We start from the raw sequence: 72,089 nt of genomic DNA, 5'->3' as shown, positions 1-72,089 counted from the left end.
AATATACAGCAAACCAACCACAAGAATGGAAATCCACTCTCACAGCAGGCAACCATAAAATGATAACCTTTTCACCATTCCTTTCAACGGTACTGTGAGAAAGTAGCCTCTTTCTAGCATGGTTACCCCCACTTTTGGCCTGTTTGTGAGTATGTGTCAGTGTGCTTTTACTGTGTCACTGGGATCCTGCTAGCCAGGACCCAGTGCTCATAGATAAAAACCAATATGTAAGTGTGCTTTGCTGTCCCACTGGGATCCTGCTAGCCAGGACCCCAGTGATCATATTTTGTGGCCTAATGTGTGTGTTGTCAGTAGTGCTTAACTGTGTCACTGAGGCTCTGCTAACCAGAACCTCAGTGCTTAGGCTCTCTCTGCTTTTAAATTTGTCACTATAGGCTAGTGACTTCATTTACCAATTTCAATTGGCACACTGAACCCTCCTTACAAGTCCCTAGTATAAGGTACCTAGGTACCCAAGACATTGGTTGTAGGAGGCTGGCCTGGCTTATAGTGGATACCTTGTGGTACTTACACCTTGTGCCAGGTCCAATTATCCCTTATTAGTAGATTAGAGGTGTTCTAGCAGCTTAGGCTGATAGAGGTAGCTATAGCAGAGCAGCTCAGGATGAACTAGGAGACATGCAAAGCTCCTACTATACCACTTATATCACTTAGCACTATATCACAAGAAAACACAATACTCAGAGTTACTACAAACAAAGGTACTTTATTTTAGTGACAATATGCCAAAAGTATTTCAGAGGATATACTCCCTTAGGAGGTAAGTAATATACACAACATATATACACACAAACCAAATCAGGTAAGTAAACAGTTATAAAAGTAGTGCAAACACTGTAGGACACAATAGAATGCAATAGGTGCAAGTTACTAAGTGTGAGGGCACCCTTGCACTAGCAGGGGTGCCCCCACATTGTTCAGGGACATTTCCCGAACTTTGTGAGTGCCGGGACACCATTTTACACGTGCATGACATATAGGTCATCACCTATATGTAGCTGCACAATGGTAACTCCGAAGATGGCCATGTGAGGTGTTTAAGATCATTGAATTGTCCCCCATTCCAGATCTGGTATGGGGGGGTAATCCCATGCACCCTGGGGGCTCCACTATGGAACCCCAGTACTGCCAAACCAGCTCTTTGGGGTTTTCTCTGCAGCTACAGTTGCTGCCATCCCACAGACAGGGTTCTGCTCTCCTGGCATCTGAGCAGCTCAGTCCCAGGAAGGAAGAACAATGTATTTCCTTTGGGAGGAGGGTGTTCCACCCTCTCCCTTTGAAAATAGGTGTTACACGCTTGGGAGGGGTAGCCTCCCAGAACCTCTGGAAATGCTTTGAAGGGCACAGATGGTGCCCTCCTTGCATAAGACAGCCTACACCAGTTTAGGAAAACCCAGTCCCTGCTCTGATGTCAAACTGGACAAAGGAAAGGGGAGTGACTACTCCCCTGTCCATCACCACCCAGGTGTGGTGCCCAGAGCTCCTCCAGTGTGTCTCAGACCTCTGCCATCTTGTTGACAGAGGTGTGGGGACACTCTGGAGGCCTCTGAATGGCCAGTGCCAGCAGGTGACGGCAGAGACCGCTCCTGATAGGTGCCAATCCTCCTCTCAGGGCTATTTAGGGTCTCTCTTGTGGGCTTCTCTTCAGATTTCAACTTGCAAGAATCCACCAGGGCTCCTCTGCACTTCTCTCTTCGACTTCTGCAAAGGATCGACTGCTGAATGTTCCACAACACCTGCAAAACTGCAACAAAGTAGCCAGAAGCCTTCCAGCGACATTTTAGCACCCAATCCTGTTGGCTTTCTCAACTGTTTCCTGGTGGTGTATGCTCTGAGGGCTGTCTGCCTTCACCTTCCACTGAAAGCCATGAAGAAATCTCCCGTGGGTTGACGAGTCTTCACCCTGCTCCAGAAGGCACCAAACTACAGCCTCACCGGTACTCTGGGTCCCCTCTCATCCTGACAAGCGTGGTCCCTGGAACACAGGTGGTGGACCCAAGTGCCCCTGATGGCCCAGACGTCCAACTGTCTGAATTTGGAGGAGGTAAGTCCTTGCCTCCCCTCCTCAGACAGTACCACTGTGCACGTGTGATCTGCAGCTACAAGGGCTCCTGTGCGCATTTCCAAGAAATCCTGCATGCACATCCTAGCCTAGGTCCCCAGCACTCCGTCCTGCAATGCTCAGCTCCCTGAGTTGACCTCCGGCGTCGTGGAACCTCTTTGTGCAGTGTTGAGATGACCACTGTGTTCAGTCTTCTTGAACCCATGTTCAAGGGCTCCTGCAGGTGCTCCTCTCTTTCCAGTGGGCTCTCTGCGTTGCTGAGGGCCCCTCTGTCTCCCCTCCTGAGAGCGACTTCCTGGGCCTGGGCAGAACCCTTTTTTTCAACTGCGACTCTTGCATGTAGCAAGGCTTGTTTGTGATACTTTGCCAAGGAAACCACCCTGCATCTGCCAGAACATCGTGGGACATCTTCTGCACAAAGCAGAACCTCCTAACTCACTCCGTTGGGGCAGAACCAGCATCTTCTTCCAACTGGAGGCAGCCACATTTGCACCTTCATTTGGGGTTTAGTGGGCTCCTGTCCCCCTGGACACTTTAGCGACTCTTGGACATGGTCCCCTTCCTTTAAAGGTCTTCAGGTCCAGGAATCCGTTTTCAGTGCTTTGCAGTCTGTTGCGGTCCTTGCAAAATCCTTTATCATGACTTTAGTGTGTTTTGGGGGGAATAGTAGTATTTTACTCCTGCTTCCCTGGGTCCTGGGTTGGGGGCTCCTCTATACCCTTGGTGTTTTCTGACACTCCCAGCGGCCCTCTACACACTTCACTTGCCTAGGGGTGCATTTGTGGTTCGCATTCCACTTACTTAGTATATGGTTTGTGTTGCCCCTAGCCCTATTGCATTCTATTGTGTTCTACAGTGTTTGCACTATTTTCTGACTGTTTTATTTACCTGATTTGGTTATTTGTGTATATTTTGTGTATGTTACTTACCTCCAAAGGGAGTATATCCACTGAGATATTTTTTGCACATTGTCACTAAAATAAAGCACCTTTATTTTTAGTAACTCTGACTAATGTCTTTCTTATGATATAGTACCCATATGATATAAGTGGTATAGTAGGAGCTTTGCATGTCTCCTAGTTCAGCCTAAGCTGCTCTGCTATAGCTACCTCTATCAGCCTAAGCTGATAGAACACTTCTACACTCTTCTAATAAGGGATAACTAGGCCTGATATAAACTGTAAGTACCATTGGTACCCGCTACAAACCAGGCCAGCCTCCTACAAGCCTACTTAATTTTAAACCATCTTTAGCAGGTGTGGTTGAAGATTTCACAACAAAACATATCACAAGTGGTAATACTGTTTTCCAAAATCTGTTCTTTCAGATTCTACCTTCTACCCTCTGTTAGAAATGGGGTCTTTGGTTGACAGTCAAGTTACCCCCTGTCCAAGCAAGGACCATCACTCAAGTCAGGGTAAAAGAGAATTACCTTCAGCTAACCCCTGCTTACCCCCTTTGTAGCTTGTCACAAGCAGTAGGCTTAACTTCAGAGTGCTAGGTGTAAAGTATTTGTACCAACACAAACTGTAACTTAATGAAAACACTACAAAATGACACAATGCAGGTTTAAATAAAAGAGAGTATTTATCTAAACAAAACAAGACCAAAACAACAAGAATCCACAATACACAAGTCAAGTTATCAATTAAAAGGCAAAAAGAGTCTTCATATAGTTTTAAACACACACTAAGGGCCTCCTTCCGACCCTGGCGGTCATGGACCGCCAGGGCCGGGGACGGAGGAAGCACCGCCAACAGGCTGGCGGTGCTTCATGGGCAATTCTGACCGCGGCGGTAACAGGGCCCCATAATGATTTTCAGTGTCTGCCTAGCAGACACTGAAAATCACGACGGGTGCCACTGCACCCGTCGCACCCCTTCAACTCCGCCGGCTCCATTCGGAGCCGGCTTCATTGTTGAAGGGGCTTTCCCGCTGGGCCGGCGGGCGGCCTTCTGGCGGTCGCCCGCTGGCCCAGCGGGAAAGTCAGAATGACTGCCGCGGTCATTTGACCGCGGTACGGTCTTCTGCCGGTTCCCGCCAGGCGGGCGGCTTCCGCCGCCGGCCGGGGTCGGAATGACCCCCTAAAACTGTTAGCATGAAAATGTACCTTGGATGCGTCCAAAATAACCCGCACGGGCGAGTGTGCACCAAAAAGGGCTTGTGATGCGTCGATTTCACTCACGAGCAAGACCTTGTGCCATTTCTCCTTTCGTCGGGTCAGGCATGTCGTTTCTTGCGTCGATCCAGTCAGCATTCTCGGGTCCAGTCAAGCCTTGCATCATTTTTACATGCCCAGCTGTGTTTGAGTCGGAAATCCAGCCGCACGATGATCCGAAAACCACGAAGCGCGGGTTGCGATCTCACCAGCCTCCATCAGCAATGCTGGGTGTTGTTTTCCCAGCTCCGTGCATCGATTTTCCGGTCGCGTTGCAGTCAAGTGTTGATTTTCAGCCACAAAGCTGGCAGGGCATACATTTTTCAGCCGCAGATCGGAGTCGAGTCGATCTTTTCCCCCAACGGCATTCTGTGCGTGGATTTCTTCCTCTTAGGCTGCCAGCTTCTCTTTTTAGGGCCCCAGGAACTGGATGGGCACCACTTGGAAGGGTAGGAGTCTCTCCAGAGACTCAGGGTGCTGGCAGAGAGAAATTTGTGCTGTCCCTGAGACTTCAAACAACAGGAGGCAAGCTCTTAATCAAGCCCTTTGAGATCTTCACAAGATGGAAGGCACACAAAGTCCAGTCTTTGCCATCTTACTCTGGCAGAAGGAGCAACTGCAGGATAGCTTCACAAAGCACTGTCACGGGCAGGGCAGCTCTTCTTCCTCAGCTCTTCAGCTCTTCTCCAGGCAGAGGTTCCTATTAGTTTCCAGGAGTGTTCTAAAGTCTGTGGTTTTGGGTGCCCTTCTTATACCCATTTTCTCCTTTGAATTAGGGTTACTTCAAAGCAAAGTCTCTCTTGAATGTGAAATCCTGCCTTGCCCCGGCCAGGCCACAGACATCCACCAGGGGGGTGGAGACTGTATTGTGTGAGGGCAGGCACAGCCCTTTCAGGTGTTAGGGACCACTCCCCTCCTCCCTCCTAGGACAGATGGCTCATCAAGATATGCAGGCTACACCCCAGCTCCGTTTGTGTCACTGTCTAGTGTGAGGTGCAACCAGCCCAACTGCCAAACTGACCCAGACAGGGAATCCACAAACAGGCAGAGTCACAGAAATGGTATAAGCAAGAAAACGCTCACTTTCTAAAAGTGGCATTTTCAAACACACAATCTTAAAATCAACTTTACTAAAAGATGAATTTTAAATTGTGAGATCAGAGACCCCAAACTCCACATGTCCATCCGCTCCCAAAGGGAATCTACACTTTAATCAGATTTAAAGGTAGTCCCCATGTTAACCTTTGAGACGGACGGGCCTTGCAACAGTGAAAAACTAATGTAGAAATATTTCACTGTTAGGACATATAAAACACCTTACTAAATGTCCTACCTTCACCATACACTGCACCCTGCCCTTGGGGCTACCTTAGGCATACCTTAGGGGTGCCTCACATGTAAGAAAAGGGAAAGTCAAGGCCTGGCAAGTGGATACACTTGCCAAGTCGAATTTACAGTTAAAAACTGCACACAGACACTGCAGTGGCAGGTCTGAGACATGATAACAGAGCTACTTATGTGGGTGGCACAACCAGTGCTGCAGGCCCACTAGTAGCATTTGAATTACAGGCTCCGGTCACCTCTAGAGCACTGTACTAGGGACTTACTAATAAATCAAATATGCCAATCATGGATAAGCCAATTACATTCACATTTTATAAAGGAGAACTTGCACTTTAGCACTAGTTAGCAGTGGTAAAGTGACCAGAGTAACAAAAAAAGCAAAATCAGAATCCAGCACACATCAACAACCTGGGAAACAGAGGCAAAATGTTAAGGGAGACCACGCCAAGGATGAAAAGTCTAACACCCTCAATTTCAACTGAATTTCATTTCTTAAAAGCCTCATTCAGATGCAGCCATCTCCTGTGTGCTTCTCCAGATTACCTCTTAAATTCTCAGGGTGTGGATTGTGGGACACAGCTTTGTGTTTTGGGCCTGGGAGAGTGCAATAATAAGTGGTATTGACAGGGACCTGGGTTTATTTAATGTCGATATTACTTGGCTTGGCCAAAGAGCGTTAAAGTGTCATCAATTACTCCCTTTGGCTGAAAGCATTAATGATTTCCAAAATCCAGACGTATGATTGGGCAATGTGGTGGCAATATCCTAGATACAGTTACAGCGTTTGGTTTGGAAATCTTAATGAAGGATATGTTTAGAAAATTAATTACATTTTTCCCACACACTATCTTTATTTTTTTTTAAACAATTCCCAAAGGCAGAAGAAGAACTGGTCACAAACAGACAAAATGAGAAACATGTTAATAAAACTGTTTCTGCATTCCTCAGGGACTGTAGGAAAGTACCATCTTTCTTGGCATGTTATCCCCAATATCTGCCTGCTTGTCAGTACGTTTTGACTGTGTCACTGGGATCCTGCTAGTCAGGACCCCAGTGCTTATGGTTTGTGGCCTACATCTCAGTATGTTTCACTGCTTTGTCAGTATGCTTGACTGTGTCACTGGAGTCCTGCTAATCAGAACTCCCGGGCTTATGCTCTCTCTGTTTACGACCTTTGGAGGTAGATCTTCAGATGCTGCACCAGCAGAACCACTACATCCCTGCCATTGCGTGGACAGAACCGGTGCTGTCCTGGTGCATGGCTTTGAGAACCAGCACTGCAGCAAGGCATCTGCTTTCCCGTTGATGACATCCTCGACAATGTTCGTATTGCCACCACTGCGCTCATCGGAATCAGCGCATCACCTCAACATCGATGCGGCTGGCTACTTCACCCGAACTTGATCGCATCTCGGCCCTGACGAATCACCACCGCTGCATGGGGAACATCAGTGCATCTCTTCCACTGCATGGAGAAAATTAATACATTTCCTCGATAGCGTGGTTCAGAATCACAATGCTCCCACACTAGGATTTTAAGGTACTTTGGTTCGGCGAGGCTAATTGGGTCCCCTTAGCGGGCTCGCATTTCATCACGGTTGACCTGAACATTTGACTTTGTTCCGGTCTGGTGCAACCAGATTCCCCTGATTGGTGCTTTTTGCTTCCAAGCACATTTCTACAGTTTATTCTTTAAAAATTAATAACTCAAGTTCTACTTATTAGATTTTTGTCATTTTTGGGTCTTGCTTTATTTATTACATTAAGTTGCATTTTTCTAGCCAAGTGCTGTATTTTTTGAGTGGTGTTTTCACTGTTTACTGTTTGAAGAGGTGCAGAAATTCTTTACACGTTGCCTCTTAAGTTAAGCCTGACTGCTCTGTTGTCACTATAGTCTAGTGACCACACATTTCACTCCAAATTGGCATACTGGACCACCCTTAAAAGTCCCTAGTATATGGTACCTAGGTACCCAGGGCATTGGGGTTCCATGAGATCTTTATGGGCTGCAGCATTCATTTTGCCACCCATAAGGAGCTCATACAAACACTTCTTCAGGACTGCTATTGCAGCCTGAGTGAATTAGTGTAAGCACTATTTTCTCAGCCATTTTCACTGTAGCCGGTCACTTATAAGTCACCTATGTATCTGACCTTCAGACCCTGAAGGTTAGGTGCATAGTACCTGTGTGTGAGAGCACCCCTGCACTGGCAGAGGTGCCCCCACATTGTCCAGGCCCATTTTCCCGGACTTCATGAGTGAGGGGACACCATGATAAGTGTGCACTACTGTAGTAAAGTACCATCTTCCTTGGCATGTTACCCCAATTTTTCACATGTATGTCAGTATGTTTTTGCCTGTCTCACTGGGATCCTGCTGGTCAGGACCCCAGGGCTCATAGTTTGTGGCCTAATGTGTATTCCTGTGTAGTGCCTAACTGTGTCACTGAGGCTCTGCTAACCAGAACCTCAGTGCTTATGGTCTCTCTGCTTTTAAATGTGTCACTGTAGGCCAGTGACTTCATTTACGAATTTCAATTGGCATACTGGACCCCCCTGATAAGTCCCTAGTATATGGTACCTAGGTACCCAGGGCATTGAGGTTCCAGGAGATCCATATAGGCTGCATAATTTATTTTGCCACCCATAGGGAGCTCAGACAAACCCTTACACAGGACTGCAACTGCAGCCTGCGTGAAATAGAGCACACACTATTTCACAGCCATTTTCACTGCACTTAAGTAACTTAAAAGTCACCTATATGTCTAACCTTCACTTGCTGAAGGTTAGGTGCAAAGTTACTAAGTGTGAGGGCACCATTGCACTAGCAAAGGTGTCCCCACATAGTTCAGGGCCATTTCCCCGGACTTTGTGAGTGTGATTACACGCGTGCACTACATATAGGTCAATACCTATATGTAGCTTCACAATGGTAACTCCAAATATGGCCATGTGACATGTCTGAGATCATGTAATTGTACCCCCATTCCAAATCTGGTATTGGGAAGCCAATTCCGTGCATCCTGAGGGCTCCACCATGGACCCCCAGTACTGCCAAACCAGCTCTCTGAGACTTCTACTGCTGCTACAGCTGTTGCCCCCTCACAGACAGGGTTCTGCCCTCCTGGGGTCTGGGCAGCCTAGTCCCAGGAAGGCAGAATGAAGCATTTCCTCTGAGATCAGGGTGTTGCACCCTCCGCCTTTGGAAATAGGTGTTACAGGCTAGGGAGGGGTAGCCTCCCCCAGCCTCTGGAAATGCTTTGAAGGGCACTGATGGTGCCCTTCTTGCATAAACCAGTCTACACCGGTTCAGGGACACTTTCTTCTCTGCTCTGGTTGGAAACTGGACAAAGGAAAGAGGAGTGACCACTCCCCTGTCCATCACCACCCCAGGGGTGGTGCCCAGAGCTCCTCCAGTGTATCACAGACTTCAGGCATCTTGCTTTGCAAGGTGTGGGGGCACTCTGGAGGGCTCTGAGTGGCCAGAGCCAGCAGGTGACATCAGAGACACCGCCTGATAGGTCCATACCTGATAAAGTAGCCAAACCCCTCTCAGGGCTATTTAGGGTCTCTCCTATGGGTTCTCTTCAGATTCTGCTTGCAAGCTTCCTTTAGGAATCCTCTGCAACAACTTCAGCATCCTCTGACCTCAAATCAACCTCAGCCTGCTCCAAGAAACGCTGTAACTGCAACAAAGTGTCTACAAGAGATACTTTTCTTCAGCAATCTCAGTTCCAAGTCAGCAACTGCAACAGTTTCCACAGTGTGCATGCTCTGGGGACTCCCTGGCTTCATCCTGCACCAGAAGAACCGAAGAAATCTCCTGTGGAGTGACGGAATAACTCCCCTGCTCCAAGCAGGCACCTTCCAAGGTGACAACCAGTACTCTGGGACTCTTCTCACGGCAACAAGCTTGCTCCTAAGGACACAGAGGGTAGACATCATCAACATAGACTGTCCTGAGGTCCTGCTGACACAATTTGGAGGAGGTAAGACCTTGCCTACCCTGAGAACGTTGGTACCCCTGTGTTTTGTGTCTTTTTGCACCTCCTGAGGCCTCTGTGCACTCTTTATAAAATTCCTTTGTGTACAGCCTGGCCCAGTTCCCCAGCACTTTATCCTGCAATGCTAAACTCACTGAGTTGTTCTCCGGCGGCGTGGGACCTTCTTTTGTTGTGCTGCATCAACTGCATTTTGCACCTCATTTGAACCCAAATCCTGCAGTTTCTGAGGGTGTTGATTGGCATCCTGAGGGCTCTCTAAAGTACTGAGAGTCCCCTCTTCCTCCTCACAAGGAGTTGAGGACCCCAGATCCCTGCTGGGTCCATCCAGTGCCATTTTGATGAAAAATGCACATTTGCCATTGCCAAGGCTTGTTGGCACCTGCCAACATGAAATCTCATCTGTAACAATCTTCACACCATGGGACATTTTTTTCATCATGCAGGAACCCACTGGCATCTTCCTAGGGTGCCTTTCTGCAGTCTTCTACTAACCAGGGGACTCTTCTTTTGCACCCTCTTCTAGATTGGCAGGAGCTCCTGTCCTTCCTGGAACTTCTTTCGACTTCTGGACTTGGTCCCCTTCCTTTGCAGGTCTTCAGGTCCAATAATCCCACAGTTGTTCTTTGCAGACCTGGTTGGCTGCTGCAAAATCCCAAAAACGAGGTGTAGTGTGTCCTAAGGAAACTTGCAGTACTTTACTCCTGCTTTTCTGGGCTCTGGGGTGGGGTAATTTACTTACCGTTACTGTATTCTTACTCTGCCAGTGATTCTGCACACACTACACTTGTCTAGGGGGGAATTCGTGATTCACATTCCACTTTTTTAGTATATGGTTTGTGTTGCCCATAAACCTATTTTCTCCCATTGCATTCCATAGGATTTCCTACTGTTTGCATTGTTCTATGACTATTTACTTGTCTAATTTTGGTGTCTAGTGTATATATTGTGTTTAATACTTACCTCCAGAAGGAGTATTGTCTCTAAGATATTTTTGGTACTGTGTCACCCAAATAAATATCTTTATTTTTGGTAACACTGAGTATTGTCTTTGCTTGTGTATAAGTAATGTGTAACTATAAGTGGTATTGCATGAGATTTGCATTGCTCCTATTTTAGTCTAAGCTGCTCTGCTATAGCTACCTCTATCAGCCTAAGCTGCTAGAACACTACTACATTCACTAACAGGGGATAACTGGACCTGGTGTAAGGTGTAAGAACCCAAGGTACCCACTACAAACTAGGCCAGCCTCCTACATTGGTGGTGCAGCGGTGGGATAAGCACGTTCAATTGCTTTACCACTTTGTTACCTGTGCTTTTCACAAAAAAAGCTTGCTCCAATACTTAGAGCATATATAATATATACCTAGAAATAATTTTCTAACTTTCTTAAAAGCTCTGTTTAACTTTGCAAACGTTTTTCAAAGTTCTGAAACGTTTTCTTTTCTCTAAAAAGTTAGCTCTGTTATTCGACTAACTTTTTACTCAGTTTCCCAAAACTTTTTTCTTTCAATATGTCTTCTGTAGATGCTACCCCTAGAGTTGTGAAAACAATATATGAGAATCTAAACTTTAAAAGTTTGAGGGGTCTCTGTATTGAAAGAAGTTTAGGGATTGGGAAGAAACCCAATAAGGAGTTCCTCTTAAATCTTCTCCTCCAAGATGACCAAAGACTCAGCACTGATTCAGATCAGACAGGGGAAGAGGTAGAGGATAACTCCAACCAGGAAGACTTAGAGGAGCATGATGACAATCCTGGGGAGGGTCCTCCCACAGACCTATCTGTCAACAAGCCCCCTAGTATAACTGGTAGTGGGAAGGGTTGACACACAAGTAAGGCTCTCTTCACGCCTAGAGGCCAGGTCACTAGAGTGGCCCCTGTTAGAGATAGCTCTGCCTCTGCACACTCTCATGTTACCTCTGTTTCAAAGGCTTCACATAATTCTAACCCTGAGGACCAGTCTCTAGATAGGGAACTCGGAAAGCTGAGGTTAGAGGAGGCCAGACTGTAGCTAATGCAGCAGCAGTTGGCCTTAGACAGGGAATCCCTGGCTGAGGAGAAATAGAGGCAGGGTTTGGGGTTAGTTCCCCATGGTGGCAGCAGCAGTTTTAGAAATGCAAATGTTAGGGAACCTTCATTTGATTCTAGAAACATGCACAAAGTTGTCCCTCCTTGCAAGGATGGTGATGACATCAACAAGTGGTTTGCTGTACTTGAGAGGGCCTGTAAAGTTCAGAGGATCCCTCATGTACAGTGGGCTGCTATCCTTTGCTTATCCTTCTCTGGCAAAGTTAAAGACAGACTTCTTATTGTCAGAGAGGATGATGCAGATAATTACCAGGTTCTTAAAAATGCACTCTTGGATGATTTATGGTGTTCAGGTTGAGGCCTACAGGGACACAGGTGCCAGTGTCACAATGGTGATGGACAAACTGGTGGCACCTGAGCAACACCTACTTAGTCACCAGTACCAAGTGACAGACGCCCATAGCAACACTGTAAGCCATCCCATGGCTGTTGTGAATCTCAACTGGGGGGTGGGGGTTACTGGTCCAAAGAAAGTTGTGATAGCCACTGATTTACCTGTAGAATGTCTACTAGGCAATGATGTGGAGACTTCAGCTTGGGCTGAAGTGGAGTTGGAGGCCCATGAAGCAATGCTGTGCATTCCAGCGCACATATTTGCTCTTACCAGGGCTCAGGCCAAGAAGCAAAGAGGACAGGGAAACTTGGATCCTGGAACAATGGACAAAGTGCTCCCAAAAACTAGGGGTAGGAAGGGCAAACCCTTGTCCACTATCCCTCCCTCCACAGATGATTCCCCTTTTCAGGAAGAAATATTCTCTCCCTGTGCAGAACCTACACCAGAGGAGCTTGAAGCTGATACAGCTGAGCTTTTGGGTGTAGGGGGCCTGTCAGGTAAGAACTGAGTGTGGCCCAGCCGACCTGTCCCACATTGAGGGCCTCAGACAGTAAGCTGTCAAGCAGCAAAATGGTGATGTCACTGACACACACAGAGTTTACTGGGAGAATAATCTCCTTTATATCGAAGCAAGGGACCCTAAACCTGCTGCCACCAGGAGAATGGTCATCCCCCTTCAGTACAGAGAATTCCTCCTAACTCTGGCTCATGACATCCCATTAGCTGGGCATTTAGGCCAGAGTAAAACATTGGACAGACTTGTTCCACATTTTCACTGGCCCATATGTCAGAAGACACAAAGAAGTTTTGTCGCTCCTGTGTCACCTGTCAAGCCAGTGGCAAGACTGGTGGCACCGCAAAGGCCCTCTTAATACCAAAACCAATGGTTGGGGTGCCCTTTGAAAGGGTAGGGGTTGATATTGTTGGCCCCCTTGACTCTTCAGCAGCTTCTGGCAATAGGTTTATGCTTGTGGTGGTGGACCATGCTACAAGTTACCCAGAAGCTATCCCCTTAAGGACCACTACAGCTCTTGCAGTGGCAAAGGCCCTACTGGGAATCTTTTCCAGAGTGGGCTTCCCTAAGGAAGTTGTGTCAGACAGAGGTAGTAACTTTATGTCTGCATACCTCACAGCAATGTGGAAGGAGTTTGGTGTAACATACAAGTTCACTACCCCTCATCATCCACAAACTAATGGACTGGTTGAGAGGTTTAATAAAACTTTCAAAGGTATAAGTATGGGACTCTCTGAAAAACTCAGGAGAAGATGTGATGTCCTTTTACCATGCTTCCTTTTCGCCTACAGGGAGGTACCCCAAAAAGGAGTGGGCTACAGCCCCTTTGAACTCCTCTTTGGTCACCCTGTGAGGGGTCCACTTGCTCTTGTTACGGAGGGTTGGGAATAACCTTTAAAAGCTCCAAAACAGGACATAGTGGACTATGTACTTTGCCTGAGAAGTAGGATGGCTGAGTACAGGAAAAAGGGCAGCAAAAACCATCAGGCCAGCCAAGAGCTCCAAAAGCAATAGTTTGACCAGAAGGCTGTCCTGACAGAGTACAACCCAGGACAGAAGGTGTGGGTATTGGAGCCTGTGGCCCCATGAGCACTCCAGGACAAATGGAGTGGACCCCATCTAATTGTAGAGAAAAAAAGTGAGGTCACCTACTTGGTGGACCGGGGCACTGCCAGAAGCCCCCTTAAGGTGCTTCATGTCAATCGCCTAAAGCCTTACTATAACAGGGCTGACTTAACCCTGCTCATGGCTACAGATGAGGGACAGGAAGAAGAGAGTGACCCTCTCCCTGATCTCTTCTCCACCACTGAAACTGATAGTTTGGTCGAGGTAGTGGTTCTGGCAGACTGCCTTACTGCTGAGCAGAAAGAAGACTGTAAACATCTCCTAGATCAGTTTTCTGAACTCTTCTCACTCACATCTGGTACAACTACTTGGTGTGAACATACAATTGACACTGGAGACAGTTTACCTGTCAAAAGTAAAATTTACAGGCAATCTGACCATGTCAGAGATTGCATAAAAGCTGAAGATCATAAAATGTTAGACCTTGGAGTTATTGAGCCTTCTGATAGCCCCTGGGCTAGCCCAGTGGTGCTTGTCCCCAAACCTCATAACAAAGAAGGAAAGAGAGAAATGCGATTTTGTGTGACTATAGGGGTCTCAATACAGAAACCAAAACCGATTCTCACCTTATACCCAGGGCAGATGAGCTTATAGATACACTGGCATCTGCCAAGTATCCAAGCACTTTTGGCTTGACTGCAGGGTATTGGTAGATCAAAATGTCAGAAGATGCTAAAGCAAAAACTGCATGTTGTACCATAGGAGGGCATTATCACTTCACAGTGAAGCCCTTTGGTTTGAAAAATGCACATGCCACTTTTCAGAGGCTGGTGAATATAGTCCTCCAAGGAGTGAAAGCTTTTAGTGCAGCCGATTTGGATGACCTGGGATGATCACCTGGTCCACCTCTGGAAAGTTGTGGAGGCCCTGCAAAAGGCAGGCCTAACTATTAAGGCTTCAAAGTGGCAGATAGGGCAGGGGAAAGTGGTTTATCTGGGCCACCTGGTAGGTGGGGAACCGACTGCACCACTTCAGGGGAAGATTCAAACCATTATGGAATGGGCTACCTCTACAACTCAAACCCAGGTGAGAGCCTTTTTAGGCCTCACAGGGTGCTATAGGAGGTTCATCAAGAATTAAGGCTCCATTGCAGCTCCTCTTAATGACCTCACTAGTAAGAAGATGTCTAAAAAGGTATTGTGGACAGCTAGCTGTCAACAATCTTTTGATGAGCTCAAACAGGCCATGTGCCCTGCACCTGTCTTGAAGAGCCCAAACTACTCCAAAAAATTAATTGTCCAAACAGATGCTTCTGAATTAGGGGTAGGGGTTGTACTATCACAACTTAACTCAGAGGGCCAGGATCAACCTATTGCTTTCATTAGCAGAAGGTTGACCCCTAGAGAAAAGTGTTGGTCTGCCATAGAGAGGGAGGCCTTTGCTGTGGTCTGGGTACTGAAAAATCTGAGACCCTACTTGTTTGGGACTCATTTTATTGTTCAGACAGACCACAAACCTCTATTATGGCTTAAACAAATGAAAGGTGATAAAACCCTAAATTGTTGAGGTGGTCCATCTCCATACAGGGAATGGACTATGCAGTGGAACATAGACCTGGGAGTACCAACTTCAATGCAGATGGACTCTCCAGATATTTCCACTTAGACAATGAAGACTCATTTGGGCAAGGTTAGCCTTATTGTCCCTCGTTTGGGGGGGGGTATGTAGGAAATTACCATTTTCATTGGCATGTTACCTCCAGTTCTCACATGTATGTCAGTATGTTTTTGCCTGTCTCACTGGGATCCTACTGGTCAGGACACCAGTGCTCATAGTTTGTGGCCTAATATGTATGCCTGTGTAGAGCCTAACTGTGTCACTGAGGCCTTGCTAACCAGAACCTCAGTGCTTATGTTCTCTCTGCTTTTCAATTTGTCACTGTAGGCCAGTGACTTCATTTACCAATTTCAATCAGCATACTGGACCCCCCTTATAAGTCCCTAGTATATGGTACCTAGGTACCCAGGGCATTGGGGTTCCAGGAGATCCATATGGGCTGCAGCATTTCTTTTGCCACCCATAGGGAGCTCAGACAAACCCTTGCACAGTCCTGCCATTGCAGCATGCGTGAAATAACATCCACATTATTTCACAGCCATTTTACACTGCACTTAAGTAACTTATAAGTCACCTATATGTCTAACCCTCACTTAGTGATGGTTAGGTGCAAAGTTAATTAGTGTGAGGGCACCCTGGCACTAGCCAAGGTGCCCTCACATTGTTTAGGGCAATTTCCCCTGACTTTGTTAGTGCGGGGAGACCATTACACGCGCGAACAACATATAGGTCAATACCTATGTGTAGCTCCACAATGGTAACTCAGAACGTGGCCATGTAACATGTCTAAGATCATGGAATTGTCCCCCCAAGTCACATCTGGTATTGGAGTGCCAATCACATGCATCCCCGGGGCTCCAGCATGGACCCTGGGTACTGCCAAATTAACTCTCTGGGGTTTTCTCTGCAGCTACCGCTGCTGCCAACCCTTAGACAGGTGTCTGCCCTCCTGGGGTCTGGGCAGCCCATTCCCAGGAAGGCATAACAAAGGATTTCCTCTGAGAGAGGGTGTTACACCCTCTTCCTTTGGAAATAGGTGTTAAGGGCCTGAGAGGAGTACCCTCTCATGGCCTCTGGCAATGCTTTGAAGGGCACAGATGGTGCCCTCCTTGCATAAACCAGTCTACACCGGTTCAGGGATCCCCCAGCCCCTGCTTTGGCATGAAACTGGGCAAAGGAAAGGGGAGTGACCACTCCCCTGTCCGTCACCACCCCAGGGGTGGTGCCCAGAGCTCCTCCAGTGTGTCCCAGACCTCTGCCATCTTGAATGCAGAGGTGTAAGGGCACAATGGAGGCCTCTGAGTGGCCAGTGCCAGCAGGTGACGTCAGAGCCCCCTCCTGATAGGCTATTACCTGGTTAGGTAGCCAATCCTCCTCTGAGGACTATTTAGGGTCTCTCCTGTGGGCTCCTCTTCAGATAACGAGTGCAAGAGCTCACCAGAGTTCCTCTGCACTTCTCTCTTCGACTTCTGCCAAGGATCAACCGCTGACTGCTCCAGGACGCCTGTAAAACCGCAACAGAGTAGCAAGCACACTACCAGCAACATTGTAGCACCTAATCTTGCCGGCTTTCTCGACTATTTCCTGATGGTGCATGCTCTGAGGGCTGTCTGCCTTCACCCTGCACTGGACGCCAAGAAGAAATCTCCCGTGGGTCGACAGAATCTTTCCCCTGCTAACGCAGGCAACAAACTTCTGCATCAAGGGTCCTCTGGGTGACCTCTCATCTCGACGAACGTGGTCCCTGAAACACAGGAGCTGGATCCAAGTGACCCCGACAGTCCAGTCGTCCTTCTGTCCAAATTTGGTGGAGGTAAATCCTTGCCTCCTCACGCCAGACAGTAATCCTGTGTACTGCGTGTATGTAGGAAAGTACCATCTTGCCTGGCATGTTACCCCTCTTTTTACTGTATGTATGTTTGTTTTTGCCTGTGTCACTGGGATCCTGCTAGCCAGGACCCCAGTGCTCATAAAGTGTTCCCTGTATGTGTTCCCGTGTGGTGCCTAACTGTATCACTGATGCTCTGCTAACCAGAACTTCAGTGTTTATGCTCTCTCTGCTTTTAAAATTGTCACTGCAGGCTAGTGACTAATTTTACCAATTCTCATTGGCACACTGGAACACCCTTATAATTCCCTAGTATATGGTCCTAGGTACCAAGGGTATTAGGGTTCCAGGAGATCCCTATGGGCTGCAGCATTTCTTGTGCCACCCATAGGGAGCTCAGGCAATTCTTACACAGGACTGCCACTGCAGCCTGAGTGAAATGAAGTCCACGTTATTTCACAGCCATTTTACACTGCACTTAAGTAACTTATAAGTCACCTATCTATCTAACCCTCACTTACTGAAGGTTAGGTGCAGAGTTACTTAGTGTGAGGGCACCCTGGCACAAGCCAAGGTGCTCCCACATTGTTCAGGGCAAATTCCCCGGACTTTGTGAGTGCGGGGACACCATTACACATGTGAACTATCTATAGGTCAATACCTATATGTACCTTCACCATGGTAACTCTGAACATGGCATTGTAACATGTCTAGGATCATGGAATTGTCACCCCAATACCATTCTGGTATTTGGAAGACAATTCCATGCATCCCCGGGTCTCCAGCATAGAGCCCGGGTACTGCCAAACTAGCACTCTGGGGTTTTCTCTGCAGCTACCGCTGCTGCCAACCCTCAGACAGGTTTCTGCCCCCCGGTACCTGGGCAGCCCAGTCCCAGGAAGCAGAACAAAGGATTTCCTCTGAGAGAGGGTGTCACACCCTCTCCCTTTGGAAATAGGTGTTAATGGCCTGAGAGGAGTAGCCTCTCCTGGCCCCTGGAAATGCTTGGAAGGGCACAGATGGTGCCCTCCTTTTATAAGCCAGTCTACACCAGTTCTGGGATCCCCCCAGCCCTGCTCTGGCGCGCAACTGAACAAAGGAAAGGGGAGTGACCACTCCCCTGACCAGCACCTCCCAAGGGGTGGTGCCCAGAGCTCCTCCAGTGTGTCCCAGACCTCTGCCATCTTGGATGCAGAGGTGTGAGGGCAAATGGAGACCTCTGAGTGGCCAGTGCCAGTAGGTGACGTGAGAGACCCATCCTGATAGGTGCTTACCTTTCTCTGTAGCCAATCCTCCTCTGAGGGCTATTTAGGGTCTCTCCTGTGGGTTTCTCACCAGATAACGAATGCAAGAGCTCACCAGAGTTCCTCTGCACTTCTCTCTTCGACTTCTGCCAAGGATTGACCGCTGACTGCTCCAGGACACCTGCAAAAATTTAACAAAGTAGCAGGAAGACTACCAGAAACATTGTAGCGCCTCATCCTGCCGGCTTTCTCGAATGTTTCCTGGTGGTGCATACTCTGAGGGCTGGCTGCCTTCACCCTCCACTGGAAGCCAAGAAGAAATCTCCCGTGGGTCGACAGAATCTTCCCCCTGCCAACGCAGGCACCAAACTTCTGCATCATTAGTCCACTGTGTCCCCTCTCATCTTGACAAGCTTGGTCCCTGGCACACAGGAGCTGGATCCAAGTGTCCCCGACAGTCCAGTGGCCCTTCTGTCCAGATTTCGTGGAGGTAAGTCCTTGCATCCCCACGCGAGACAGTAATCGTGTGTACTGCGTGAACTGCAGCTGCTAGGGCTTCTGTGCACTTTTGCAAGACTTCCTTCATGCACCGCACAGCCCAGGTCCTCAGTACTCTGTCCTGCATTGCCCAACTCGCTGAGTGGAACTCAGACTTCGTGGGGCTCGCTTTTGTTGTGCTGAGACGACTGCCATGCTCAGTTTTCGGAACGCCTGTTCAGGTGCTTCTGCGGGTGCTGCCTGCTTCTGCGTGGGCTCTCTGTGTTGTTGCATGCCCCCTCTGTCCCCTCCTCCAAGGGGCGACCTCCTGGTCCTTCCTGGGCCCTGGTAGCACCCAAAATCCTCAACCATGTCTCTTGCAGTTAGCAAGGCTTGTTTGCATTCTCTCTGCATGGAAACAACTCTGCATCCCCCAGCACGCAGTGGGACATCTTCTGACCAAAGTAGAAGTTCCTGGCACCTTCTGTTGTTGCAGAATCTTTGGCTTCTTCTTCCCAGAGGCAGCCCTTTTGCACCTTCATCCGGGGTTTAGTGGGCTCCTGCCCCCCGGACACTTGCGTGACTCTTGGACTTGGTCCCTTTCCTTTGCAGGTCCTCAGGTCCAGGAATCTGTCTTCAGTGCTTTGCAGTCAGTTGTTGTCTTTGCAGAATCCCCTATCTTGACTTTACTGTCTTTCTGGGGTAGTAGGGTAACTTTATTCCTACTTTTCAGGGTCTTGGGGTGGGTATCTTGGACACCCTTAGTGTTTTCTTACTCTCCCGGTGACCCTCTACACACTACACTAGGCCTGGGGTCCATTCGTGGTTCACATTCCACTTTTGGAGTATATGGTTTGTGTTGCCCCTAGGCCTATTTTTCCTTTTTGCATTCTATTGTGTTCTGCATTGTTTGCACTACTTTTCTAAGTGTTTTACTTACCTGTTTTTGGTTTGTGTGCATATTTTGTGTATTTTACTTACCTCCTAAGGGAGTATATCCTCTGAGATACTTTTGTCATATTGTCACTAAAATAAAGTACCTTTATTTTTAGTAACTCTGAGTATTGTGTTTCTTATGATATAGTGCTATATGATATAAGTGGTATAGTAGGAGCTTTGCACGTCTCCTAGTTCAGCCTAAGCTGCTCTGCTATAGCTACCTCTATCAGCCTAAGCTGCTAGAACACTTCTAATCTACTAATAAGGGATAACTGGACCAGGCACAAGGTGTAAGTACCACAAGGTACCCACTATAAGCCAGGCCAGCCTCCTACAGCGGGATGGAGTATGACAGTGCCTGCCTTGATGTGAGAGTAGCAATCAGAGTGTCTCTCTAAGTGTCTGTGTGGGTGTCAAATTGAGTGTCAGAGTGTGTTTCTGGGTGTGAGACTACATGTGACCATGTTTTACTGGGTGTTATTGTGAGTGTCAGAATCTCTGTCCGGGTGTGAGAGGGAGTGTGACAGTGTGCGCCTGGATGTGAAAGTAGGTGTAAGAGTGTTTCTCTGAGTGTGAGAGTGTCTGTGTGGGTGTGAGAGATAGTGTCAGAGTGTGTCTCTGGGTGTGAGGCTATGGCCCTCATTATGGCATTGGCGGTAAGTGATGCTTACTGCCATGCTGACTGCTGCCAACATACCGCGATCACGGCAGTATATCTCTATGTGTATTATGACCCACACATAGAAATCTGCCACTATACAGATGAACACACCACACCAAAGGCCAGTGATAAAATGGCAGTACCAAAACCCACACCGTTTATGCCAACAGAAATACGCCCACAGCATTATGACCCACGAATAACTGCGGCAGACATTCAACTGCGGTAAACCATTGGCGGTGCACACTGCGGCACTCAAAATACACACACACATACAAAACAACACCATATTGGTCAAAACAAACTACATACACCTGACACACATACACACACCACACCCATACCAATATAAAACACACACCCACATTACCCACAACCCTTTACCACTACAAACAATTTACAACAGAGAGAGAGACATGCCAGGGGCACCCACAGAACCAGAGCCCCAGAACACCATCAGGAAGATGGAACTATGGTGGAGAGTCGTGGATAGGGTCAACGCCGTGGGACAGCACCCAAGAACAAGGGATGACATCAGGAAGAGGTGGAACGACCTACGGGGGAAGGTGCATTCCGTGGTTGCAAGACACCAGATAGCAGTACAGAGGACTGGCGGGGGACCCCCTCCTCCTCCCCCACAACTAGCAACATGGGAGGAGCAAGTCTTGACAATAATGCATCCTGAGGGCCTGGCAGGAGTAGCATGAGTACTGGACTCTGGAAAGACAAATCTTAACTACTTTCACCCCCTACCTGCACGCCATCACATACCCCCACCCTCACCCCCATCAGCCCACCACCTCACATACACCCCACCATCACAACCCACCCCTCCCAGTACCCACCACTGCATGTAACAACAATGCATGGACACCACTCACAGCCCTGCAGGGACACCCATCACCACAGCATGCCCACTAATGATAATCACTTAGCTAACCAACTTACAACTCACATAAGCTAAAGCTGCCTTGGTAATAACAACCATAGAGGGAAACATACCAATGCACTAGATGTCACACGCAGTAACAATAACACTGCATTTACACACCCACATCCATTCTCCCCCCGGAGAGGCCCACAGTGATGACAGCAGCTCTGCACTCCTGGATATGGATGACCAACCTGGCCCATCAGGGACCTCTAGACAGTCGATTACCCAGGCAAGTCCCATCCCACCACAGAGCCTCCCCCCTCAGGAAACACCAGCACAGCACCCACCCAGTGGGCCCATACTACTGTCCCCAGGACACGTCAATCAGCAGTGTATCCACCTCTAAAGGGACCCCAGGCAACCCCAAAAAACACAGGACGATCAGGGACCTGGGGTCAGTGGCAGCGGGCACACGGTTCAGGGGACAGAGGCAGAGGACAACAGGGAAGCTGGGAGGACTGCTGTGCGACAAGGGGAGGACAGGCCCATGGAACCGACTCTCCACAAGGCACTCACCAACATCTGGGAGCATGCCACCACTCCCAGGAGACCATGGGCCAGATACTGGCCAAGTTGCATGAGACCCAGTGGCTGCAGGAGGGACAGTACCTGGGGATCAGGGAGGACCTGAAGGACATCCACACCACCCTGGTCACCATTGCAGGGGTGCTGGCAGACATGGCCAACACCATGAGGGAGGCAGTGGTACACCAACGGGCCCCTGACACTAGCCACACCAATGAACAGCCTTCCACCTCCGCTGCCGCTAGTGGACAGGAGGCCCCACCACAGGAACAACAGGCCACTAGCACCCCACCCTCTGCAGAAAGAGAACCAACCCGCAAACGGTCCTTGCGATCCAGGCAGAAGCCAGAGAACATTGCCAAGACCCATGCCAGGAAATAAGACTCTCCTGATTGTCACCCTTGTGTCCCACTGTGTCACCCTGTCCACCGTGAACTGCCATTGCTCCACTTCCTATGCCCCCTTAGTTAATGCACATGTGATACCAATAGAATTGACCCTATGCTGGACTTTCCTCCATCATCACCCAAGCACATTGCACATCCCCATTTACTTCTTAGCACTGAAATAAACACTTTTGGAAAAAACAAGTATGGAGTATGTCAAATGATTTAAGGATGTAGTTGTTAAACAATCTGTAGACATTGCAAATAGACTGTACAGTGATGTATACATGGTTATGACCAGTAATGTCCTGCAGTCAATACACCAGGAGCAACAGGAGGGCACAAATATCTGCAAACAGACATGTCAAAGGGTACAATAAGTGGCCTTTGTAGTGGGAACAGCAGCCAGCCAGAGTAAATTAACTTCACAAAACAGCAATGGAAGGTGAGGTTACAGTATCTTACCTGTGTGTCACTGGAAGTACTGTTGTGTTATAGTTGTTCTGTTGTCCACATCCTCTTCCTCTGCCTCCTCTTTGTCACTGTCCACAGGCTCCACCACTGCCACACGCCCATCTCCAGCCTCATCCTCCTGCAGAAAAGGCACCTGGCGTCCCAAAGCCAGGTTGTGCAACATGCAACACGCAACGATGATCTGGCAGACCTTCTTGGGTGAGTAGCACAGTGATTGACCTGTCAGATGGAGGCACCTGAAACTGGCCTTCAGGACGACAAAGGTGTGCTCAATGATCCTCCTTGTTCGCCCATGTGCCTCATTGTAATATTCCTCTGCCATTGTCCTGGCATTCCTCACTGGGTCAGTAGCCATGAGAGGTTGGGGTAGCCAGAGTCACCTGTAAATATTGAGGGATACCTGTTAGCCAGACACTCACCCTTAGGGCCAAACCCACACCCATATACCATCATACACTGGGTAGGGACCATGGGCTCACCGATTATCCACACCCTGTGCCTCTGGAGTTGAGCCATCACATATGGGATCTGCTATTCCTCAGGATAAAGGCATCATGCACAGACCCTTGATGCTTTGCATTCACATGGGAGATGTACTGGTCCGCCAGGCACACTGCACATTCGTAGAGTGAAAGCTCTTTTGATTTCTGAACACCTGTTCATTTCTCCGGGGGACACAAAGGCAATATGTGAAGCATCAATAGCACCAAGGACTACGAGGTGCCTCCACTGTCCCCGTCTCATGTCCCTTGGTTTTTACCACCCTAGTCCTACCTTTCTGAGGCGGAGATGTGCTGACAGTAGGAGTGGCAGCCATCACACTCTGGGGCCCCTTTTTGCCAGTAGCTGAAGATTTGATGGGAGCAGTGGAAGACTGTTTGGCTGAGGTGCTGTGCTGGGTTGTTGGGACCCTGCTCTTATGGGCAGGATGGGGTGGAGGGGGAGGGAAGAGGTCAAGCTGGACAAGGAAAAGCTTCTTAGGGACGTTGTGGCGGGATGTGGGAGGAGGTATGGGAGTGGAGGTTGAGGTAGTGGTTGTCAGAGGTGTAAGTCTGCTGGACTTGGGTGCAGTTGCATGGGCATTGTGCGTGTGTGACGGTGGATGGCTGTTATGAGTCTGAGTGCATGCGTTTGTGTCTCTTAGGAGGGGGGCAGACAGGGTGGGAGAGGACAACGGGGACGTGTGGATGGATGTTGTGGAGGTGTCTGCAAGTGAGGTGTGTCCTGCTTGGTGTGGTGATGGTGGCTTTTGATGCAGTGCATACAGGGGTGAGTGTGGATGTGACTGTGAGGGAGAAGGAAGAGGAGGAGGAGGGGTAGACAGTGGAGGCAGTGGATGTTTTTGTGTGTGCAACTGTCTGTTGTTTGTGTGAGTGCTTGTTGCCTGAAGTGTGCTGCCTGTGTTTGACTGTGCTACTCATGTCTGATGTTTTGTGTGCATGCTTGTCTGTATGTGGGCATGGGATGGGTTGGAGTTCAGGAGACTGGGACTGGGAAGTGGTGGTTGGAGGTGGGACGGTAGGAACAGGGACACTGGCTGCCAGCAGAGAGGAGGCCAGAGCCTGAAACAATCTCTGTAGGGCCACCAACCCACCGAGGATGCCCTCCAGGAATGCATTGCATTGCTGCATCTGGGATGCCAGTCCCTGGATGGCATTCACTAAGGTTGACTGCCCTTCAGAGATGGATCTCAGGAGATCAATAGCCTCCTCACTGATGGCAGCAGGGCTTACTGGGGCAGGGCCTGAGGTGCCTGGGGTGAAGGAGATGCCCACCCTCCTGTGTGAGCAGGCACAGCCAACTCATTGGGGGGCTACTGGGAGGGAGGTGCTGGTACGGGGGATGGCGGCTGTACCTGTAGCTGGGGTGGTCCCAGAGGTGCCTGCCACCACCAGGGATCTACCATTGGAGGAGGAATCAGAGTCAGTGTTGTCACCTCCTGTCTCCGCTGTGGTGCTCCCCTCGCCCTCCGTCCCACTGGTCCCCTCAGCGTTGGTGGACTCTGCCTCCTGGGTCCTGTGGGATGCAGCTCCCTCAGTCGCCAGTGCCGGTTATATGTCAGAACCACGGGTGCTTCAAGCACCCGTGGCTCAACAACAAGGTCCGAACAACGACCTTGTTCTAATCACTAATGCCTTTCCCACAAATGCGTTTACAGTGATTTTACCGTTGTAAGCGCACTCCTTGTAAAGGCATTAGCGATCAGCATGCACGGTTCCAGCATGCTTTATCCCCAGCCCCCACCCCCAAAAATTACTGCATCCCCCATCCCCACAACTACCCCAACCCCCATCCCCAAAATTACCAGAACCCCAACCCCCCCTAAAAACCTAAACCACCCCAATCCCCAACCCACCCCTTAAACCTAAACCCTGACCCCCCAAACCCTAATCACCCCAGCTCCCCCACCCCACTCCTAAAACCTAAACCCCCCAACCCCCAACCCACCCCTTAAACCTAAACCATGACCCTCCCTCCCCCTAAACCCTAATCACCCCAAGCCCCCCACCCCATCCCAAAAACTAAAAATTCCCTGAGTCCCCACCCCACCCCTAAAACCTAAACACCCCAACCCTCCCCTTAAACCTAAACCCTGTCCCCCCATTAACCCCTAATCACCCCGAGCCCCCACCCCCCCAAAAAAACAGCCCCAGTCCCAGCCCAACTTACCTTCTCCTTCACTGCGTTGACTCCGACTCCTTTCTTCTGTACCTTAACCACGCATGTACGTGGTTCAGACATGTGTGGTTAAGGTACCAAAACCAGGAAGTCGAGGACAACGAAAGCGTTGTTTCGCTTTTGTTTTTCACGACTTCGTGGTTTCGGAGCCGTTGTTCTGGGTGTTTCTCGCCGAGGCCCCTGCTCCTCCGCCAGATAATGCTAGTGCACACATGGGCAGGATGACAGAAGAAAATGGGGGGGGTGGGAGAAAGGGAGCACTGGATCAATTACAGCACCAAAACCACAGATGGCATACACGTTACAATCACACACAGGGATCAGGATGGAGCACTATGCTTCACGCTGGCATTCCATTGGCTAGGTACCACAGCAAGATGAGAGCCAACCACCGCCAACTGCACCCCTCCTGGGACCCACTAAGCCCTGTCTGACCTGGAATGCCACCTAGCTAGATTACAAGATTTTGCTGTACACCCATTTACCATGGGATGGACCATGCAGCAATGTCTGAGCTGACAGTAAGTGGTACCCACTAACTGAAACCCATCACCAGGATCCCATGCCAGACAACAAACATGGTTGTCACGCTCACTGTACTCAACCCCTTGTGGCTGCTGTGCTGTCCTCAAGCACCCATCCAGCTCTAGGTAGGCCACCGCCAGTATGCAGGCCATCAGGGGGGGGTCAGGTTCTGATGGGCACCTCGCACTCATTGGGAGGCCATCCCCAGCTGGGCCTCCGCGGTCTTCCGGCCCAGCGTCTCAGGTCCTCCCACCTTTTCCTACAGTGGGTGCTCCTCCTGCTGTAGACCCTCAGGGTCCGCACATCCTTGGCAATGGCACATTACAATTTGTTTGTCTGAGTGGCACCTCCTCACTGCTAGAATTGGCTGGGGCACCTGCAAGGATGTAAGTGTCGTATTATGCTTCATGTCTTTGACATATTGTACATCCCTAACTTCCCCATTATCGTTGCTGTTGCCCTGCCACCTTTGTTTGTGTAGGGTGATGTATTGTGTGATTGTTAGTTCTCTATGGTGTGCATGCTTTGGTTTTGGGTGTACATGAAGGGCTGGGAGTGCTGTACATGCATTGGTATGGCATGCAGGGCTTGGCATTGGGGTTAGTCACATGTGGAGGTGCACTGTGTGGGATGAGTGGAGTGATGGAAGTCAGGGTGAGGGGGTGAGATGGCATGCAGGCATGGGGATGATAAGTAGCAAATATTAACTCACCAGTGTTCAGTCCTCCGGGTACTCCAGTGAGTCCCTCAGGACGCAGTATTGCCACAACTTGCTCCTCCCATGCTGTCAGCTGTGTGGGAGGAGGTGGGGTTCAACTGCCAGTTCTCTGGATGGCGAGCTGGTGTCTTGCTGCTATGGAACGTACCTTCCCCCGTAGGTCATTCCAGCTCTTCCTGATGTTGCCCTTTGTTCTTGGTTGGTGTTCCACGGTGTTCACTCTGTCCACGATTCTCCACCATAGCTCCATCTTCCAAGCAATGGATATTTGCTCTACCTGTGTTCCAAACATCTGTGGCTCTACACTGACTATTTCCTCCACCATGACCCGCAACTCCTCATCTGTGAAACTGGGATGCCTTAGTGGGGACATCGGTATTGTGTGGTGTGTGTTGTGCAGAGGGTGTTGAGTAATGTGGTGGGGTGTGGGATGCGGGGTCCGTGATGGATGAATGGGTGTTTGTGGTGTATGTGTAGTTGTCTCTGTGATTTGCATGGCTAGCGATTGCAGCCTTTTCTTCTTCGTAAAGGGTTGTGTTTGACGTGGGTGTGTGTTTTATAGTGCTGTGGGTGGGTGGGTGTTTCGTGTGTATGAGCATCAGGTGTGTAATTTTGTCCAATGTTGTGTTGTGTTCTTCTGTATTTGGGTGGCCATTCTGACTGGGCCGGTGTGTACCACCAATAGGTTACTGCCGTTGAATGTCTGCCGTGGTGATTCGTGGTTCATAATGTGGTGGCCGTAGTTTTGTTGGTGTAAAGGCATAGGTGTTTGTACCAACACTTTACCACTTACCTTTGGTCTGGCAGATTTGTGTTTGTGGCAGTATTATGTCAGTTTAGTATGTGTGTGTCATAATATGGCGAATGGATGTTCGCCTCCGTGATGGTATCTTGGCGGTCGTCACCGCGGTGTTAAGCCTGAGTGTAAGAATCTCTGTCTGGGTGTGAGAGGGAGTGTGACATTGTATGCCTCAAAGTGAGAATGAGTGTAAGAGTATCTCTCGCTGAGTCTAAGTGTGAGTGTCTGCATGGGTGCGAGGGTGGATGTGAAAGTGCCTCTCTGGGTGTGAGAGTGGATGTTAGGGTGTTTTTCTGGGTGTTTGAATAGGTGTATGAATTTATATCTTTTTTTTTTACATTCCAAATAATAGGCAGATTAACCTGAGGATATGCACTGGGGGAGCGCTGAGCCCCACAGATGGATCTGTGGATTTCAAAAACCATAAAAAAATATGTCCTAGGGCATTTGAAGACAATTTTTACTTATTTGTCATAAGTATATAACATCCATGGGGTCAAGGAACCTCGACCCTGACCCCAAGGTCTACATTAAGCCAAGAGTTCATCCCCGGTGACTGTCTCCCGATGAAATAAAATGGCAGGCACTACATTCCTGTCAGGTTGCGGCCAGCGAATCAGATCCTCCCTGTGGTTTGTGGCTTTGCGGATTGAGCCGTGAGGAATCTGCAATGCTAGATATCTATAGTTTTTACCTTAAGTTACTTCAAAACTCCTGAATGGAGTTACATCAAACCACAAGCAGCATACTCTGTGGAACAGAATCTAGCTTCATGCCAAATTTGGTGTAATTCCATTCAATAGGTTTGGGCTGTAGGCATGTCTAAAGAATGCAAAATCCTCATAGATACAGAATAGAGACAAAGAATTTTGGGACCCTCCCTTTATTTCAGCCCCCACTTCACAGATCACCTCAAATGTTTCAAGACAGCAGCTGAACTGGCCATCATATAAGTTGTGAAAATGTTATGAAGGTTCATCAAGCAGAGCCAAAGTTATTGGCAAAACAAAAAACCTTCCGTCTATGGGAAAAATAGTCTTACCTATAAGATGTGGCGGTTTTATGATTTAACTTTGCTGCCGTTTGCCAGATCTTCATGAAATTTTCTAATTCGAAAGCAAATTAAACTCAGCTTCTTCCTGGAAAGTATCGGGCTGATCTGTTAAGCGCAGGCTGAGAAGAAAGGGGGGGTCTCAAAGTAAATTTTCTCATGCATTTTCTGTACCACTTTACGAAGCACTATTCTAAGAACTGTGGAACAGAATAAACTAAATTTGGCAGTAGGCTGGATCTTGGCCACATATTGTGCTTTTTGTGATTTGTTATTAATCTGTTTAGTAGTTTTTAAAAAGTTAAAAAAGTTCTGTGTGTCTGGAGGGTTGGGATCAAGGGACTCTTGTGAGTCCCTCAAACCCAATTAAAAAAAATAAAGCCCTCTGATTGGCCCAATGAGGTTTTTTTCATATTGGCCAGTTTGCCACTCCAGGGGCAATTGGTTGCTAACATGAGAAAAAGGTTGTTGGCAGCCATTGCAGGACTCATGGACTTAGTCCTCTGTCCTGAAATGAAAAGTTAAAATTATATAAGGGGGCAGGGTAGGGATACTCTTTTCCCCTAGGCCCGGTGTGGGGACCCAGAGGCCCAACATAAGGCCAAAGTTAAAAAATAAAAACTGTAATTTGTGCCATACTCCAGAAGGAGTCCTGCAGGATTACTGAAAAAAATGAAAATGGGCAACTTTTTAAAATATTTGGGGAGGGAGCATGAGATGGGCCTCTCTCCATGAGCTAATTTTGAGCATTGAGACCCACTCCCCCAGGACCAAAAACTTTAAGTACTGGGAGGGGGAGAATGCCCCACCCCCTTGGACCATTATAGGACCCAAGGAGCCCATCCCCCCACCCAGGGGCCCTGGAGACCACATCTCCCAGAATCATATTTAACTTTAAAGTAGAGAGTCAAAACCTTATTAGGCTCAAGGAACCCCATCCCCAAGGGCCAGCTCAAGTATTCTGTCCTGGGAAGTCCAACGCCAGGATAGAATAGTTTCATTGCATGCAATAACCTGGGCAGGTAAAAATACTTTTGCTTCCACCTGGCAGGGGCTTCTTAAATGCCCGGCCACACAGGAGCAAACATGCGTTCTCTGCCTGCAGCAGCATAGGCAGGGAAGGCAAGTCTACTCCCAGCTAGTGGGAGATGTAAACATGCTCCTGTAGGGTGGAAGCATATTTCTGTTTCTCTGTCCACACTCCTGTAGGCAGGAAAATAGAAGAAATATTGCTCTCCCCCAGAGGGAGCAAGCATAGGTAGTTGCTCCTTCTGGGTGGGAGCAATGGGGGCTCCTCGACCATAGGGCTCCCCCTGCAGCCCCTAACATGTGGTTTTGAGTGTCACCAGGGCATTCAACTCTTGACACCCAGAAATGGGGTCCCTGGGGATTTTTTTATTGGATTTGGTTCCCATGGGTGGGTACTTGGGCCTAATGACGCTCCAGGGACCCAGCAATCCCTCCGCTTTTTTATTGAATTTTGTCCCTCGGTATCTGGTTCATGGAGCCTAATGAGGCTCAGGGAGGTCCCAGGGACCACTATTAGCTTGGGAAGAAGGGACCGTGTGCCCCATAAGATATATAGTTTAGCCCTGAAGAATGAAATACAAAGGGCTACTATTCGCTTTGGGAGGTGGGCCCATACACAACCCAGGCCCTGCAGCCAAAGTCTTCTGCGCATGACTGAAGGATGTGTGCAGCATGGGGTTGGCTGCCTGCGAGGAGGTGGATGCAATGCCTGACTGCAAGCCAATGGTTAAAGTGATGTAACAGTTAGGTGATTATGGCCCTCATTACAACCCTGGCGTTCGGTGATAAAGCAGCGGTAATACTGCCAACAGGCCGGCGATAAAACAAATGGAATTATGACCACGGTGGAAACCGCCCACAAAGACAGCCACATTAACACACCATCTGCCACGGCGGTAGCAACAAGCACTGCAGTGGTAACCATCAACAGCCAGGCGGAAGACAATGTACCACCCATAGTATTACAACAGGCCTATCCGCCACCTTTTCCGGGGCAGTACCAAAGAAATCAAAAGCACGGCGGAAACAGTGCACAGAAGGCAAAGGACTCCCGAGTTGCACATCTTCCTCATGCTTGTACACCTCTTCATGCATTACAAACAGCAACGCTGGCAAAGACGACTACGGTGAGTACTGCTGCCTAGCACACAAGGGAGGGGGAGGAAAAAGAGAGTGACACACACACGCAACATGCAACACCTTCACCCACAACACCATACACACAACCAGATGCAGTAACATTCCATATACATCCCATACCCCTCAGGAATAATGCAAGGACAAAAGGAATTGATTAAAGTGAGTGTAATAAGATAAAATACTAGAAATTCATGCTTCAAAATCAAAACAGTATATACATATATACAAATGGAGGGATACTGCCCAGTCCTCAATGTCTGTGGGCCACAGGGCCACATCATATAGGCCAAGGCCCCACTTGACTCCTGCAACAACACGGAGTGAACACTGGAGGGGCATCAGGTCAAAAATACACAGGCACCTCAGGGGTACGGGGAACAGGGGGCACCTCAGCCGGAAGATGGTACAACACCACTGGTCCTGGGGGGTGCAAAGCCATAGTCTCTCTAGTGGGTGGTTTGCCCACTGCTTGGACCTGGGGAGTACAAGGCCACAGTCTCTCAAGTGAGTGGGTGCTTCATCCTGGAAAGGAGGGGGTGAGTGGATGGCGTCTTCCACTGGTTCTGGATGGGGCCTTGTGCCCAATGTGCTTCATCCTGGCAAGGATGCGGTGAGTGGATGGCTTCTTCCACTGATTCTGGCGGGGGCCTTGTGCCCAGTGTCCTTCATCTTGTCAAGGATGCAGTGAGTGGATGGCTTCTTCCACTGGTTCTGGAGGGGGCCTTGTGCCCTGTGATGCAGCACTTGGAGAGTGCAAGGTCACAGTCTTTCACCTGGGTATCACACATACAGCATTTGCAGGGTCCAGGATGCACTACAGCCCATGGAGGCAGGACTACACACTGCCCTCCAGCGGTGACGGCTGCTCAGTAGTGGCAGTGGTGGTGCTGGTGTCGGGGATGCCAGTGGTGGGGGGAGGCTCCAGCCTTTCCCCTGCAGCCTCAAACGGCTGCCCATGGGGGCTGCTGCTGCTGGCATGGGTGCTGGTGGCGGTGCAGGCAGTGGTGGGGAGAGGCTCCAGCCCTTCCCCTGCAGCCTCGGATGGCTGCCCACTGGGGCTGCTGCTGCTGGCACTGGTGCTGGTGGCGGAGCTGGTGGTGGTGCTGGTGTTGGGGATGCCAGTGGTGGGTGGAGTCTCCAGTCCTTCTCCTGCAACCTCGGACGGCTGCCCACTGGGGCTGCTGCTGCTGGCAGTAGTGCTGGTGGCGGTGCTGGTGGCGGAGATGCCAGTGGTGAGGGGAGTCTCCAGCCCTTCCCCTGCAGCCTTGAATGGCTGAACCGCCATGGTTGATGGTGGGGGCTCAGAATCAGTCCCAGCACAAGGCCTCCTGTCCTTCCTGCCTGCAGGCCCCTTGCCCTTCCCCTTGGCAGCTGGTGATGCCTCCTTGCCCTTCCCCTTGGCAACTGGTAGTGCCTCCTTGCCCTTCCCTTTGGCAGCTGGTTCAGCCACACTGTCAGTGCTGATGGCTGGTTCCCTGGAGCCTCTCCCACCTGCAGTAGCTGCCAACACTACTGTGGCCGTAGACAGGGAGGCTGAGGTGCTCGCCTGGGTTCTGACCAATCTGGCCCAACATGAAGGACGGGGGGGAGGGGTAGGGAAGAGGTCAACGGTAGAGAGGAAAAGCTTCTTAGGGACACTGGGGCGGGAAGAGGGTGAAGGTTTGGGAGTGGAGGAAGAGAGAGTGGTTGTTGGAGGTGTCTGTGTTCTGTGTTTGGGTGCAGGTGCAGGTGCATGGGCTGGATGCTGTTGTGAGGTCAATGGCTATTGGGTGTCTGAGTGCTTGCGTTTGTGTACTTTGGGAGGAGGGGCACAGACACAGTGGGAGAGAACACAAGGGACGTGTTGTGTGCATGGATGTGGGGGTAGTGACTGCCAGTGAGGGGTGTGTAGTGATAGGCGTGATGGGGATGGAGGTTGTGGATTAGAATGTAGTGCATGCAGGTGTGAGTGGAGATGCTACTGGGAGGGAGGTGGACGAGGAGGAGGAGGGGGACACAGTGGAAGCAATGGATGTTGGTATGTCTCCATCTGGATGGTGTTTGTGTGAGTGCCTATGGGAGGATGTGTGGTGCTTGTGTTTGCCTGAGCCACTCATGTGTGTTTTCTTGGGTACATGCTGGTCTGAATGTGTGCTTGGGGTAGGTTGGGGTTGAGGGGTAGAGGAAGTTGGAGGGGGGAGGCTAGAGAAAGGGACAATGGCTGCAATCAGAGAGGACACCCGAGCCTGGGATTGATCTCTGTTGGGCAGCCATGCAACAGTGATTGCCCTCCAGGAATGCATTTTTGTTTGTTGCAAATGGGCTGCTGGCCTCTGTATTGCATTCACAATGGTTGACTTCCCCACAGAGATGGATCGCAGGGGGTCAATATCCTCCTTACTCACGGCAGGAGGGCTAACTGGGGCAGGGCCTGAGGTGCCTGTGTGAGCGGACACGGGAAACACGCTGAGGGGCTGCTGGGAGGTCGGTGCTGGTACGGGGGTTGGCGGCTGTACCTGTAGTTGGGGTGGGCACAGAGGTGTCCACCACCACCAGGGAGCTTGCATCGGATGATGTATCACTGTCTGCACTGTCCCCTCGTGTCTCTGCCGTAGTGCTCCCCTCGCCCTCCATCCCAATGGTGCCCTCACCGTTGGTGGATCAGCCTCCTGGGCCCTGTGGGAGGCAGCTTTCTCCGTCGCCGTGCCTCTGCTCCTCCGGCACATGATGCTAATGCACATAAGGACAGGCTGACAAAACAAAAAAGGGTGGAAGAGACGTAGGATACACTTGGTCAATGGCAGCAACAACACCACCATTGGCGTACACGACACACACACACACAGGGGACAGCCCTATGCAGTAGGCAATGCACTACTAGTCACAATGCTAGTCACCAGCCCATGGACAGGACTATCTAATGCCAATAGCAGCATACCTGAAACCCACAGACCCCTGCCCAGTAGAGGATGCCTACTAGCTCGGCAGGAGGTGGTGTTCATCAGCCCCTGCACAACATGGGACCTACCCTGCAATGTCTGGCCTGGCCAAGGGACACCCACAGGCCCACATCCTCCCACTGCGACAGTGGGTGCTCCGCCTGCCGTAGACCCCCAGGGTCCACACGTCCTTGGTGATGGCCCGCCATATACCCTTTTTCTGATGGGCGCTGACCTGCATAAAAAGAAACATAGAAAAAGGTATCAGTCATACCGTCCGGCCTGTTACACTCATGGTCCACCAAAGCCCTCACAACCCCTTACGCACAGACATTGGCCACCATACATGCAGCACACTGCCCAGAACCCTTCCACCAACCCCCCCTACACGAGGCCCTCACACACAGCACTCCATGCATCCATGCCCCTTGCATTGTGCTCACAGTGTACTCACCTGTTCGTCTGGAGGCCCATAAAGCATTCACTACTGGGGTAGGACCCCATCCACCAGTCTCTCCAACTCCACAGCGGTGAAGGCAGGGGCCCTTTCCCCAGTGACACTAGCCATTGTAGGTTCTAGACACATGTCACAGCAGCACTTGCAGTGTAGGTCCTCTCCAGTTGAAGGTCAGGTAGCAAGTGAGTAAACAGATAGAAAATGGCGGTCACATCCACGGCGGTGTGTACCGTCACCGCCGGCATACATCACCATTGGCCACTGTAACCCATAGGGCCCAATGACAACCAATGAGGAGTTGCGCGGTGGTACTTGACTGCCTTCCGCAACGGCGCACCACGTCAGCGGCATTACCCCATTTCCACATGTGCATTCACACAGGACAGGTGGCGCCATTTCATGGGGGGGGGGCAGGCCATAGAACCTAAATGCATCACAGTACACATAGGCACCATTTGGGCCTATCCAACAACATACTGTTACAGTCACAACATGCAATGCAGTGTAGTGTTTGGAAATATGGTATACTGACAAGCTGCTCCCCGTTTTGCCCCCTAGATTACAGTCGCTGCAGATTAATAGGAGATGGAGATATCCCCCTGTGTACAGACCCCTGGTGGACTTGGCAACAACTGAGGACAAGCACATTATCCTCACCTATAGACTGGACAGGGCCACAATCACAGAGCTGTGTGCCCAATTGGAGCCTGACCTGATATCTGCTATCCGTCAGCCCACTGGGATCCCCAATCTTGTGCAAGTCCTATCTGTGCTCCATTTCTTGGCAAGTGGCTTCTTCTAAGTGACAGAGGACTTGGCAGTAGGAATGTCTCAGCCATTGTTCTCAATAGTGCTGACCAGAGTGTTGTCTGCCCTGATTAAACACATGCACAGCTACATTGTTTTCCCCCGAGTGGAGGATTTGGCCACAGTGAAAGCTGACTTCTATATCAATGTGACATAAGCCCAACATTATTGGGGCTATTGATGGTACACATGTTGCATTTGTCCACCCCCCGGAAAAATGAACAGGTCTTCAGAAATCGAAAGAGCTTTCACTCGATGAATGTGCAGATAGTGTGCCTAACAGTTATCCCTCGATATTTGCTAACACTTATCCCTCGATATTTGCAGGTGACTCTGGTTACCCCAACCTCTCAAGGCTACTGACCCCTGTGAGAAATCCCAGGACAAGGGCAGAGGAATGTTACAATGAGGCACATGGGTGAACAAGAAGAATAATAGAGAGGCCATTCGGCCTCCTGAAGGGGAGGTTTAATTGCCTCCATCTAATGGTGGATCCCTCTACTACTCACCCAAGAAGGTGTTCCAGATAATCGTGGCACGCTGCATGTTACATAACCTTTCCTTGAGACGCCAGGTGCCTTTTCTTCAGGAGAATGAGGTTGGAGATGGGCGTGTGGCAGTAGTGGACCCTGTGGACATTGAAGATGGGGAGGCAGAGGATGAGGATGAGGAGAACAGAACACCTATTATATGACAGTACGTCCAGTGACACACAGGTAAGACACTGTAACTTCACTTTGCATTGACAGTTTTGTATTTTACATTGTACATGGCAGGCAGATTCTCCCAATTCTATGGCCACTTACTGTAGCCTTTGGCATCTCTATTTTCAGATATCTGTGCCCCACTCTGGCACCTGCTGTGTTGACTGCAGCCAACTACAGGTCATTCCTATGTAATCATTACTGTACAGTTGTATTGCAGTGTTTAAACCTTGTTAGACAAATACATACTTAAAACATTTGACATACTCCATATTTGTATTTTTTCAAAGGGTATTTATTTAAGTGCACATAAGTATAGGGGATGTGCAATGGGCTGGGGTCATGGTGGGGGAAAGTCCAGGATAGAGTCCAGTCTATTTGTTTCACAGGTGCATTGTCCAAGGGGGCATAGGAAGGGGAGCAATAGCAGTTCAAGGTGGACAGGGTGACAGAGTAGGACACAAGGGTGACAATCAGGAGAGTCTTATTTCCTGGCGGGGGTCTTTGCAATGTTCTCCTTCTGCAGGGGGGCGGGTGCTGGTGGCCTGTTGTTCCTGTGGCAGGGCCTCCTGTCCACTTGCAGCAGTGGAGGTGGAGGGCTGTTCAGCGGTGTGGCTAGTGTCAGGGGCCCGTTGGTGTGCCACTGCCATCCTCATGGTGTTGGCCATGTCTACCAGCACCCCTGCAATGGTGACCAGGGTGGTGTGGATGTCCTTCAGGTCCTCCCTGATCCCCAGGTAGTGTCTCTTCTGCAGCCACTGGGTCTCCTGCAACTTGTACAGTATCTGGCCCATCGTCCCCTTGGAATGGTGGTATGCTCCCAGGATGTTGGTGAGTGCCACCTGGAGAGTCGGTTTCCTGGGCCTGTCCTCCCCCTGTCGCACAGCAGTCCTCCCAGCTTCCCTGTTGCCCTGTGCCTCTGCCCCTGAACCATGTGCCCAATGCCACTGACCCCAGGTCCCTGGTCGTCCTGTGTTTGTGGGGTTGCCTGGGGTCCCTGTAGTGGTGGACACACTGCTGATTGACGTATCCTGGGACAGAAGTAATGTGCATGCTTTAGTGAGAGTGTCCATGCAGGGCTGTGAGTGATGTCCATGCAATGGTGGTGCAGGCAGGGTGTGGTATTCGGATGGGTCGGTTGTGACAGTGGGGTGTATGTGAGGTGGTGGGGTGACGGGTGAGGGTAGGGGTGGGGGTATGTGACGGCATGCAAGTAAGGGGGTGATAGTAATGGAGATTTGACTTACCAGAGTCCAGTCATCCTGCTACTCCTGCCAGGCCCTCAGGATGCAGTATTGCCAAGACTTGTTCCTCCCATGTTGTTAGATGTGGGGGGGGAGGTGGGGGTCCACTGCTAGTCCTCTGTACAGCTATCTGGAATCTTGCAACCACAGAACTCACCTTCCCCCGTAGGTTGTTCCACCTCTTCCTGATGTCATCCCTTGTTCTGGGGCGCTGTCCCACAGCGTTGACCCTGTCCTCGATTCTTCGCAATAGCTTCATCTTCCTAGCAATGGATGTCTGCTGCACCTGTGATCCTAATATCTGTGGCTCTACCCGGATGATTTCCTCCACCATGATCATTAGCTCCTCCTCGGAGATCCTGGGGTATCTTTGTGGTGCCATGGGTGTAGTGTGTGTGGTGTGTGTGAGGGTGTGTGGGGTGATGTGTTTGGGTGTATGCTGTAAGGTGCATGGATGGTGTATGGGTGATGGTGTTCTGTGGCTCTGGTTCTGTGGGTGCTCTTGGTGTCTCTTTCTCTCATTTGTCATTTTTTTTGACTCGTAAATGGTTGTGGGTAATGTGGGTTTGTATTTTATAGTGGTGTGGGTGTGTGGGTGTGTGGGTGTGGTGTGTGTATCTGTGTCAGGTGTGTGTAGTTTGAATTGTCCAGTGTAGTGTTGTTTTGTATGCGTGTGTGTATTTTGAGCGCATCGGTATGTACCACCAATGGTTTACCACGGATGAATGTCCGCCACGGTGATTCGTGGGTCATAATGCTGTGGACGTAGTTCTGTTGGTGTAATGGTGTGGGTTTGGATGCTGCCAGTTTATCACTGAACTTTGGATTGGCAGACTTGTGTGTGTGGCTGTATAGTGACGGATTGCTATCTGTGTGTCATAATCTGGGCAGTGGTAAACCGCTGCAGCGGCGGTATGTTGGCGGCAGACGGCATGATGGTACATACCACCAATGTCATAATGAGGGCCTATGTCTGTGACATCATAAGGTTTTGAATTTTAAAAAACATAAATTCAGTTCTGGTTAGCAAAGTTAACTATATCTTGCACCCCCCACAATGCACTGCTTATGACTGCACCTATTACATCACTTATGACATGTTATATGACATAATTTATGACGTCACTGATGATATTTCAAATTACAACTTTGAGTACATTGCTGTTGACATCACTGATGACATCATCCAAACTCTTTTCTACACATTAATCCATAAATGACTATAGCATTAAAGGTATGAAAGTACAAATTAGCTCAGAATAACAAGCGCCATTAATGCCATCACACATACAATTCGCTGGTTGAAACAAGCTTCTGCTATATGCAACATTGACCATAATGTTTGTTTACATTGCCATATTTACCACACGCGTGGTTGTTATAGTAACTACTTTATACACATACAATGTATTTTACCTATCTGGCTTCACTTGTTGTTTTGGAAATAATAAAACAAAAATGTAACATTGCCCCAGGCATGTCATATGCAGCTGAGCTGACATTGATAATCAACCTCACATAGATGGATAATCTCTACTGGATATGGTGTTCAATCTGTGCACCACTGAAAAAAAACCAATTCCTCCAAACACATAATCCTTTTTATTTGACTAATGCCCTATTTAGGACATCCTTTACCCTGTACCAATACCTTCACAGTTAGCAAATCTCTTGTGAGATATGAAGCTGACATGAGTAGAAAGGTGGGGAGTAAAAACAGTGTTTAGTCTATAGAGAATTTACTTTGTACCACACTGTTTGTAGACAGTTAAACTCTCATGCGAAATACGCCACATACTATTATAAAGGATCTACTAAGAATCATGTGTACTCTATGCAGTTCCTCTCCAAAGAGACACTATTTACTAAAAATACCCCGGATCTGAAGGTGTAATGGTCAAAGAAGCTGCAGCCTTCATACTATGGTGAAGCTGATCTTCAGAAGTTAATCAAGCACATGCACATACATTAATACCTGGTCCACATAGGCTTTAATTTTATATAGAAATTGCCATGCCAGGACGATTCTGTCTAAATAAACAAGGCTGCTTACAAATTGTAAGGGGTGGATTTATGAGCCCCTTGCGCTGTGGTTGTGTCACTTTCTGTGATACAATGGTGGTGCAAAACTTGCACTCATATTTGTGAGGTCGTGCAAAGCCACTTTGCATGGCTTTGAATTGCCTCATAGACATGGAGTAAGGCAAGGCAGCGCAAATTGCTGTGTTGCCTTACTCTGCTCAAGGGAGACGTTCCATGGGCATTATGGTGGGTGTTCTCACATAACACCCATGGACTTTGACAAATTCCCTGATTTACAAGAGCTTGTAAACCTGGGGATGCACCAAAACATTGGTGCAACAAGGAGAAATATCTTAATTTCTCCTTGTTTTCCCTCTGTCTTTGAGTGCTGCACTTTGCAGCACACATAAAAAGAGTAAATTATTGTCTTTTTACAGGACAGTGACTCCTAAAAACTAACAAGATACCGCCTTATCTCGCATAATTTGTTAAGGAGCTTTACATATTTAGAACTTAGGGCCTGTTTTAGATATTGGTGAACGGGTTACTCCATCACAATGGTGATAGATATCCCATCAGCTGAAATAATGGGATTTACATTTCAGCAGACAGATATCTGACATCGGAGGTTGGTTACTCCGTTACAATGGTGATGGATATCCCATCTGCTGAAATTTAAATCCAATAGGACATAATGGGATTTAGATTTCAGCAGGAAGAATACCCGTCACCGTTGTGATGGAGTAGCCCATCTGCCAATATTTAAATCAGGCCCTTAGTCTACAATATGCTTTGTGAAAAAATAAAATACGACCCTCTGTTTCATCCTGGGACCTACACGAAGGACACACTTAGAAATCTGACCTTATACTTGCAAACTACTGCAGAAAGAGGCTGTTACCAAAGTTCTCAACCTAAATTTTATGTAAATGGATCTGGTCCATCTTGGTTGAATGTAGTGTACAAAAAAACTCAAATTTGAAGTCCCATTTAATTAAGAGGAAATTACTGGTCAATCGACCAAAGGAAGATAAAGAAAGTAGTTTTACATGATTCTAGTACCAAAATGTATCCTTCACAACACGTTTAGACAATGTGTAACCACAAATCTTCAACCACGGATAAGTGACTTCTTTACATTGCCTAATCAAGGGAGCAAACTTTAATTCCCCAAAACATCTAATAGCCTCTCTCTATAGGGTACGAGATTTTCTATCGCCCATCCTTGAAACTAATACAAAATTGACCTCAATTTCACATGTTTTACTATACATTTCAATTCCAAGTCTAGTTGAATAGGTAACATAGGGGTACTTTGATGGAGTCTCAGAAGAGAGCGGAGAAAAATATTCTCCACTTTTTCAAGCTTGCAAGAGGTGCAATAACTCAATTTCGCTGAGCCATAGCTGTATTTGCCACTTGTGCTTTAAACACCTCTAAGTTTGGCAAAACAGGATGATTTGTGACTCTCTTGGAGAAATTAAACATAGTGAATATCTTATGGTTAAGTAAGGAAATAATTGTAATTATTTGTTTCAATAAGGAGTCAGAGATCTCAGTTCTAAGCTAATCAAACTCCCTGACTCTCTTCAGCGGACTCACACCCAGAACAATTTCATAACAAAATTTCTTACATGGGTTGAACACCAATAATTTTTTTTGTGTGGTTTTAACTCCAATCCGTGAATTGAACTAAACAGTATAAACCTATCTAATAGACCCTGCAGTTTTTTTTCTGTTTTAGACAACAACAAAGTGGTGTCTGCAAAAAGGAGGGCTGGAACTTTACTCCCTGCAAAGATGGGGAAATCAGTGCTACAGTTTGATAAGAAATGAATACATTGATTAATGATAATTAAGAGCGAAGTAGTAGCCAAAACACACCCCTATCAAACTCCATTATTTTCTGCAACTCTAAGGGTAAGTTTGCCATTGGGGCACCACCTTATCTCAGCGTGGCTATCAGAGTGTAGTCAGCTAAGTAAATTTAAAAGGCCATGGGGATTTCTAGATTTCAAAGAACTTCCCACAACTTGCTCCTTGGGATCATATCAAAGCTGTGGGGAGATCTACAAAGGTAACATATATAGGCTACACCCCAAGAGATTCACAGTCTTCCAATTTATCAAACAAAATGAAACTCTTGATCGACTGTGCTTATATCTTCTCTAAAGCTGGCTTGGTATTGGCTAACAGTATCTTTTTCTAACAGATAAATTGCTAATCTCAATCTCAATCTGACACTGGCCATTTTGTTTCACCATATACTCCCATTATACTGAATATAGAAGAAATAATACGTGTTCGCAACAATATCAAATGATGCTTAACATCTTAAATGCTTCTTTAACATATTTGCAAAGCATCATGTCTTGAAATTGTGAAACATTTCATAGAACATTTCAGGTTTCACATGGGGGTTTCGTTGCGGCTAACAACCACTGTGTATCACTGAAGGCCGTACACAGTGCAGGGTCGGGTTGTTATAAGGTCTGCCACAGGGCCGGGCGCAGGTCAGGCCTTGCAGCTGACCACCACCATGCACTGCCTGTGGTGGTTGAAAATTACTTTACATAAAAAAAAACAACATATAAATTCACTGAAAATAACAAAGGTTACAGGGATGTTATACTTAGGAAATAGAATAAAAACACTTAGAAATTCAATTAAAAAAACAAAGGTTATAAGAACATTATAGTTAGGTTCAAATTTTAAAAGTACCATACCATAGAAATTCATCTGTTATAGTTAGAGTTATTTCAAGTAACTATAACTCATGCACTAAGGTAATTATAATTCGCGCCCTCGCCATGCACTGCTAATTAGCCCAAAAATTACAGCACTCGTGACATCTTTGATAACATCATTGATAATGTCACTGTAACATCTGTAGTTAAACTATTGATCAGATAACTGTGCATGGCATGGCCTGAGTTATAGCTACCTTAGAGTGTGGGTTTTAGCTGAAAAAACCAAGGGACTTGATTTACATTCTGGTCCAGCATTCACTTTTCTTTCAGTTAATCCTTCTGCCTATTAGGTGGCCGACCTGCTCAATTTATATGCTAGTGGGTCTATGGAGATAGTCTGTCTAAATCCCACTGTCTACACCAGACATTTTTCATCCTTGTCAACAGCGTCATAGGTAAAAGCTGCTGTTTGAAGGAGTTTAGCCAATATTTTCTCCAGTCCAGTTATGATGTGCCTTCATGCCTCCACACCTGAGTTGGTGGTGTCAAAGGGGTACAAGGTAAAAGCTTCCCTTTTTTCCTTTTTCCACTTCCCTTCCCATCATGGACACGATCATCCAAGCCCCTCCTTTGCTTCTGCTACTTGGCCACAAAGCAAATCAAACCCGTCATTACTAGAATCAAAGGAAAGCTTCTTTTATTTTGAATTGTCTGTTTACATTTGCTCTGGACTTGTGTAATTTTAAATTTCTCTTACAAGCATTTATATTTCCAATTTGTGCATATGTATGTAATGTTGTCATTTAAGAATTTAAAGAAACAAGCCTGTATTTTTTTTTTCATATTTGGGTCAAGCTTCCATCATGATAATGGACACTTACACAAAATTTGACATTAACCAAAATTTCTAATGTGGCCATACAGGTGTGGTTACTTTTCATAAACAATCATATTATAAACATATGCATTGCATATTATTGAATAATTTTAATTTAAAATATTTCAGTAATTACTCTAGACAAGGTTAAATGTATTTTTATTTAATAAATGAAAAATGAATGTGAGTTCTAAACTTAAAACATCCCCTTGTCTAGTGCATTTTCTGTATTTTAATAAATGTTTTTTTTAAGGTGTAATGCTTATGTGTTTAAGTTTTCACTTAATAAGTTAAAATGAACACACCTATATTAACACTTAAAAATACAAAAATCAATTTCCTTTTATGCAAGTGTCCATTATCATGATGAATAGTTGCATACAAACGTAAGCGAGAATATGTATTTCATATTTTGATCATTATTTTTAATAATCAATGAATTGTAAATGAATAATAATGTTAGGATTGTTTGTAAAATAAAAACATTTATAATTGAAATCATTCTCTCATGAACATTTTAGAGTAAAAAGTAAAATAAAAAACAAAAAGGGTTTCCCACAACAACACCTTGTTGCTTTATTCCACATAACTTGCCTCCTAAACATAGTCCAAAGGGTAACCTCCTCAGGAAGGGGCATTTATTGGGTACAGGGCAGGCACCTCAAGGATTGTTCTTGGGAAAGATGGGAATTATGTTTGATAGGGGTTAAGGATAGAGAAGTGATGAATTTGGAAGGTGAAGTTAGTGTGGGGGGTGTTAGAAGGTTGGCTTTTGAAGGTAGAGGGAACTTGGCTGTGTGATGTGCTTGTGTCTGAATTTTGCAGTTGCATGTTGGTCTGGAGCTTGTTGTGTATGTTTGGATGTGTGTTTTGTGGTTGGTGTTTTATATTCTGGTAAGTGTGTGTGTTTGCTTTTGGCTAGTGTTGTTTTATGTGTAGGTGTACTTTTGTGTGAGTGTGTTGTTTTGATGAGTGTGTTGTTATGGTGGTTGTTGTGGTTGTGTTGCTTGTGGGTGTGGTGGTGGTTGTGGTAGTTTGTGGGAGAGGTGGTGTTTGTGGTGCTAGTGGGTGTGATGGTGGGTGTGGTGGTTATGGTGGTAGTAGGTGTGGTGGTGATTGTGGTAGGTGTCGGTAAGATGGTGGTTGTGGTTTTGTGGGTATAATGCTTGTGGTGTTTCTGAGTTCAGTTTCAATAGTGTATTTTGCATGTATGTTCATCTGTGTTTCTTTGTGTGTATGTGTTTATGTTTGATTGTTTTGCTTGTGTTGAAGTGGGTGCTTGCAAAAATGTGAGTGTGCTTGGGATTGCAGTGGGAGTTTGGATTTGGGTTGAGTACGGGACCTAAATTGGGGCAGAAGATTGGGCTGGTTGGGAGCATGGGGTTAGTGAGGAGGCTGCTATTTTCACAAGCAATCTCTGCATGCTAGATAGACATTGAACTGCCACTGGCATCCAGAAATGCAACTAGTTGTTGCATTTGCCAGCCCCTGTATGCCATTCAATATCATAGCCTGGCCTACAGAGATGCTGTGTGATTGGTCAATAGCCTCCTCACTCACTGCAGCTTGGGTGTCAGGGACAGGGGGAGATGTACCTGTGGCAAAGGAGACCCCAGCCCTTTTAGGGGTTGGGGTTTGGCCAAATGGAGGGAGTAAGAGACAGGGTGGAGATGCATTTCTGGGTGGTGGACAAGGATGAGGCTGTTCCTGTACTGGTCGGGTCCACCACCAGTAGGGACTGGTCACTTTTGGAGACCTCTGATGAGGATGGCTATGTGGTAGCCTCTGTTCCAGTCCCCTCACCCTGCATGCCAATGTATCTATTGGTATCTGATGTCTCACCACCCTAAACACAACAGTCAGCTGCTTCCCTGCCTTGTTGGCCAATATCTGCTTTGCCTGCTCTTAAAGATGCTGTAAACACATACACAATAATTTTATTGTATCTGTGTAAATATACCTGATCATGAAGGTTTTTTTTTCTCAACACTGAATTTTTATATTTCACCTGCTTCAAGGCTTTTAAATTTTGTTTTTGTTTCATCTTTATGTCCTGCATGTAGGCAGCATCTTCTGAAACCATTTGGTCTCAGATTTGTAATTTCCTAGTATTGCTCCTAATTTATTTTTGATCTTTTTCTTAACTATTTTCAATTCTCTTTAGAACTGTTCAACGGTTCTGAATGATTTGTTGTTTTGGATAATGAACTTATGTTACAATAATTTAAAAATGAAACCAAAATCTCTTTGTACATTGTATGTACAAGACAAAAGATGCTGACTTTTTCACTTTTAAAAATAAAAATATGAATCTTTGTATTATAATATTTATGGTAATGTTGTACCAATAATTGTATAAACTGAATCCTGTGGTTTTTTTTGGCATTTCACAATCGTAAAACGTACTTGAATTTAAGGTTTTTTGTAAATATTAAAATTACATTTTTTGATTCAGTATTTAAGATGCTTATTAATGTATCATGCCCTATGTATTTAGTTATGCTGTTGAAGAAATCCAAACAAATGTTTATTTTAGTTTTAAAATACTTCTGTAAGTAAATACATAGGGCTTGATACATCTTTACTCCACTTTAGAACAGATAAAAAAAAAAGAGAATTTCTATAAAATATCTTTATTTTTAGTTTGTTTTACCATTCTGAAAGTAGAAAAATATTCTAGCTTTCAGTTTAGCCAAAATGTGGTACACCATTTGAATACATTTTTAAACACATTGATTCATATATATTTTAAAAATTACAAATCAAAATTCAATTTACAATCATTTTTTTAACTTTGATGCATTTCAAATATTTCTAAATGAGTAATTTTTGTATATGGTTTTGAGTCTTCAGATGTGATAATCCAACATGCATGTGACGGAATTTCTAACCGTCAAAATGCAAGTGTGTTATAGAACATTACTCCTGTTTTTGTTCATTATTGATTTTTCATCTGGACATAACAAAGGACATAAAATTTATGTTTTTTGGTATGTGTTACTCTGTCACTAATATGTTCACATTCCTCTCTGTTTTTTCAAAAATGTATGCCTATATAATTCATTTTTCAATAAATAAACTGGCTTACATGCACATTTGTAAATGAGTAAGATGTCATTCAAAACTGTCATTTTTAACATCACTTTTATCCATTTATTCCTATGGTCTTAGTCAATTTGGCAGATAACAAGTCTAATGCAATCTTAAAAACTTCAATTCAAGCACTGTGCAAGTTGTTTTCCTACAGATATGTACATCTAAAGTGTGTGTGTGCAGGATCAGCCCATGTTCCCTTTGTACTTCGCAAACTTGAACATATAATTGCAAATGTGACAGCTTTAAAATGTCGAACTGAAGATGGCATGGTTAAGGAACCTAAAACAGATACAAAAATGTTTTAATTACATTACACAATGTAAATAAACATAGCAGTCAATGTGTCAGAACGTAGGGCCTCATTACGAGTTTGGCAGTCGGACCACTAATCCCAAAAGACTGCCATGCTGCCGGTCTTTGAGACTGCCCTCTTATGAGTTATAAGGGCTGGACCGCAGACCACCAACAAGAAAAGGCAGACCGCCAATGGCACTGTGGCTTGAAAACCGGCGGTCTGACCTTCAGCACTGTAAGCACTGTGAACAACCACTGACTGTCTTACAAGGACACAGTCGCTATGGCAGACACCCATGGCAGTCAGGCAATGGTGATCCAAACCACAGCAGTCTGTGGTCAGCAAACCAAAACACAACAGCACATTAGATACATTTGAAAACAACACAGCTGACAAACATTGCCACACTGGACACACCTGCAAAGGACGCTATAAAGCCTTCACTGACTATAATCGCAAAAGCTAGAGCAAGTTTTTCCACACAGCACAGATACTAGGCACCACTTTTTTCACCATCCCATACAACACCCTTCACACACTTTTGTCCATTGACACCCTATGCACTTCCCCTGTACAGTAAGTCACTGTCACCTGTGTTTTTTTGTTCCACCGTGTCACGGTCCAAAAATCCCCATTTTGCAGAAGATGAGTTCAGAGTCATGGTGGATGAAATCAAAAGGGTAGAGCCATAATAGTTTATAGCACAGGTCCAGCACTCTCCCTCAGTAGGAAAATGGAAATGTGGGACAGGATAGTCAACAGAGTGAATGCTGTATGCACCACCCCGCCACAAGGTAGGCCATTAGGAAGAGGTGGAACGACCTCAGGGGCAAGGTCTGTTTCCTGGTCTGCAGGAACCAGCTACAGGCATGGAATACTGGTGGTAGCCCACCCAGTGCCCCATTACAACTTAATTCCTGGGAGGAGAAAGTCTTGGCCATTCTGCATCCTGAGGGCTTGGCAGGAATGCCTGGGGGAGTGGAGTCTGGTAAGTCACAACACAAAACATGTCACCAAAATGCTATTTCTTACATTCTCACAGCTCACCTTTTGCCGCTTTTACTTTCACTCTGCTCACCAGCCCAAAGACCTCTATTTGACAACTCACATGCGAAGTGTACTCACTTGGGGAGTTTACATTTGTAGAGTGTGTGTAGTACAGGGATTGACATGACTACAACTCCCAGCAGACACTGTTCCTGTAGCTACAAACACTAGCACAGTGGACAGATGCTACAATACATATGTACCCTCAATTGAAGTGTAGTTACCTAAGGAAGAACATTGATCAAATGTTTGTACTAGAGAGGGTAAACTGACTACAACTCACAGGAGGCACTGTCCCAGCAACTCCAAACAGCAGGAGTGTTTACTTGTCTAAAGACCACTGTCTGGCAACTCAAAATGTAAGTTTACTCATCTGGGAGGATACCATTTTTCAAATGTGGGAAGTAGTGGGAGTAACATGACTACTAAAGCCAGGAAGGCCCTGTGTCTGTAAAACCAACCATCAGTCCAGTGTTCTCTTGTCGAAATACCATTGTTTGTGAACACTTAATTGAAGTGGACTCACATGGGAAGATAATATTTGTTTAGTGTGTGTGCAGATACAGGGACTGACATCACTGCAACTCCCTGGAGGCTCTGTTACTGTCACTCCAAACACCAGTCCAGTAGTCACTACTCCAAATACCCATCTAAGTAACATCACAACTGTAGTGTACTCACCTGGCCAATGACACCTATCAAGTGTATGTCATAGAGGGAGTGAATTACTGCTAAAGCCAGGAGCCACTGTTTCTCAGACTCTAAACACAAGCCCAGTGTTCACATGGCCAAATATTATGTTTGTTAACTTTGAATTGAAGTTTACTCACCTTGGAGGATAATATGTGTATGGTGGTGGGAAGTAGAGGAAGTGACCACAATACTAAGCCCAATAGGCCCTGTGTCTCTCACTCCAAGCACAAAACCAGTGTACACTTGCAGAAATCCATCTATTTGTGACTTGTACTCACCTGGGAGGATAACATTTGTCACATGTGTGTAGTATGGAGTGTGACATGAGAGAAAGTCCCTGTTGGCATTGCTTCAGTAACTTCAAACACCAGTCCAGTGGTCAATTGTCCAAATACCCTTCCTTGCTACCTCTCAATTGAAGTTCACTCACCTGGTAGGGACCAAGATACAGATCATGCTCAACTCTGAGATATGTTTGGCTCCCTAGCTCTATCTTGAACTGTTAACCCAAGATGAAACTATTCAGGAAGGACAGCTTACCCAGTGTGCAAAACGATGATCCCAAATGCCTCAAGATTCATAACCAGAATAGTATTGGGAGCAGACACATTCACAATGCACTGACCACATGAAGGCCCTAGTCACATGTACAACAAACGCCTGGGCCTGCCATTATCATATTCAACTTGACATCAGAATGGACAAAGAAATATTTTGCATAGCCACTGTTTTGCCTGCACTGGTGGCAATATGGCATTCTCAGGCCATCCCCCAAGGGCTAATGATCTGCATAATCCAACTGTTGCTTAACTTGAATGGACTTGGCATGCTTCACAAATGTCAGATCAATATAACCAATATCATAGGTACCTCCCGCAATAGGATTAACTGCAAATTAATGTGTATTAGGTCTATGCTTAATGTAACACTAAACTGTTCGAGGTATATTTCCCAATACAACCAGTAACATTGTATCTTTCACATCAACATGTTGAACTGCCACTGGGCACACAGAGGCCAGAGAAGAGACTGCCACTAACCCCATGAATGAAGCGCTCAGAGAAGAAGACACTCCTCGATTGCTAGATGGTTCTGGCCCATCTGGGAAACCTGGACAGGCAACAACACTGAGACTCACTGTGCCCACATCAACATCTCCCAGCCTGGTTGACTTTACATCACAGGCAACCATTCACCCCAACCTGTGTACCAAGCATAGTGTCTATCATCCTGTGCCCCCCAGTCCTGGCTCCAGGAATGCAGCACAACACTTCTGACAAAGAGTGTCCATGAACCAGGGGGAGAGAGCATCCTGTGGCAAGGGCACAGGCCCATGGAGGTAGACGGCATGGGAGGGATGCTGTGAGACAGTGTAGTGAGGCCACTGGAGCTGATCCTGGCCAGGAGTAGCGAGGCCACTGGGGCTGATCCTAGACAGGACACAATCAGTGACATTTTGGGGATATATCAGGAGTCCCAAGACATGATGGGACAGGTCTTGAATGAACTCCAGGAAATCAAGCAGCTACAGATGGACATGTTTAGAGACATCTGAGAACAGATGGAGGCCCACTATACCAAGATGGCCTCCCTAACAGGGACGATGATGGACATTAACAGCATCCTGAGCAGGGCTCTACAACACCACTCCACCTCTTCCTTTGGCTTATCAATACCAGGCCCATTTACATGCATGTCAGCCACTAGAAGGGAGGCCCTGCCAGTGGAAGTCCCCTCCGACACTCCTGCCTGTACAGCAGCAGAATGCCCCCACCATGCAAGCGGGGGCATACAGCAAAGAATCAAGAAGGTGTGGATGGCAAGACAGCCACCATTGCCAAAACTGACCTCTTCCTTAAGCAATTCCTTTGTGTACCACATATTCACTCTGTTGACTGATCCTCAATCACATACCATTTCCAATGGGAGGAGTGCTCTAGACTTTGGGCTACCGGTGGTGTGGCATCTATTCCAATGATTTCATTCACCCTGACTAACACATTCACTTCACATGTTCTTCTTTTTTGTCCAAATCCTTTTTTTTTACATTGTTGCACCTGGCCCTTTTTGGATCCCCAAACATTTTGCCTCCTTACTCCTATTGTTTCTGACCAGTTTTTGTTGGCTTTAGGACTCTGGGCACTTTACCAAAGCTAACCAGCACTAAAGTGCATATGCCCTATGTCTAAATTGAATAAATGATTGGTTTATCCATGATTGGCATATTTGATTTACTAGTAAGTCCCTAGTAAAGTGTACTAGAGATGACCAGGGCGTGTAAATCAAATCCTACTAGTGGGCCTGCAGCACTGATTGTGCCACCCACATGAGTAACCCTGTAAACATGGCTCAGACCCGCCACTGCAGTGTCTGTGTGTGCAGTTTTAAACTGCCAATTCGACTTGGCAAGTGTACCTGCTTGCCGGCCTAAACCTTCCATTTTCTTACATGTAAAACATCCCTAAGGTAGGCCCTAGGTAGCCCCATGGGAAGGGTGCAGTGTATGTTTAAGATAGGACATATATTATTGTGTTTTATAAGCCTTGACAGTGAAATACTGTCAAATTCGGTTTTCATTGTTGCAAGGCCTATCTCTCTCATAGGTTAACTTGGGGGCTGCGTTTCAATAACCTTTACATGCAGTTTCCCTTTGGGAGCAGGTAAAGATATGGAGTTTGGGATCTCTGAACTCACAATTTAAAATATATATTTTTTTGTAAAGTTGTTTTTTAGATTGTCAATTTGTCAATTTTAGAAAGTGGGCATTTTCTTGCTTAAACCGTTCTGGGACTACGCCTGCTTCAATGTCTGGGTCAGACTGACAGTTGGACTGTTTGTGAATTTCCGCTAGACAGTGACACAAAGGGAGCTGGGGTGTAGCCTGCATCTCCTGAGGGGTCATCTGGGCTAGAGTGGATGGAGGAACTGACACTTACACCTGAATGTGCTGTGCCTGCCCTCACCCAATGCAGTCTCTGATCTCCTCGTGTGAGTCTGGAGCCAGGCCTGGGAAAGGCAGAATCTTGTGAACAACAGAGATTTTCCTTTGAAGTTTACCTACTTCATAGGCAGAAAGGGGTATATGTAGTGGACTCAAAACCCCAGATTTTCAGATTACTTCTGGAACCAAGAGGAACCTCTGCCAAGGAGAAGAGATGGAGGAGGAGCACTGCCCCTTTGCATGTGGCTTGTTGGGTTGGCCTGCAGTAGCTGCTTCTGCCTGAAGGAGGACACAAAGTGTTTTTTTATGGTATATTCAGGTGTGAAGTGTCTCCCATTGCTTGGACTGACCTTGCCCCCTGTTTTGAAGTCACCGGGCCACCAAAGACTTCCTTTACCAGCACCTGGACTCTCTGCTGAGAGTCCTACCCTGCCAAGCAGTGCCCTATCCAGTCCCTGGGCCCTTGAAAGATGAAGCTGGTGGAACCAAAGTGGAAACCCACGCACAAGAGCCGTGCAGGGAAAATTTCGACACACCACCTGCAATGCGGCTATAAAAATGACGCACCATCCACATTGTTGCTGAAATTGATGCACCACCTGCATTGCAGCTGGGAAATCAATGCATTACCTGCATCGTGGCTGGAGAACTGACACAACAACCGCTTGTGGCTGCTAAAATCAATGCAAAGCCCACTCAGTGCGGATTCTCATTATTGTGGGGCCGGACTTCCCATGCATCATCACTGGGTGTCAAAATCAAGGTGCCCGTCCGTAAATCAGCGCATTGCTCTCTTGCAGGAGAGAAAAACAATGCATCGCCCACCCGACCGGAGAAGAAATGATACACGGCCTTACTTGTGAGTAAGGAGTTGGCACATCACTGACTTTTTTGATGCACACTCGACTGTGCAGCTTTATTTTTTACGCATACCAGGCACTTTGTACAACAACTTTTCCATTGTTTTTTATGGAGTTAGATTTTATTATTTTGAAAATTCATTACTTTACTTGTGTATGTTGGATTTTTGTCATTTTTGTCTTGTTTGATTTAGATAAATATTGGCTAATTTTCTAAACTGGTGTACGGTTAATTTAGTAGTGTTTTCACTGTATTACTGTCAGCTGCTTCTTCACCACTGTCATCCTCACTTGGCATTTCAGGATTCTCACCCGGTTCCACTGCAGGTTCCCCCCTCCTTTGGGATGTACAGAATATTCCTCCACAGTGCGATGTTGTGGAGCATGTAGCATGCCACAGTGATCTGACACACTTTTCCGAGTGAGTAGAGGAGGGATCCACTGGTCTGGTCAACTCACCTAAATCTGGCCTTCAGGAGCCCAAAAACCCACCCCACTACCCGCTGTGTTCTTACATGGGCCTCATTGAAGCAGACTTCCCCAGGCAAATTTGTATTACTTACTGGTTTCCACAACCAAGGGCAGTTTAGACATACAAAGTCTCCTGTAAAGGAAAAAGACATATGTGCAACGAGCCACTAACTTATTGGTTGTTGGACTTGACATCGCACACACACAATCAAGACAGATGTGACTTACCAACCAGCCACGACTCTCTCTGGGTACAGTTGTGACATCACCTGTGGTATGGTGCTGTTCTACATTATGAAGAAATCATGGAGTGAACCCAGATAATGGGCACCGACAAGTGAAATGTAGAGATCCTCCAAACATACAACTTGCACACTGATGGCTTGGAAGTTCTTTCTGTTGCAATACACTTGTTCATTGGCCTGCGGAGGGACCAAGCCAACATGTCTGCCATCAATGGCCCACACCACATGTGGGATGCGTGCCAAACCATAAAAGTCAGCCTTCACATTGGCTAAATCCTCTAATCGGGGAAACTAGATATGTCTGTGAAGGTGCTTCAACATTGCTAAGAGGACATCCTTCAACACCAAACTGAACATAGGCTGGGACATCCAACAAGATAGGGCCACTGTATGTTGGACCCTGTGGCTAGGAAGTTCAATACTGACATGAATTTTACAATGGGTGGCATGCTGGTTGGATAACTAATAGCTGGCATCAGATCTGGCTCCAACTGACAACACAAGTCCACAACTGTTTGCCTATCCAGGTGGTAGAATAATATTATGTGGCACTTTTAAATTGTCTGAAGGTCTGACAGTGGATGGTAGAGAGGAGCTTCTCACTCCTCCCTCTCCATGGTTACCTATCTATGACAAGAAATTATTTCTGACATTAGTCAGTGTGTCACCAGCAAAATATATGATGCATGTCAAGGAGATCATGTGACAAAGCATTCCTGACTGAATAGACATGGCACCCAATACATATCACATCTGCAAATAACACAAGGGTCACATGTGACCCCCGTGGTTTACCACACATGTGGCAACAACGTGCACATGGACCCAACTCAGAAATGTGCAACACATTTTCACCTCCAAATGTGACTGTTAATCCTGTCCACCAAAATGACCGTCAACGGTTGTGGACTGTGCGCCACTGTTAAATGCCATCTGTGTCCTGCAACATACAACAATCATGTTTAGTAGGATCTACATGACAAGACAGGAGAAGGATGTTTGTGAGCTTGAAAACCCTTTTTTGCAGGTGTAATGCATTTTCAAGAGCCCAATACAGCATTCCAGGCTGTCAAAATAGTGGATGACTGACCTACTATACTGGACATTGGACTGTTGGTGGAAGTCGTCATGGTGGTAGGCGGATGGATCTGTGGTGGACACAGCCATAGGCTAACATTATTGCCAGTGGGGGTCGTGGGCCAAAGGCTGTGCCCATCAGCAGTGACAACTGCGTACATGGCGGAAGTGACCGCCATGTTCTGCAGATTAGCACACTTGACTCCTGACACTGTTGCCAGAAACACCTCCACAACATGAGCTGCTCTGTGCCACCTCTGGGAGCAGTCATGCCACATACTTCAGGTGATAGGGCCCCTGCCTCCTCACCAGAGGAGGTGGTTAAGCTGGTGTCTGAGGTCATAACCCTCCATGTAAAGCTCTATGGCTTACCAGAGGAGCAGGTAAGAACATTATGTGCACACTTTTCTCTGTACTTCACCATCCTTTCTCTCCTCTCAGGATAGAATGTGTCCCTGTGTGCCAGTTTGACTTCTTGTGTGCCTGTAGTTGCAGTCTGTGTGGCATCAATGGGATGTAGCATGTGCAGGTATTGGTGGGCAGTACCACATGTTAAGTTCAATCACATTGTGTTGTGTGAGGCTTTTTTGTGTCTAGATCATCCTTGTGTTGGATGCACATAACTAGGTAAGGAGACATTACTGCCAACCACTGATATCTCTTTCCTCATGATTGTTATAAATGTCAGACAACATGTATGTGCACAAGGCTTGAGCTGTGCATGCATGTTGCACGAGTCAGTTGACCGTCACATGAAAAATGTGTATATTGTCACAGATCTTTCAACCAACATTTGCCCTTGTTAAACTTTTGTGTGTAAGGCATATCATGAGTCACTCTGCCCTTCAGGTTGCCACACACCACATGCTAAATTGCTATTGGCTACACGATGTACTGTCATGCATGGAAGTGATGGAGATAGAGTGTCTTGTGGGTTTTGTCTGCTCAGCCTGCAGAGTCCATGGTCTGTCACATGTTTCTCCCAGTATGGGACTTAGGGGCATATTTATACTTGTTTTGCCCCAAATTTGCATCATTTTTTTAACCACATTCCGTGCAAAACTAACTCCATATTTATACTTTGGAGCTAGACCTGCCTAGCACCAAATTTATGGAGCTAAAGTCATTTTCTGGATGTAGAAATCTACTCTGTGTCAATGAAATGCAAAGTAGGTGTTCCCGTTAAAAAATTACTCAAAGGCCCTAGCGCCTTATTTATCCTCCTGTGTAAAAATCATGTACAGGGGTAAGGAGGGGTCAAAAAATGGTGCAAAGCTTGCTTTGCACCATTTTTAAATGCCTGGGGCAGGTAGCCCACTACCCCTCAAAGTTACAGGCCAAAGTTAAGCAAGAGATGGAACACTGTCCTTAGCCATGTGGCTGGGTAAATGAGTATATTGCTACGGATGCACTCATAATATGTCATTGTAAGAGGTGCCAGCCATTGGTGGTGATTACACTGGTGTTTGCTGATTCATTGTGTTTTGGATTTTGGGGGCATCTCTCCCTGACATATTCCACATGATGTCTACAGTGTCCATTTCCATGCCACATTTCCATTTCCATGCCTATCTGAGCAACATTAGTACTACTTCTATGACTCTATGTCACAGTGTCCTTTCCTCAGGATCTGCACGTCGCTGAACAAAAGTCCCACCTTCCGGCGTCACCAACTCAGAAGGCTATTATAGCACAGAGTTATGGTGAAGCCAGTCGGGGAGAAGGGAATTAGGATAGGGAACAGCAGGGAGAGAGATCTGAAAAGAAAAGGTTAGAACAAATATGCATTTACTCATAAATAGAAATGCAACTTATCAATAGACTCTTGACTAAATGCGTCTCCGAGATATCAGATGGAGACCCCTTTTGAAATGAGGGCAAAGCCCCTTCTTTGAAACATGGAACAAGAATATCAACCCTGTAACATCTCGGCATTCACAACATAAACCTTTGATCATGACCTAAAAAATCTCAAAGAATTAAATATGCTTTTCACATCTGAAGCTTTTCAAAGAACAATGAAAACTATGATTTGCTTATCTCCAAAAATACTTTCACATTCACAACTATAAAGACCAAAAAGGTATTACTCATTGAACTTGAAGCGCTTTACTTATAATACCAGGAAGCACTTTTACTTGTCTTGCCTTAAAGCGCTAAGCTCATCATACTAAGAGGGCGCTTTTACTCAAGTGGCCTAAATCACTTTGATTGTTCTGCCAAGAACTTTTTACTCCTGTGAATTGAAGTGCTTTGATTGTCGTGCCAAGAGCGCTTTACATCTGTGAACTGTAGCGCTTGAACTGCCGTGCCAAGAACGCTTTACATCTGTGAACTTTTACACCTGTGAATTGAAGCAATTTGATTGTTGTGCCAAGAGCGCTTTACATCTGTGAATTGCAGCGCTTGAATTGCTGTGCCAAGAACGCTTTACATCTGTGAACTGAAGCGCTTGAATTGCCGTGTCAAGAGCGCTTTACATCTGTGAACTGAAGCGCTTGGATTGTCGTGCCAAGAGCGCTTTACATCTGTGAACTGAAGCACTTGAATTGCCGTGCCAAAAGCGCTTTACATCTGTGAACTGAAGCGCTTGAATTGTCGTGCCAAGAGCACTTTACATGTGTGAACTGAAGCGCTTGAATTGCCGTGGCAAGAGCGCTTTACATTTGTGAACTGAAGCGCTTGAATTGCTGTGCCAAGAGCGCTTTACATCTGTGAACTGAAGTGTGTGAATTGTTGTGTCAAGAGCGCTTTACATTTGTGAACTGAATCGCTCGAATTGCCGTGCCTAGAGCACTTTACATCTGTGAACATAGGCGCTTGAATTGCGTGCCTGGAGCGCTTTACATCTGTGAACTGAAATGTCTTTGATTGTAGCGCCAAGGCCGCAGTACTCTGGAAACTGAAAACGCTTTGCTTGTTATGCTAAGGGGCGCTTTACCTTTTGGAAGTAACAACTTCCTCCAAACTTGGATTCATCAAGGCCTTACCGCTACGAGTATGACCTACTTTTTTTTTAATGCACCATGGAAAACAAGGATACTTTGGTTTGATGATACTCTGCCATTCAGGAACTCTGCTCTTCTTCAGTGAAACCCCCACGAGGTCTGGCTGCATAGAAATCTTCAAAATGTGAGCAATGTGCTTGGGTGTGGCGTGGCTTTATAGGCCTGCCACACCCCAAGATGGCTGCTGCCTCTAAAAACATGGGAATTGTAGTCCCTTCATAGAATAGCACTGATAAGTGCATCTTTCCCACCAATGTCCTGAACCTGAAGCTCTATGAGCTTTGCCACAGGGCAGACAACGCTGATGGTCACCTTTGGAACAAGAGGGAATGACAAGTGGTGCGCATAAACCGCAGCAGAGTCACGCAGTGGAGTTTTGGGTGAGACGTGGACCGCGCATGGCCTTATTCCTGACACTCTATTGGGACACATATCACTTGGTGAAGTGTGCATTGTGGAACTGCTTCCAGTATGACACAAGTGTTTCTTGGTCACCTTCTCCCGGCTGTTCTACTTTTGTCATCAACATGGCAGGATTTTGAAGCATCATTTCTTATTGTTGGGTCATTATGTATGTGACAAATATATATGTGCATAAATTTGCATGGGAAACTTTGAGAATGCGGTTGGCTTTGATCTGCTATTGTATGGAAACAGGTAACTGAGGTATGCTCCATCGGGCAAGGCATTGGCAGTGATGAGGTCTCCTACTTGTTTAATGGTTACTGTGAGTGCACAGCTTCAGCCACGTAATTGTAGTATTGCCAATTCCCCATTTACCTGTGGGCAACTGTTGAGAGTTTGGTTGGCATGCATGCATATGGCATGGCACATGTGTGTGCCGCTTAGGTGGAGTTTTTGCTTGGGCCTATTTGACATCTTAGTAATCTTTCCTTATCGGAGCATTTGTTCAAGTGTGATCATTGACATGTTATGACCCTATTTTTTCTTGTATTTGCAGTATCACCACCAGCAAGTGAAGGAGACAATGTACAGCAGCCGAGTAGGGATGCATCTGGCCCTGGGACCTTGGGTCAAGTCACCAGAGACACAGAGGGACCTAGTGGCCTGAGGGCGAGGGAAGTACCATGAGGGAGACCGGAACATCCTCTTCAGCATCAGATTCTTCCTCCAGTGGACACTCCCTAGTGCTGGCAGACCCATCGGGGTATCTCCCTGTACCAACTTTGTCCACAACCACCCATTCTATCACCTCCCTCCCTATTGTCCCCACCCACCTGGCCATGCCTTTTCACCCAAGAAGGTGGGCGTCCTCTTTGCTGCAGGCACCTCTGCCCCAGCCTCTTTACCCCTGCTGCCCTAAGTGAGGATGTTATTGACCTCCAGAGAAGAATCCATGTGGGTCAGACAGCCAATGTGAATGCCATCCAGGGATTGGCAAGACAACTCCAGGTTCTGGCCTCTTTACTGATGGGAGCCAGTCACCCCTCACCTTTTATCCCCCCTCAACCTCCCTCTTCCAATCCTAATCCCCCTTTACCCTACCTACCCAAAGCACAAAGACAGATCTGCATGCGCCCACTTCAACATACATAAGCAGCACACACAGACACAAACACCACAGGTATGCAAGCAAGCAACAGACACACACAGACACAACATAACTCACCAGTTCCCAGACATCCCCATCACCCTAGATTAACACACTCAACATCGAGCTTACCCACAGACACCAACACAACAGTCAGTGACACACCCACCACAGCCAGGATAATTGCAGACACCACACCAACAGACACACACACATCCACCACATCCAGCATACCTGCAAACACCACCTCAACAGACACACACCCACCTCTCCATCCCCTAGCACCTCTACCTTCCACTCAACACAGGTCTACCTCCCACGCACATGCACCCATGACATCCAAACCGACACAGCAACCACTCTCTTGACCTTCAAATCCCAGCCCCCTTCTGATGACCATTCCCTTGTCCCTAAGAAATGTTTTTGTTTGACCTTGACCTTTCCCCTGTTCCAAACCCAAGAGGCCCTGACCCACCTCCCAAACCCTTATTTCCACCTCCCAGTACTCTCCTGCACTCCTGCACCCTACAAGCACCCATACCCCACCCTCAAAAAGAAGCCCACACCTCCCAAAAAGCAGTCCACCCCACCCCTCCCTGACCCAAGACCAAACCCACCCATCCCAAATCCGACCTCCCTCCTACCCCCAAAGATGATCCATGAGGTGCCTGCCTGCCTACTTGATCCCCTTTCCTGTGGAGGTTCCCTGGCAGTTACGAGTCAAATGATGGCACCATGATATACCTGTGTACACCCTAATGGACTGGCCAATGGACTTGGACTTTTCAAGTTTGATTTAAATAAGCCAAAAAATGTTCTTTTGGGTATACATTTCTTTTCTACCTTTATGCTGTTCCTGAGTGACTTGTGTTGTGGGCCTACAGTTTTGCATGTTTCAGCATGCTTGCTGATCCATTTGCTGTTGTTTGCAGGATCTGACTTTGTGGGCAGCGCTGGTGTCACCCAAGACAAGGGTATATGTTGATTATATGGATATGTGGGTGTAAATGCAAGGGTGGGGTCATGGCATTGTGTACTGTTTGTTATGGCAAGTATTTCAATTTCTGTTGTCAAATTTGAGTGGGTATGTTTCTAGACTTTCCCCCCTGATTATTTATTATGGCTCCATCTAGTGTGTGGAAACCTGAGTTTTGATTGTGTTGACACGGAATGTGTTCAATTGTGTGTTAATGACTGTGAATGTGTGTGAGAGAGGGCCTCTTTTTGCTTATCCCCCCACTTTTTGCCTGAAGTTCATGTGTTTTAGAAATTGTCGGGCCTCTGCTAACCAGGTTCCCTTGACCAGAGCTCTTTCCCTAAATCTGTTGAGATGCATTGGCACAATTGGATACACCCTTAGCTACCTCTATTAGTCCTCAGTAAAGGGGCATCTAGGTGCCCAGGGCATGGGGTACTATGGGTAGGCCCATGAGGGCAGCATCACTGATTGTGCCACCCTCTAGGGCCATGCATCCAGATGCACCCAGCACTGCCATTGCAGCCTCAGTGTTTTGGTGCAAACCTAAAATACAAACTCGACATGGCATACTGACTATGTGCCCTGTTCTCCATATACTGCATTTACTATGGGTAAGACACCCCTCTGGCAGGCCTTACAGTCCTAAAGCAGGGAGCTCCATATTACATGTGAGGGTATAGCTGCATGAGCAATATGCCCCCAATGTGTCCTTGCAAAACCTGAGACATGGTAAGTGAACAGGGAAGCCATTTTAATACATGAGTTTCCCAGCTACATGATGGCCACCCTGAACCCTGGGTTGTTTGGTATCAAACAACTCAAAATGATAAATCCAAACAGGTGACAGTATGAGTTATCCCTAAATGTACCCAGGGGCCACCTTCGAGGTGCCCCTTGCAAAAGCTAAGCTGACTGGTCTAATCCAGCTGCCACCTCCAGACAGCCAATTTACAAACCTTGGTGGAGAGGCCTGCCTCTGCAGTTTGTATGACAATGCCCCTTCCTGGGTGGAGGAGCTAACAACCCCTCCCCCAGGAATGCGTACTGTCCTGGAGGTGAGCTTCAAAGGGCTTACCACCCTTGAAACTCAACGCCCAAGCCTGATGGTTGCAGCAGCTGACATTCCCCTTTGCAAACCCCCACCTTTGGTGGGAGCAAAGGTGGGGAACCTAACAATGGGCAGGAGGAGTGGCCTCACCTGACATGCACCAACCCTAAGATTTTGCCTGGAAGGTGGACCTTCAAATTCAGTTTCCTCCATTTTGGAATAGAGGATAATGGCCAATTAGGCTTCGGGTAGTGACCCCTCCCACAGGAAGTGGTCACTGTAGTGGGTGTAGCCAACCTAAGGTAAGTGTCCCATTGGACACTACAAGGTTCCCCACAAAATGCCCTCTAAATTCAGTATTTAGTGGGCTCCCCTAGACATAGATTTGAGATTTATAAGGACAAAGAAGGCTAGCACCAACGAAGATCCAAAACAAGAGAACCACGGACCTGCTGCATCAAGAAAAGGAGCGAAACTCTGCCTGCTCCACCTAGGATCTGAAAAGTGCTGCTGTGGATGAGCAGGACACTGGACTGACCCCAAGAAACCCAGGGGACCTCAAGGCTTCACAAATCACCCTAGATACCTCTTCTGAGTGGAGGTACCGCTTTGAAAAGCAACAAAGACCAATAAACCAGTGAAGATCACTTCACTGACTGGCCAATATCTCTGCAACCAAAAGTTACAGCCAGACCCGACAACACACTGACAACCACCTCGACAAACCCTGCATGTGTGCTAAGTTTTGGTGGCACTGCGCCTTCCAGTGGCCAAGTCATGCCAAAACCCCAGGTATTGGTTAGTGGACATCGGAAACTAAGTAAAACAGCTCCCCCTGAGCTGCAACTGGACTAGATGGAAGCCCCAGTTTAGGGTCTTTAGGAACACCCTGGACCACCTGCCAAAGTCCCTTCATTGTCCTTCAATCGACCGTGACCGCGACCTGCATCTGGACCAGAGAGGCATCTTTGTGCACAGCCCTTGGATCACCAACTCGCTCTGAACCCAGCTGCCCTCTGCCTTGCAATGAGGAACCAACTGTGTCCCAAGGGTCCCTCACCCCTTGCAACCTCAACACCACAAGGGGACCCCAAGGCATCATCTTAACCCTGCCCCTGCAGACTTTTTCCATGTGGTCCCTCACAGTGGCCCTGCACTACTCCAAGAGTCTTTTCAACACTGCTCCCGCTGGAATTGGGAGCCACCCAAACTTGTCCTGCTGGCACAGCATGCCCACCAATGACTGCAACCAACCTGCCAAAGTTGAACTTGGTACAGCAACTGTACAATTTTGTATGCATTTTTTAAAAGTGACTGCCTATTGATTCCTATGGTGCGTAACTATGCACAGAAAGACTGCATTTATTAAAACTTAAGAAATTCATAACTTAAAAAGTACTTAACCAATTTTGATAATTTTGGTCTTACAAATTATATATAAATCTGAAGTATGTTTACAAATTGTTCTTGAGTTATTCCTTTGAGTTCGGCTTCATTGATGAGCAGCAACAGTGGCAGGACATGTGTGATGGGCTCCATTGCAGCACCAGATGCATGAGGCTGCCTGCAAGTGAGTTCCTCCCTTTATGCGCCATGTTTCAGGCTGCTGAGATGTGGTGGTTGAACCGCCAAGGTCACACTGGCAGTGTGCAACCTCTAATGCGTCCAGCGGAAATACAGGTTCCACCTTCCTGTTTGTGGTTTTTGCTCCATTGGTCAACATGAATCATGTTACAACTGTCCAACCGCCAATCCGATGACGGTTGGTCCCCGAATGCCACCATGGAAGTCCACAGACCACCAAACTTGCAATAAGACCTTTAGATCAACAAACATCATTGCCCCGGATTTTCCTTAACTCGCCATTTCTAAAAAACGAGTAGCACAGACTTTTATACTCATTAGTCTAAAAGTTGGTTTAAAATGTAAAGTAATCATAGGTAAATATGTACCTACAGTCCTGTGAAGAAGTTGACAATAACATCTTGACATAAGTCTATTCCTTCTTCTTTGCCACTTGGAATTTCAACATGCTAACCCAGTGGCACATCATGGTTTTCTTTCTCTAAAATGTACAGGATGTTACAGCGCAGGGCTATGTTGTTGGGAAGTGGATTGTTGGTAAGGGCAGGTAAGTACCTAGACATAGCAACAGGCCACGAACCTCAACTTAGGTCCAGTTAGGTCTCAATAAATTAAACCCAGCTCAACCCTTGGTAGCTTGGATACAAGCGACAAGGATTAACTTAGGAGACAAGCGTGTAAAGCATAAAAAAATTACAAAACAGTAAATAAGTAAAGCACAGAAAAAATCCAACACCAATTCTTAGAAATAGATGTTATTTCTATTTTTGAAATTGTACTAAAATGAAAAAAATCGGATAAGGGGAACCAGAAATATGAATTTTTAAAGAATTAGGGGGTCATTCTGACCTCGGCGGTAAAAGGCCCTTACCGCCGGTCAGAAGTCCGCTATTCTACCGCCGCGGTAAACCGCCACGGTCATTCTGACCCACAACGGCGGGACTGCCAAAATCCCGACATCCAAGGAAGGCCGCCACATCAGCGGGCCGCGGAAAACTGGAGATGACCAAACCTCCACCGTCACGCCAACACAAACACGCCCATGCCATTCTGACCCACGAATCCACGCGGCGGTCTTTCAACCGCGGTATACCATTGGCGGTACACACCGCCGCGGTCAAAATACACACACAGCTCCAAAACCCAGCCACATTGGACAATTTGAAATACACACACCTGACACACATACAAACAACACATAAAACACACACCCACATCACCCACAAACCCCTACGACCGAAGATCATAGACGAAGGAGAGAGAGACACATCACAGAATAGAGAGCTACATCACACAGAGGCACACTACACCATCACACACACCACATAGAAGCACAAAGCACCACACACCAACACACTCTTCACCATATACACCACCCCACACCTCATCCACACCACCCCATGGCACCCCAAAGGCACCCACGCTTTTCGGACCAAGAACTCCGGGTCATGGTGGAGGAGATCATAAGAGTCGAACCCCAGCTCTTCGGCTCACAGGTGCAGCACACCACTATTGCCAGGAAGGCGGAGCTATGGCAGCGGATCGTGGACAGGGTCAACGCGGTGGGACAGCATCCCAGAAATCGAGAGGACATCCGCAAACGTTGGAACGGCTTACGGGGAAAGGTGCGCTCGATGGTCTCGCGACACAACATCGCAGTGCAGAAGACTGGCGGGGGACCCCCACCCACACCACCCGAATTCACAGCATGGGAGCAAGAGGTACTAAACATCCTGCATCCTGATGGCCTCGCTGGAGTACTGGTCGCTGGACTCTGGTAAGTACAATCTCAACTACTTCACCCTCCCCCCAGCATGCCAGCCCCCACCACCACCCTCACCCCCAACCCCCCATCACACATCCTCCCTGAAAATGTCTCCCCAGCACAACCCACCCAACACCAACCCCTGCATGCCACCACAAACTATGGACACCCATCACCTAAGCATGACCACTGCAAATACCCCCCCCCAACACCCCCACAACACCTCACCCAAGGGAATGACAGCACTGGGGGACAAGGGCACCCATAAATCGCACACAATAGCACACACAGAAACAATAACCATACTCTCTTACCCCATGCAGGACCCGAACGCCAACACACCGACCAGGAGGGTCCAGAAATGTCCATCCCCCCCCCGGAAGAGGCACCCAGTGATGACAGCAGCTCTGTCGACCTGCAACCTGACGACCAGCCCGGACCATCGGGGACCTCTGGACAGTCGGTTCCCCACACACAGGCCACAGCAGACCCAACCCCCTCTGGGAACAACAGCACAGCTCCCACCCAGCGGGCCCATGGCTCTGTCTCTAGGACAGGTCAATCAGCGGTGTGTCTGCCACTACAGGGCCCCCAGGCTAACCCACCACCCCAACAACAGCAGGGACCTGGGGGCAGTGGTAGTGGGCACACCGTCCAGGGGACAGAGTCCGGGGGAAACAGGGCAACTCGGAGGGCTGCTGTGCGACAGGGGGGGGAGGAGAGGCCCAGGGAACCGACTCTCCAAGAGGCCCTCACCACCATCATGGCAGCCTACCACCGCTCACAAGAGACGATGGCGACGGTACTGGCCAGGTTCCAGGAGATCCAGGCACAGCAGGAGGAACGCTACATGGGGTTCAACAATCATCTCACCCACATCTCTACCGCCATGGGGAGCCTAGTCCAGGCCCTCCACCGGATAGAAGACACGTTGCGGGACCATGTGGCACCACACAGGGCCCCTGTCACTAGCCCGGACCAGGAACAGCCTACCACCTCCGCCGGCGCTAGTGGACAGGAGGCCCCACCACAACGACAGGCCACCAGAACCCCACCTCCTGCTGAAGAACAACCACCCCGCAAGAGGAGCCTGAGATCCAAAAAAAAGACAGAGTAGGATGTCAAGACCCCCGCCAGCATTAGATACCCCCTGAAGTCATCCCACTGTCCCACATTGCCACCCTGTCCAACCTTGAACTGCCCCTGCTCCATCCTTCCACAGGCATATGGACAATGCACCTGTGAGACTGAGAACTGGACTCTGCCATGGACATTCCTCCACCCCCACCCATCACCGTGTGAATATCATGTACCATTATCTAGCACCAAAAATAAATCACTCAATGCACTGAAATCATGCTGGAGTCAGGCTGTATTATTTACAAATGTAAAACACATTACCGATCAATTATGTTCTGTAAACTTTGTGCTGAACACATACCAAGATCAATAAGCATTAGTCCATGGGCTAACCAAGCAGAAGTCACGCAGTGGGTCATACAGCACTGAAAAGGGAAGGGAGAATCAAACATCAGTTTCAAATAACTTGGGGGTCATAGACAAAGTTGAGAAAAACGAGGCAGTCAGGAAAATTAAAATGGCGTGTGTGATTCTTACCTGTGTGCTACTGAAAATACTGTTGGATAACTCTGTCCCTGTTGTCTGGGTCGTCCTCTGAGTCTTCCTCCTCTTCACTCTCCACAGGCTCTACAACTGCTTCAACACCACCATCTGGACCATCCTCCTGCAGGAAAGGCACCTGACATCGCAATGCCAGATTGTGAAGCATACAGCAGGCCACGATGATCTGGCACACCTTCTTTGGTGAGTACATCAGGGATCCCCCTGTCATATGCAGACACCTAAACCTGGCCTTCAGAACCCCAAAGGTCCTTTCTATGATCCTCCTAGTTCGCCCATGGGCCTCATTGTACCGTTCCTCAGCCCTGGTCCGGGGATTCCTCACTGGGGTCAATAGCCAAGGCAGGTTGGGGTAACCAGAGTCACCTATTAGCCACACACGTTGTCTCTGCAGCTGTTTCATCACAAAAGGGATGCTGCTATTACGCATCACATACGCGTCATGCACTGAACCAGGGAACATTGCATTCACATGGGAGATGTACTGGTCAGCCAAACAGACCACCTGGACGTTCATAGAATGGTAACTTTTCCTGTTTCTGTACACCTGCTCATCGTCTTTTGGGGGGACTAAGGCTACATGGGTCCCATCAATGGCACCAATGATGTTGGGAATATGTCCAAGGGCATAAAAATCACCCTTCACAGTGGCCAAATCAACCTCCTCAGGGAATATAATGTAACTCCACATGTGTTTCGTCAGGGCAGACAACACTCTAGACAAAACTTTGGAAAACATAGGCTGAGACATTCCAGATGACATGGCCACTGTTGTCTGGAATGAGCCACTTGCAAGAAAATGGAGGACTGACAGAACCTGCACCAGAGGGGGAATTCCTGTGGGTTGGCGGATGGGGGACATCAGGGCTGGCTCCAGCTGGGCACACAGTTCATGGATGGTGGCACGGTCAAGTCGGTATCGTAGTATGATGTGGCGTTCTTCCATTGTCGACAGGTCCACCAGCGGTCGGTACACGCGAGGATTCATCCTTCTCCTCGCAAATCCCAGCGGACGGTGCCTAGGAAGGACAACATGGAGCACAGAGTCAAGATCATCACTGGTACGTTCACCACTGCTTGCATGGCACACGGTTATCTAGGTATTGAAAGGCGTGTATGTGTGGCAATGCCAGGCCTAGGCCTGTGTGTCGCAGTAGAGATTATACCATGTGGGCCCTTGAAATGGCGGCTGCCTGACCTGTGAAGTGGGACAATGGGATGTGAGGTCACTGCGCTGGCGGAGCACACCGTGGCGGTAGGCGGTCGAAGACCGCTATACGGAGCCGCATTGGATAACATTGAAGCCTATGGGTTTCAGGAGCCAATGACGATGTGCGCCGGCGGTCGCGGTACGCACCGCCGCGGTACGCACCGCCGCGGGCATGACCGCCATTTTCTATCTGGTTAATCACTCGAGACCTGATCATCCACAGGAGAGGACCTATACTGCAAGTGCTGCTGTGAACTCGGTCTGGAAGTGACAATGGCTGCTGCGACTGGGGAAAGGGCCCCTGCCTTCACGTCTGAAGAGTTGGAGAAGCTCGTGGATGGGGTCCTCCCCCAGTATGCGTTGCTCTACGGTCCTCCAGACCAACAGGTGAGTACACTGGGTACACATGGAATGGGCGATGCCTGTGTGGAGTGGGGTGGATGTAAGTTGGTGGGGTGGGGGGCGAATGAGGAGTGCAACGCACGACAGATGAGAGCATGTGCTATATTGCAAGGTTGGGGAGGGGGGGACAATCACATGTAACATGCAGTAAGTTGATGATTGTTTCCTTCCCACCCTGTACATGTCACATAGGTCAGCGCCCATCAGAATGCGGGATTTGGCGTGCCATCGCCAAGGAAGTCCGGGCCCTGGGGGTCCACATCAGACGGGGCACCCACTGCCGCAAGAGGTGGGAGGACATCCGCCGCGGAACCAGGAAGACCGCCGAGTCACTGCTGGGGATGGCCTCCCAACCTAGGAGGGGTGCCAGTCGTACCCTGACCCCCCTGATGTCCCGGATCCTGGCGGTGGCCTACCCTGAATTGGATGGGCGCTTGAGAGCATCACAGCAGACACAAGGGGGTGAGTATCAGCACATTCAGCTATCTTTCTGCGCAGTGGAGGCGTCTGGGTGGGGGAGGAGGGTTGGGGGCGACATTAGGCCAGGGCGCTTTCTGTTGTGTAGTCCTCTCCCTTAGGCATGGCCCTGTGCTCCCAGCCCCCACCTCCGTAGGGTGACAAGTCCAGCTATTGATGGTCCAGCCTCACACATGTGCGCGCTTGTCGTCTCCTGACCTGTTGTCCGAGTCCGAAGTACTGAGTAGTGTGCCCCGAATGCACGGCTTAGTGCATGCGGCTCCTGTGTCTGTCGTCTCCGCCAACGGTGTTGACATTGCATGCACTCAACCAGGTCTTCTCTTTCTCCCCCCACCCTTCTTCTTCATCTTCTTGTGCATGTGTGCATTAGCATCATCAGGCGGAGGAGATTTGGCATCGGAGCACGAGGGAGCTGCAAGCCACAAGGCCCCGGTGGGCACAGGAACAGACACCTAGGGCCCAAGTGAGCCGGAGGGCGAGGGGAGCACCACGACGGGGACCGCTGGTGAGAGCAGCGACAGCGACACGTCCTCGGATGGGAGCTCCCTAGCGGTGGCGGCAACATCCGGGCCCCCCGCCTCTACAGGTACAGCCGCCACCCAGCGCACCAGCCCCGCCCTCCCAGCAGCCCCTCAGCCTACGCTCCGTGCCCGCTCACCCAGGAAGGCGGGCGTCTCCTTCGCCCCAGGCACCTCAGCCCCTGCCCCTGTTACCCCTGCTGCCCTCAGTGAGGAGGTCATTGATCTCCTCAGGACACTCATTGTTGGGCAGACTACCCTTTTGAACGCCATCCAGGGGGTAGAAAGGGAGGTGCATCGGAGCAATGCCTACCTGGAGGGCATTCATTCGGGTCAGGCTGCCCATCAACGATCGTTCAATGCTCTGGCCTCAGCACTGACGGCAGCCATTGTCCCTGTTTCCAGCCTCCCTCTTCTGACTGCCTCCAGCCTGTCTCTGTCTCCTGCTCCTCAGCCTATCCCAGCCACACCATCAGACCAGCCTGCACACACCTCAACACCCAAGGGCAGCTCATCCAGACACAAGCACCACAGATCCCACAAACACTCACCCAAGCAACACCCAGATGCAGACATCCCAACAGTCACTACCACCCCTGTGTCCCCCTCCTCCTCGTCTCCCTCCTCCCTCCCTGTGACGTCTCCACTCACACCTGCATGCACACCAACATCAGCCAGTGCTACCATCACCACCACACCCTCCTGTACAGTCCGCACGCGTGCAGTCACCACCCCCACTGCCATTTACACGTCCCCTGTGTCCTCTCCCACTTTGTCTGTCACCACCCCTTCCAAGACACACAAACGCAGGCAGACACCCACCCAACAGACATCCACCTCACAACAGCCTACAGCACCTGCACCTTCACCCAATGACAGCACACCTGACTCTCCTACAACCACATCCTCTTCCTCCACTTCCATCTCCACTTCTACCTTTTACCTTGGCCCTAAAAAGCTTTTCCTGGCTAATCTTGACCTCTTCCCCTCCGATGACCTACCCCCTCCATCTGCAAAGAGTCCCAAGAGCACCACAGCCACCACCAGCCCAACTTCGGGTGTCACTGTTGTGCATGGGTTCTGGAGCCCATCCTTTGCCAGCAGTGACACCTCCATCAGCAGCAAGGACACATCCAGCCCCCCCCCCCGGCAAGAGGACCAGGAAACACAAGGGCCGCCGTGCGAAGACTGACACGGCTGCCCCCAAGGAGCAGAGTTCGCCCACTTCATCAGCCACAACATCTAGGGGAGGCAAGGGCCCGAGAGCCCCATCTAAGGAGCGTAAGGGCAGCAGGGCGGAGACGTCAGCCAGCAGGAGCGCGGAGCAGGTGGGCCCCACATGCCACATCCCAGCTGTAAAGGAGGACACCAAAGGGCCCAGGACTCCGTCACCGAAGGGCCCAGGAACATCACGGCCGGAGGCCATCTGAGCACGGAGTCCAGGCCAGGTCTGGCTCCCTTGAACCTACTGGATGTGCACCGCTGAACAGGGCCCGCCGTGCAGAAGAGCACCGCTGAACAGGGCCCGCCGTGCAGAAGAGCACCGCTGAACAGGGCCCGCCGTGCAGAAGAGCACCGCTGAACAGGGCCCGACGTGCAGAAGAGCACCGCTGAACAGGGCCCGCCGTGCAGAAGAGCACCGCTGAACAGGGCCCGCCGTGCAGAAGAGCACCGCTGAACAGGGCCCGCTGTGAAGATAGGCACCGCTGAACAGGGCCCGCCGTGCAGAAGAGCACCGCTGAACAGGGCCCGCCGTGCAGAAGAGCACCGCTGAACAGGGCCCGCCGTGCAGAAGAGCACCGCTGAACAGGGCCTGCTGTGAAGATAGGCACCGCTGAACAGGGCCCGCCGTGCAGAAGAGCACCGCTGAACAGGGCCCGCCGTGCAGAAGAGCACCGCTCCGCTGGGCCCTTCCTGTCAAGCACCGCTCCGCTGGGCCCCGCCATCTCAAGCACCGCTCCGCTGGGCCCTTCCTGTCAAGCACCGCTCCGCTGGGCCCTTCCTGTCAAGCACCGCTCCGCTGGGCCCCGCCGTCTCAAGCACCGCTCCGCTGGGCCCCTTCATCTCAAGCACCGCTCCGCTGGGCCCCGCCGTCTCAAGCACCGCTCCGCTGGGCCCCTTCATCTCAAGCACCGCTCCGCTGGGCCCTTCCTGTCAAGCACCGCTCCGCTGGGCCCTTCCTGTCAAGCACCGCTCCGCTGGGCCCCTTCATCTCAAGCACCGCTCCGCTGGGCCCCGCCGTCTCAAGCACCGCTCCGCTGGGCCCCTTCATCTCAAGCACCGCTCCGCTGGGCCCTTCCTGTCAAGCACCGCTCCGCTGGGCCCTTCCTGTCAAGCACCGCTCCGCTGGGCCCCTTCATCTCAAGCACCGCTCCGCTGGGCCCCGCCGTCTCAAGCACCGCTCCGCTGGGCCCCTTCATCTCAAGCACCGCTCCGCTGGGCCCTTCCTGTCAAGCACCGCTCCGCTGGGCCCTTCCTGTCAAGCACTGCTCCGCTGGGCCCCTTCATCTCAAGCACCGCTCCGCTGGGCCCCGCCGTCTCAAGCACCGCTCCGCTGGGCCCCACCGGCTCAAGCACCACTCCGCTGGGCCCGCCGTCTCAAGCACCGCTCCGCTGGGCCCCGCCGTCTCAAGCACCGCTCCGCTGGGCCCTTCCTGTCAAGCACCGCTCCGCTGGGCCCTTCCTGTCAAGCACCGCTCCGCTGGGCCCCGCCATCTCAAGCACCGCTCCGCTGGGCCCCTTCATCTCAAGCACCGCTCCGCTGGGCCCGCCGTCTCAAGCACCGCTCCGCTGGGCCCCTTCATCTCAAGCACCGCTCCGCTGGGCCCCGCCGTCTCAAGCACTGCTCCGCTGGGCCCCGCCTTCTCAAGCACCGCTCCGCTGGGCCCCTTCATCTCAATCACCGCTCCGCTGGGCCCCGCCGTCTCAAGCACCGCTCCGCTGGGCCCCTTCATCTCAAGCACCGCTCCGCTGGGCCCCGCCGGCTCCAGCACCGCTCCGCTGGGCCCCGCCGTCTCAAGCACCGCTCCGCTGGGCCCCGCCGTCTCAAGCACCGCTCCGCTGGGCCCTTCCTGTCAAGCACCGCTCCACTGGGCCCTTCCTGTCAAGCACCGCTCCGCTGGGCCCCTTCATCTCAAGCACTGTTCATGGTTCACTGTGCCCCCCATGCCTCCTCCTTGACCAGTGGAGACTGTTATCCACTTGAGAGACTGTGGCTTTGCACTCCCCAGGATGGCAGAGTGGGCAAGCCACCCACTGTAGAGACTTGAGAGACTGTGGCTTTGCACTCCCCAGGATGGTACAGTGAGCAAGCCACCCACTGTAGAGACTTGAGAGACTGTGGCTTGGCACTCCCCAGGATGGTACAGTGGGCAAGCCACCCACTGTAGAGACTTGAGAGACTGTGGCTTGGCACTCCCCAGGATGGTACAGTGGGCAAGCCACCCACTGTAGAGACTTGAGAGACTGTGGCTTGGCACTCCCCAGGATGGTACAGTGGGCAAGCCACCCACTGTAGAGACTTGAGAGACTGTGGCTTTGCACTCCCCAGGATGGCACAGTGGGCATGGTGGCCCCTTCGTGGATCTTGCGTCGTGGACTCATGTGGCTGTGGTGCCCCCCCCTTCCCTTCCCCCTGAGGTGCCTGTAGTATTTTCATCAGATGCCCCTGCAGTGTTCTCTCCAAAGGACTCAGGTCTCCTGTGTGGGCTTTGCCCTTGTGTCGCTACACTGTAGCCCACGGACTGTTCCATTTGACTTGGATGTAGCGGACTAATTGCCTCGGTTCTCCATGGCAGTGTGTATAGTATTATTTTGTTATGGATATTTTGCATAGTTGGCGATACGTCTCTGAGTCTATTTTTTATATAAAAATTTGGTTCAAAATTTAATTATGTCTTTGCATTTTTCAGGGGGGTTTGGGTGGTGTCACTGTGCATTGTTGCTCTGCATTGGTGTGTACATAGTTTGGGGGGGTGGGGGTCGCATATGTGTGTGCCCGTAACCTTTCGTCCTCCCCCCTCCCGTGTGTCGTAGGTGCAGTACTCACCGTTGTCGTCTGCGCCGGAGTTCGTACTCGTGGTAGATGAGCAGGTAGACGAGTGCAGGTAGGATGTTTAATTCGGGTTCCATGCTGTCCTCCGTACTCGTGGAGTGTGTTTTGGTGAGCGTTTTCCCGTCCGTAGTCTGTTTCCGCCGTGTTTTTATCGGCGGGGCTCCCCCCCGGAAAAGGTGGCGGATTGGTGAGTTGTGATACTGTGGGCGGTACATTGTCTGCCGCCTGCCTGTTGGCTGTGACCGCCGCGGTCGGAGTGTTAATGTGGCGGGCTGTGTTGGCGGTTCCCGCCAGGGTCAGAATTCCATTTTTTTGGACCGCCGGCCTGTTGGCGGGTTGGCCGCCGCTTTATCACCAGGGTTAGAATCACCCCCTTAGTGTTTTTTAGCGTATAGAAACAAATACTGCCAATCTGGTCATCTGATCGCACCTCGACCGGGGTAAAGTCAAAGTTTAAAGCCGACCGCAAGGGAGCCCTGCTCGGCTACAGCAAGCTGGAGGCCTTGGTCAAAAGTTTACCTTCGGAGTTAGTCGTTTTCATGAAGATTTTCTTCAGCAGGACGAAGTCACCAGTCTGATCGAACCTCCCTGGAAACCTTCCTCAGATACTTAATTGAGGTTTCTACGTTCAGACTTAGACGTTTTTTCGAGATGAAAATCATTCAACTGGGCCAACCCTGAATCTTGATTTGACTTCCCTGGATCCCTCTTTTTTGATACACTGCGCGGGAGGGCCTGGTCAACTTTCTACATTTGGACTTAGTCACTTTTTCAGAGATTTTCTTCAGCGGGA

The sequence above is a fragment of the Pleurodeles waltl genome, chromosome 2_2, assembly GCF_031143425.1.
Source record: "Pleurodeles waltl isolate 20211129_DDA chromosome 2_2, aPleWal1.hap1.20221129, whole genome shotgun sequence".
NCBI classification, from domain to species: Eukaryota; Metazoa; Chordata; class Amphibia; order Caudata; family Salamandridae; genus Pleurodeles; species Pleurodeles waltl.
Note: the sequence above shows the minus strand (reverse complement) of the source record.